Source organism: Spermophilus citellus, assembly GCF_964194105.1.
Source record: "Spermophilus citellus genome assembly, chromosome: 7".
In the NCBI taxonomy this organism is placed as follows: Eukaryota; Metazoa; Chordata; class Mammalia; order Rodentia; family Sciuridae; genus Spermophilus; species Spermophilus citellus.
Window position 1 is genome coordinate 54,201,103 of NC_138188.1, and position 71,845 is coordinate 54,272,947.

General features: G+C 48.7%; 1 protein-coding gene across 1 annotated transcript; it reads left to right on the top strand.

Annotated features, from left to right (window-relative positions):
* Positions 1 to 14,111: 14,111 nt before the first annotated feature.
* ERICH6 (glutamate rich 6) lies at positions 14,112 to 54,946 on the top strand (the record flags this gene model as incomplete). Its single annotated transcript, XM_081301902.1, has 15 exons — positions 14,112 to 14,666; positions 30,811 to 30,893; positions 31,099 to 31,190; positions 36,710 to 36,765; positions 36,856 to 36,972; positions 39,021 to 39,128; positions 39,249 to 39,347; positions 40,474 to 40,631; positions 41,007 to 41,080; positions 41,945 to 42,090; positions 47,428 to 47,513; positions 49,655 to 49,810; positions 51,623 to 51,851; positions 54,022 to 54,255; positions 54,749 to 54,946. Exons 1-15 carry the CDS (start codon positions 14,136 to 14,138, stop codon positions 54,944 to 54,946), a joined length of 2,367 nt encoding a protein of 788 aa, XP_081158028.1. The 5' UTR covers positions 14,112 to 14,135.
* Between the last annotated feature and the right edge of the window lie 16,899 nt (positions 54,947 to 71,845).

Sequence of the window (71,845 nt, forward strand, 5' to 3'; positions counted from 1 at the left end):
GCTACCACTTGAGCCACATCCCCAGCCCCTAAAAAAATTTATTAAAAATTTAGAAATAGGGGGCTGGGTTGTGGCTCAAGTGGTAGAGCGCTCACCTAGCACACATGAGACACCGAGTTCGATCCTCAGCACCACATAAAAATATTGTGTCCACCTAAAACTAAAAAAAAAAAAAAATTTTTTAAACTTAGAAATAGTCTAAATACAAAAGAGGGAGATTAGCTACATAAAGATAGTATCATCGTATACTGGAATACTGTGTCCCATGTTGCCATAAAGGTAAACACACATATTTGGTATTCCCCTAGTTAATACTGGATAGGTGAGATTATAAGTATTTTAAGTATTCTGGACTTTTATATATTTCTACTTTTATAGTGTAGAAAAAATAATAAGGACAATCCACTAGGAGGTCCTGATTGTGAAGCCCCGTCCCGGTTCTCAGGCTTCAGCTTAACCCAGCACAGGCCAGTCCACTTCACCAGGGCGCGCCCAGGGACCGCAGGGGCGCAGGGGATGTGGGGTGGTCTCTGCCCTTGCGCTCCGCCGGCGGACACTAGAGCTCCTCGGGCCACTCTAGGCTCCCAGGGCCGCTACCTGTGAAAACGCAGGTGCAAACACCTCCCATCAGGGCTGTCGCCGCAGAAACTCACGCAGCAGCTACGTGTCCCCCAGGGAACCGGGGTGCAGCGCGAGCAGCGCAGAGAGACTGCCGTGCGCTCTCCTTTCTGCGGCGCGTGCGGGGAGAAGCCCAGGACGCTGCAGCCGTGCTTGCAGAAGCAACGCCCTCGCAGCTCGCTTCCTACGCGAGAGTGCCCGAGACCCCGCGCTAAGGGAAGGCGACCCAGGGTCTCACGCTCACGCCTTCTGGCCTGGGTTTCCAATGTGCTGGGTTTTCTCTCTTGCAATTCCGTGCTGCCCCCTAGTGTTGACCTACATTGTCACACTCCGTTGTGCAGGGTGGAGTGGAGGGAGGTCCCAGTCCACAAAGGGAAAGGGAAGGGATTGGACATGTGGTGGAACTGCTCTTATTGTTTTCCTGAAACAAACAAATAAAAAAAAGATAGTTGATTTTTGGTCAGGGCAGTTGCTAACACTTCCTTACCATGCGCCAGGCACGATGCTAAGTGCATTACATGGGCTAAATCCCTTAATCCTCCCAGCAGTCCTAAGTGTGGGGGGGGGGGGAACTGTCAGAAGTTAAAAAAAAAAAAGGTCACATCAGAACAAAGCAAATTCAAGGGGCACCGTGCTCTACAGAGAAGATCACTGAAAGCAAGAACACCTGCTGAGGTCGTTCTGAGCGGCCTGTTAGTTGTCAGGATTGCCTGGTGGTCTGTCTTTGGTGTGCCCTCACAAGTAAGCCACTGCCTGTTTTAAAAACAGCTTTATTGATGTATAAATCATACCATGGAGTCCTCTGGGGCTGACCGCCTCCGTGTGGCTCGATGCTCTCAAGTTTCCGCATGGTGCAGCATGTGTGAGAGCTTACTTTTTATTGCCAAATGCCATCCCACTGAATGACATGCCCCATTCCGGGTAGCCGTCAGTCAGTGGAGGACAGCTGAGTCGTGGTACATTCTCACCATCACGATGGATGCTGGTGGATGCTCATGCACAGGTTTTGTGTGGACCTGCATCTTCATTTTTCTCGGGTGGGACTGCAGTGGTATTGCTGGGTCCCGTGGTGACTCGGTCTTTAATACAGAGGGACTGCCACTGTGATCCAAAGCCACCGCAGCGCTCTTTCCTGGCTCCTCGCCTGTCTTTTTTCCTGCAGCCATCTTAACATGAAGGAGCCTTTCCCAGTGTTTCTGTTCAGTGCCTCCTTGGCAGTTACTGACGCTGAGAACCTCATGGTGTAAGATCACTTCTTTCTGATGCTGGTGACACAGAGCCATGCAGGCTACATTAGCATCAACTACTCTAAACTACTCTCCTTTTATTAGCGTTCTGAATGCCTCAGATGCAATCAGAGGGAGGCAAATCAGAAGAGATGGCTTTGGAGGTTTTGAGGGACACCAGGACATTAGTTCTTTCACTCAAGCGTCTGTTAGAGCCAAGAGACTGCTGGTGCTGGGACAGGCAGAGCCACACAGGGGCAGTCTCCATCCTCAGGAGGCTAAGCTTCTGTCCATAGAATGACTTTAAGCAACTGTTGACATAGTTGAATAGTAGAATCATGTGAAGGAGCAGCATCCCAGGCTCTGAGACAAACAGTCCTGGCTTTGCCAGGGGCTCAGGAAGTCTTCTCAGGGGAAGCGAAGTCCAAGGGGAGAGGGACAGGCTGTGTCCGTGGTCAGGGGGTGGGGTGCCATAGGGGCTGGTGTGTGGGGATCAGGTGACATAGGAAGCTGGGCAGGTGCAAGGGACAGTCAGCTGGCCAGTGTGGCTGCAGCATGTAAGACCAGGGAAGGGAGGCTGGAGGAGCAGGAGCAGGCCAGAGGGTGCAGGGACCACAACCTGGACCACCCAGGGCAGGACAACGGCACTGTTCGGGTCTTGGGTCAGGAGGTGAAATGGCAGGGGTCAGATTGGCGCTGTCTTCTTTTGCTTATTTTGCAATGCTCCCAGAAACCTGGTCCAGGGAGGTGGTGCCCCTGAGTTCCAGCACCACCCCACTGAGTGGCCACAGACCGGAGGTGTGGCCTCAAGAGAAGACTGGCAAGCATCTTGCTGCCACAGTCAGCCAGGCCACTCCAGTCGTTCTGTAGAAGGTATAGATGGTAAATGGGTGGCAGTGAGCTTACTTAGGGAAAAGGTATGGAATCAGGAGAGAAGGAGAATCAGCCAGCAGACAGTGGAAAGGCAGGAGGAGAGAGGGAGCAGGCTCCAAGCCAGAGGGAGGAATTCCCAGCAGGTGTGAGCCCCACTACTGGAAGTGCCAAGAGGTCATCTGTGACATGATGGCTAAGAAATGTCCATGCGGTTAAGCAACAGAGGCGTCATGGGGACCTTAGTCGGAGAGGACATGCTGAGTGGGCTGCAGTCAGACTGCAGTGAGAGCGCGCGCGGGGGGGGGGGGGGGGGGGGGGGGGAACAGTGGAGCGATCATCCCTGCAACAGCGACAGGGGGCGTGACAGCGACAGGGGGCGTGGCTGGGGGCGGTCACGCGCAAGGTGAGGCCTTCCACTTGGGCGTGGGCAGGAAGGGGCCACTCTCAGGCAGGACCTTCGAGAGAAGGAGTTCGGCTTCCAGGTGGGAACACTTGGATTCAATCGGGCTCCTCCTGCTGGTGAGCGGTTTCGGGGCATTGGCCCCCCTAGGCCTCAGTTTCTTGGTCTGAAAAATGGAGAAAAATGGAACTCCTGCCAGAGGGTGAAGTGAAAGGGTGCAGGAGGGGCGGAGGCTGAGGCCAATTGGCTGGCAGCATTCCAGAGCCTCATGGGCGGTGGCTGCTGCCCACCTGAGCTTGCCCTTGACACACAGCTTTGTATTTACTGTTCAATTCCTTACAGCAGCAAACAGTTCCTAACTCAAAGGGGACTGCCATGGGCTGGATGTCTGTGTCCCCTCCCCAAATGCGTGTGTTAAAACTCTGACCCTCCAGGTGATACTAGGAGGCCAGGCCTTTGGGAGACAGGTCACAGGGTCAAGACCCGGTGAATGGAATTAGTGCCCTTATAAAAGGGAGCCCAGAGAGCTCTCTGGGCCTCTTCCCCGCATGTGAGATACAAAAAGACTATGGTCTGCAACCGGAGGAGGGTCCTTGCCAGAACCGGACCATGCTGGCACCTAATCTCAGACTTGAGCCTCCAGAACAGTGAGAAATTAAATTCCTGTGGTTTGTAAGCTGCCCTGCCTGTGGCACTTTGCTATAGCAGCCCAAATGGACTGAGGTGGGGCATTTAATTATTTCTATAACTAAAAATAAAATACAACAGAGTGCATGATGTGGTCACCAAAGGTCATGCCCTGGGAGGCTTCACAAGGGCATAACTCAGAAAAGCCCCAAATTGAAAGCCACCCTAATGCCCATGAGAGAAGAAGGGGTCCCTGGGGACAGAGCCAGGATGAGTGCCTCAGCAGCAAGAGAGCCCAATCCACAGCCAACACAGCAGTCAGGAAGTGCCTGTTTTCTGACTCAGTTCCTATGAAAGATAAAGCCAGACGAACTGATGAACTCAGTCTAAGTCCATCTTAAGATTGGGAGCCAAAGTCATGAAGTCATGAAAAGTTAATTTCTGTTTTGCTATAAATTACTGCGATTTCTAAACTTGTTTGGAATTCCTGCCCGAGCCTTGAACTCACCCATGCCTGGCTCTCCCTAACCAGATAACAACCCTCTCTGAAACCTCAGCAGTGCCTCATAAATTCTGATGTTGGGATCTGAATTTACTTCCTACTTTGAAATGTTAAGCCATGTAGGTCACTAACCTACTACCTGCCTTTGTATTGTGCTTGTCAAAATCTGTTGGCTGTAAGTTCTCAAGATACAACCCCCCCCCCCCGCCACTTTGCAACTTTTGTGCTATGAAACCTTGTTCCTGAGGACTGGGGGGTGGTCTCTAGCCCATGTTGGGAGAGACAGCCACTGATCAGCTCTCTTTGTGTACACAAATACAAGTTTGCTCTAATTTGATTTCATATTGAAGTTAGTGGTCTTTTCTTGGGGACACCTGGGTGTCCCCAAGACTTAACCCCCAGGGACAGTCACTCTGCTGGCCCATATAGGGCTCCCACTTGCTTGCAACAGCATCTTCCTGCTGGGAAGCTGCCCTCAGCCTGTCTAAACATGTTCACCCAGAAAAGGATAGGACCCTGGATGGCAGTGACTTCTCTTCTGAGAGCTAATTCCCTGTAGGTTTCAAGGACAACGCTGGTGCTGGCCATTGTCCTACCTGGCCTCCTGCCTGGGTACCGTGAATTATTTTTTCATCTGGTTTCTTTGCCTGAACCTTCGACAGAATGACCAGAGTGGCCTGGCTCTGATTGTGGCAGCAAGATGCTTGCCAGTCTTCTCTTGAAGCCACACCTCCGGGTTGTGACCACTCAGTGGCATTCCCTGTGATGGGGGAGAGGCTGAGACACGCTGGACTCAGGGGCACCACCTCCCTGGACTGGCTTCTGCTCTGGTGCCCACATGTCCTGCCCTAGCTTGGCTTGGGCTCCTTCCTGTTTCCCAGTTATTCCCCAGTCATGCCGCTGGGGCCCAAACTCCACATTAGGGTTAAGGTCTTCCCTGCGGCTGCTACGCCACTTGGTATTGGAAATAAAAGAGGGGACCGCTGTTAAATTGCAGATGCTGATAATTTAAAATGTGGCCTGTAAATAGACTCCACCCAGCAATATCCTCAGGAAACGTGATTATTCCCAAATTGATCTGCCTTGTTTTCCATTCCATTCTATAACTAATATATAAGAATTCAGTTACCTTACTTAGTACATTCAATATCTTTCCTAAAATTAGAAAAAAGGAAGAAACTAAATAAACCTTCCTCCATCTTGTTCTAAAGAACCAAGACTTGCATTCATAAAATTCTCATTATATTTATATGACTAAAAACCTATGAAAATAATATGACACTGGGGCTAGGGCTGGGACTGGGGCTCAGAGGCAGAGTGCTTGCCTAGCGTGTGTGAGGCACTGGGTTCGATTCTCAGCCCCACATGTAAATTAATAAAGGCCTACTGACAACTAAAGAATATTTTTTTAAAAGTGATGCTCCACACATCTTGGTGAAGCAAACACAGTGAGGTCTGCTTATGAGAAATGTAGTCAGTGAAGATTACTTACAGTAGGCCCTGAATGGGTCCCCACCCCAGCGCTCATGTAGACCCCAATCCCAGTCTCTCCAGAATTGGCGAAGGAGAGAGAAACTGGGCGCGAGAACCCAGCAGCAAGTGGTGTTGCTCGTCTGCGGAGGACACTGGCCTGCCCGGATGGTGAGAGCCCCTGCTCATCAGCCTGCAGGGCTGGCCATCTGTGGCTGCGAATGGGACGATGACCTCCCCATATCCCACACACCCCTTACCATCAGCTCTTAGAAGCAAAACCAACACAGGCTGATACTCCTTCAGCCAGAGAAAATCCCTGACTAGACCCGATTCAGTGAGTAAAGAGTGGATCTCCTGATGGAACAGGTGGCAAAGCTCCATTACAGAAAAGAAGTCTATGGCCACGTATCCAACCCACTAGACTCCTGAGAGCACGTGCCAGGCACCTGGGCATCCCCAGGGGTGTCTCTCTGATAAGCCCTATCACCTAGTCAGGGGACCACGCAGCTCTGACATCTAGGAGAAAAGCATACCCCTCCTTCAGGCCCTTTGTGCCCTGAGTGTCTAGGGGGACACCTACCTGCCTCAACTGCCAGCCCCCAAGGGCAGGGGACAGTGTTCTGGGGCTGTGAGGTGGTGGGTGCCTCTAGGACTGATCCAGCCAGCTGAGCAGCTTGCGGTGGAAACAGAAGAGGCCAGTGGCTGCAGTGAGGGCCACCTGCAAGCCCTCGGCAGGCTCAGCCTCTGACAGTCTCAGAGTAGCAGCCTGTGTGGGTGAGTCTGCACCAACCAGAGGCTGAGGACGGTGGTGACTGGGGAAAAGACAGCGATGGTGACCGTGTCGTCAGTCACACAAGCTCAGGGAAGTCTATGTGAACTACACATATTTTAGCAAGAAGATGGCAAGGGGGAGGCCAGCCTGGGCAACTTAGTGAGACTCTGTATCAAAATTAAAAATCAAAAGGGCTGGGGAAGTGGCTCAGCGGTGGGCTGTTCACCTAGCATGTGTGGGCTCTAGGTTCAACCCCCAGCACTGAAGAAAAATTATCCTAATGTGTTTATTTTATGAAATTTGTCAAGCTGCCCACTCATTATCGGTATGCTTCTCCGCAGTACAGTTTACTAAACAGCTTTCATCAAAAAACAAACAAACAAACAAAAAAAAACCTGCTCCAGCTGATCACGGCAGGGCCGGGCACATGGAGCCCTTGCAGTGTGGTGACGACCTCAGGAACCAGGTACTTGAGTCCTGTCTTTCTGCCGCCACTAACTAGTTTCTCGGGCTGAGACAGGCTGTCAAGCCCCTGGGCCATGTCACCTGTGGCACACAGGGTTATATTAAGTCATGCCTAAAGCCATTTGCTTTTGATGTGATCCATCTCATCCTGTGAAGTACCAACTGGGCCCTGGAGACATGAGGGGGACAAGACTCACATTTCCTGTCCTTGCAGGACTTACAACATAATCAGTATCCAGAGACAACAGAACTGTGATCTGTGCTCGCAGGAGTGGCAGGGGGACAATGGCAGTGTCCTGACAGATGGAGGGAGGATCCGTAGGTGCCCCCCACGGGCTGGAGCTCCGAGGAATGACAGAGCTGAGTCACAGCCGCTGCCTGGCCGGCCCATTCCCAGATGCGAACCAGGGAGGAGTGGAGGTGTCACACTCCTGAAACCCTCGGCTCGCTACACCTATGCCAGGATGGGCACAGCGTGGCAGGCTACTCCAGGGTGTCCCGAGCATTAGCAGCATTCGGATCAAAGGATGAAAATCAAGACGACTGGAGTAATTATACTCCAGAAAACAAGGTCAAAAGAACACCTGTGCCCTTAGCACTACTCACAAGTAGGGCTAAATTTTTCCTAAATTTCCCCTAAATTTTTCCTGCCCATAGCATTCATAAAGGGCCAGTTGCCATTTATGACTTTGCTCAGTGGCTAAAGACTGCAGGGACGGTAACGCACTAATAGGGGGTGGAGAAGGAGCTTCCTTCTCAGCTGCGAGCACACTTGAGATCCATGCCCTATAGCTCTTCCATCTTTTCTTGGCCCTCTTACTTATTTTTCTTACCAATGACAAGTGTCTAATGAGGCACCTGTATGGGTGGTCTGCAAGCAGTGTGCTGCAATCTAACGGCAAGACAATTAACTACACATCAAAAGTGCAATATTTAGTAGGTACCAGGTGCTGTTAAGTGGTCACACACACTAACTCATTAAACCCTCATAACCAGCCCAGAAAACCGGTGCAAAGACTAGTAGTGCTCATTTCATGGAAGGTTAAACATGTCTCCCAGGGTACAGACAGGGGAGCCTGGGGATTGTAGCAGTCATGCCTTAGGACAGTCCACGCTGAAGCCAGGCCCTAAGCCCAAGTGGTCTTCCCCTCCATCAGCGCCTCTCAGTAGCACTGGCTGCAGAGTGTTCCAACAGAGTGACAGAGTGTCTGTGAAGGCCAAGAAGACGATGCCCTCATCCTGGACTGAATCCCGTCATGGTCACCATGAGGCCACACTTCCCACAGGCAGCTCCAGCCAAGGACAGGCACAGCAGGGACACCAGGTGTTATGGTTTTGATGTGAGATGTCCCCAGAAGCTCATGTATGAGACAGTGCAAGGAGGCTCGGAGGAGAGAGGATCGGGTTGAGTGTCCTGACGATCAGAGCATCCACGGTCAGGGTGAGCTGGGTGGTGACTGAAGGCAGGCAGGTGTGGCTGGAGGAGGGGGTCCCAAGGGCGTGCTTCAGGGTTTATATTTAGAGCGCTCTCCGCCTGGTGGCTGCTGTGTCCTGAGCAGCTTTCCTCCTCCACATCCTCTGCCTCACCTCTCAGGTCCAGCACAGTGGAGTCAGCCATCTGTGGACTGAGACCTCTGGAACCGTGAGCCCCCACATAAACTTTTCCTCCTGTGAAATTGATCTTTCAGGTCTTCTGGACACAGTGATGAAACAGAAGGCTGGTACCCACAGAGCAGGACTCCTCCAAAACAGATTTGACTGGAAGCTTCCAGGGCTATTCAGCCAACCTCGGGCACCTGCCATGGTGGGGAGAGCAGCCTCCCACCTGTCTCCCTTGCTTCTGTCTCTCCCACAGGGCTCAGCTTGTGCTGCATCAGTGCTTCTCCCTACCTCCCCACCCCCCACTCTCACAGGTGTGGTTTCCTGGAGGACCCAAAACAACACAAACATCCCAAAGTCAGCTTCCACTGTTTCACTGAAACTGCTCCTGCATCTACAGCCTAGTCACCAAGACCCAGCAGCCCTCCCTCAGACCTCAGCTGTCCCCATTTAGCACAGGGTGCACTTGAAACCCTGACTCCTGTGTCTTGGGCTGAATGCTTTTTAGCCCCTCCAAAACTTTCATATTGAAGCTCCAGCTCCTGGTGTGGCTGTATTATTTCTAAGGAAGTAATTGAGATTCAATGGGATCCTTAGGGCCCTAATCTAAATCCAAATTTGCTGGCTCCTTGATTATGAACTTGTAGCCTCCAGAACTGAGAGGAAATCAATGTTCTTTAAGCCATACAGTCTGTGGCATTTTGTTATAGCAGCCTGAGGTGACTAATACACTCCCTCGACAGTTCCCCTTTCTATGGTCAGAAATCTGAGTCTTCTGAGGCTAAGGTCAGCTTGTCAGCAACACTGATTCCTCTTGGAGCTCTGAAGGAGCATTGGAGAAAAACTGAAAAACTGCGGGTGATGTGGTGGAGAGCTGAAGGCAGCTTCCTATGAAGAGGTGACGTTTGTGTTGAGCTCCGCCTGAGGAGGAACCCTCCCAGCGGAATCTGCACAGCTCTGAGGTATGGCCAGAGCCCCAGACCTGAGGTGGGGACAAGCTGGGCTCCTGCTACTGCTTTAACACACTGCTACAGTAAAACATGAGGCCAAACTCAGGGGCTCCAACAGCACCTCCATCGTCGTGAAGACTAACCCCTTCCTTGAGCTCCTTCCAAAATAGAGAAGATAAGCCTTGTTGGTCTCATTCCTGGAATCTCCCCAAGTCTAACACATGGAAGCAGTCATTTGTTGAAGAACTTTTTAACCAAATGAAAAATTAACATAACTTAAGTGAGTCTGTGTTACTGCTTAATGACAGGGACTCTGAGCTGGAAGTGATCTCACCAGGTAATACTGGTAACAGCTAAGTCCTTCCTGGTGTCCTCTGACTCTCCTTTTCTCATTCCCCACTGGCTGTCATATCACCAAGCTCCAGGACATCTCCTGGTGGTTACTGGTCCTCTCTCCCTTCCCCTCTGCTCCCCAGGGCAGGGGCCTACCTTCTCAGTCTCTGTACTCCCAAGAGCCCTGGGGGCTGCACTTCGGACCTGTGTGCCCAGAACCTCTACCAGGCCCCTCACTGTGAAGCCTTTGCTCCCACCCTCTCCTGAGGGGCTTGATGCAGGCAGGAGTCTCACAGACCAGCTGAAGCTGGCAGAGGCCAGCTGAGGGTCACACCAGCCTTTCCCAGGGCTGTCTCAGGAGGAGTCTCAGCCCACTGCACTCAGCACTGCCCCTGGGTCAGCGCAGGCTCCTCTGTCCAAGGACACTCTGCCAGCACTTCGAAGCCAGCTCCCCCTTCCTTCAGGGCTGGCTCTCACATTAGCCTCCTAGGGAGGTCTGCAGCAGCCCTCTACAGAACCCCTCTGCCCAGGGCTCTGCACCTTCTCTCACACTCACCTTTTTCCTCCTTAGCTCTTAGGACCTTCTGACCCCACAAGGCAGGGACTTGGTTTTCTGCTGTCTCCCCTGAGCCAGGAACAGTGCCTGCTGGACAGCACTCGCTCAGGGGTCATCTTTCAAGTGAACAAACTCCATGTGCTGAATCCAACGAATGCAAAGTCCTGGGGGGAGGGGGAGAGTCCTGCAGTGTGGATCTCCTCCAGAATAAAGGACATCACCTGTGTGACTGCAGAACCATCCAGAGGTGACACACAGGGCTGGGCTTAGAGATGGAAAGGGGTCGGCCAAAGGGGCGAGGGAGAGGCTGTGAAGTCAGGGAGAGGGAGCAGGAAGACCAGCGCCTTGGCCTTGAGGAAGGAGACTGTGCCCCACCACCTTTCCCCACCAACCCTCTGACAGTCTCACAAAAAGTTTTGAGGACGAAGATAAAGTGGATGTCACTGCTAACTAAGAGGCATAAATGGGTTTTGGAAAGCAACCTCTGCAAGGAGCTGTGAGGAGGGGGGGCCTGACTTTAGGAAGATGCCCCCCACAGCTGGCCCAGCCAGGCACAGCCTTAATTAGCGATCATCGAGGCCACGGAGCTCCACTGATGGTCTTCCGTGGTGCATCAGAGCAAGGCTTAACAAAAATATTCAGAGGACACACTGTGCTTCCTGCAGGGACATGCCTCAGGCAACTGCCAGAAAGCTTCCAGAACATTCTGCAAATGTAAGACATTTGCACTGAACAAAAATTCACCCTCTTACTTTGCCAAAGCAGTGGGATCGTGGGAACCTTAAGGGAGCATGGTAAACAGCACATGATGCAGTAGAGACCATTACATAATGCTTTATGCTTACGGTAGGAAAACTGTCTTTAAAAAAAAAAAATCCAGCTCCCTCCTTTCCTTCAGGAAATGTCTGAAGCACCCAAGACATTATTTTACAGATTATAGAAGCTGTGTAATGCCAGATTCGTGGGACCCCAATAGACCTCCAGGAGCCAAATCCTATGCAATCACACAGAGTCTTTATTGCAAGCTCGAGCCTGGACTCACAACCATTTCCGATGCAGCGGTCCCAGGGAGTGAGTCCCGGTCCTTTGTCCAGTGAGATTTTATAGGTTTTGGGGGGATACTCTATACGTCACAACATCACACAGCAAATCATTCCATACCCTGAGAAAGTCAAACAAAACTCTTAACATTGATTAGCACATTCACTGGTGGGAACAAGTTGGAGAGGGGTGATTGGTTAATACAAGAGGGGGATTCCTTTGAACTGATTGGTTTAGGCCACAAGGGGTGTACACGCTTAACTACATGGTTTTCCAACATGTTATCAACCACCATAAACTACTGGGGGGTCATTTGGCATCCCAGGTATTTTCCCTGTCTCATGCTGATTGGTGGTTGCTAGGGGGTTGCAATGGGTCTTCACCTAGCCTGAGTCAGGGACACTTGGCGCCACAGACCTCTCCTGTTATTTGCAGACAAACAACTCAGCAGGGTGGGTATCTGCCTAGAAAGGCTCTGTGGGGTTTTCCAAGGACAAGGGTCACGCCTCCTTCCTTGGACAGGCTTTACTCTGAGGTAGAGGCTGGTTTCTCAGCTGATGGTATTTTCTAAACAGAATTAAGTGTTCCTAAAAAAATACATGATCATTTCTCAAAAAAGAAACTTAAAATAATAATTAAATTTTATCTCAAAATATCCCTGTGGAGTAAATGGAAAGGTGATGACTGATACTTCATTTTACATATCAAGGAGCTGAGATTTAATAATCTCAGTGATATTGGGAGTCAAGGGTGGGTCTGGCTCTCAAATCCCCGGGGGAATACAAAGTGGCCCTGCTTCGCAGAGCACTGTCTCAGAATGGCCAAAACAGGAGAGCACCGCCTCCTATGGGGAAATAAGACAGTTCTTTGTGGATTACGTGGGCCCAAGGGGAAAAGATCCCCTAAGACTTTAAAGATCTGAACAACAGCTCTAAACAAGGAGTACTTGAAAAATTCAATGCACCATGCAATCAAGAAAATGCTGTGGCAGTTACAGGGCCCAGTCAGGGAGGGCAGCTGACACTACCTTCGCTCTCTCCAGCCCCCTCCCACGCCTGACCTCCAGCCTGCTCTCAGGGCACCCAGGGAACAGAAATACGTGCCTTCTCCTGAGCAAGTCACTTGCTCTGTGTGGAAGGGGTGGCTGTATTCCCTGACCTTGAAGATCTGCCAGCACCAGGTGCTGTGGGGGGAGGCGGGAGGGAGGGGTGAGGGTGGGGCGGGTGAGGCAGGCTCCACCCCAGCACTCCCAGTGCTGGTACAGAACAGAACAGGCAGGCCTTGCCTTTCTGTTTCTCAACTCCCACCTGCCCCCCTGCACCCTGGGCACCCTGCTCCCTGGGCGTCCCACTCTGCAGTCACCCAGGTCCCCCTCCTTCCCAAACGTCCCAACTGCCCCACTAGATGAAAGGCCTCGTCTTTCACAGATATTATGTGTTTTCCCTCTGCCCTTGGAGCGCAGAGCAGCTGGTGCCCCTCACCTGCCTGGTCCTGCCTGGCAGCTGATGGCTTTCTGGGCTCCTACCAGATGCTCAGGTGCCCGCCCTTAGTGGGGACAGGGGTGGCTCTCCAGGCCATGCATTCCAAGGACCTGGAGGCCTGGATCAGGGCAGGGTCTGGTAAGGCTTGATATTGCTCAGAGCACCAGACACCTGACGTCCCTATCCCTCAATAGCTTTCTTAGCGCCCCATCCCCTGAGTGGGAAGGCCCTGGCTGGAAGCCCCACGTGTTGTCACAGCTGGGGCTCGGCGTCGTGGCGTCATGGCAGACTGCTGACATCCCGCAAGCAGCCCATTTGTTCTGTGGCACAGGAGCCTGCTTAAGGAGTCACAGCGCAGACAAGGCTACCCTTATGCCATGATAAAAGGAAACAAAACACAGACCCTTTGTAGTTTTACCTAAATACAAACTGTGCCCACTAAATGGCACATCCTGGATGCGCCTGCTTTGGGGCAGAGTCCTGCAGCCTTAGAGGACTCCCAAACCCTCGCACAAAGCCTAAGTCCTCCGCGCAAAGTCTAAGTCCTCCGACAGGGTCTCCAGCACCCCCAGGGCTGCACCTGTGTTCCCAAGGCTCCGACGGAAAGGGGAAAGGCTTAAGGTCACAGACCACTCTGCATCCCTTAATAGCCACAGGCATCCTGGGCACATCAGTGTTCCCAGTTTACACCCGGGGACGCTGAGGCCAAGGTGGTGCTGGCTGTCCAGCCGCCTGGGGCCTTCTCCACCGCCAGGATGGATAGGCACAGGCCGTAAGCACGAGAAATTCTCTGCAAAATATAAGGGACGCCAAAAATCTCACCAATCAACCTAATATTTCAGGCACTATTTTAAAATATCCAATGCGCAAACTGCAGCCCGAGGGCCGGCCCCTGTCTTGTGAGCAGGGTTTCACTGGACCTTCCCCCCTGCATCTGGCTACCGGGCAACCCACGCAGCGGGCGACACTCGGGGCCTCATGCACGCCCCCGGCGGACACCACCTCCGCCACCCTCCGCAAAATAAAATGAAGTATGGAGGCCGCCGCGGCGGGCGCGAAGGGCCGCACGGGGTCATCGCCGTGTCACCGCCGCGCCACCGCGCTGCGGTCCTGCCGCTTCCAGCCGCGGGCTCGCGGACAGCGCGGCCGTTGCCCGGGCGACGCGCACAGCAGCGCCACCCGCCGGAGGCGGCCACCGCGGTCCGGTGCCCAACGAGACATGGCGGACTTGCGCTCGCGTCGCGGACAGCGAAAGACGAAGGAGGATCCGTGGTCCAAGAGGGCCTCGGCGGAGGAGAAACAGCCGCAGGAGGAGGAGCAGGGGGAGGAGGAATCGGGGGAGGAGGAGGAGGAGGAGGAGGTGGTGGAGGAGGTGGAGGAGGAGGAGGAGGAGGAGGAGCGGGAGGAGGGGGAAGAGGAGCGGCGGGACGACGAGGGCAAGTCCTCCGAGTTCTGTGACGAGGACCTCTGGAAGGTCGCGAACCTCCTTGACAGCGATGACGGCTTCCTGGCCTCGCACCCCCGTCTGGCCAGCGTGGAGAGCCCCAGCCTGGACTCCACGTCCACTCTCACCCAGCAGTTGAGCACCTCTGAGAGCCCGCGGTCCCCCCACAGCCTGACGCCGCCCAGCGAGGTCCGGACGCCAAGCCAGATCACGCTCTCCAGCACCTCCTCCCGGAAAAGTAACGCCCGAGCCGCCCTGCCCTGCCCTGCCCCTGTCCAGTCCTGCCCCGACCCTGGCACTGCCCTGGTCCTGCCCCGACCCTTGGCCCTAACCCTGCCCCAGCCCCGCCCCAGGCCCTGGACCGCCCCTGCCTCTGTTCCTGGGCCGCCCCTGGCCCTGGCCCTGGCCCTGACCCAACCCTAGCCCCCGCATTGGCCTGGCCCTGCCCCAGCCTCTGTCCCTAAGCCACCCCTGGCCTTGCCCTGCCCCTGCCCCTGCCCCTAGCCCTGGGCCACTCCTGGACCTGGCCCTAGTCCTGCCCCTGGGTGGTTCCTGCCCTTGGCCCTGGCCCTGTCCCAGCCCCTGCCTCTGTCCCTAGCCTCCCCCTGGTCGGGCCCTTGTCCCTAGCCCTGGGCCTCCCCTGCCCTTGTCCCTGGCTCTGCCACTGCCCCTGGCTCACCGGGGCCTCAGCCTCCTCCCCAACCGCTCTGCTTTCAAACCCAAGCAGCGGTCCACACAGCCAGCCGGCCCACCCTGGGCCACAGGCACCGCTGTGGTGGGGACTTTAGCTCAGGATAAATAGCCCTGGGGCCTCTCTTCCTGAACCGGAGCCCCTCCAGGCATTGCCTTTGACAGAGGCAGAGCAGTTAGAGCAGGGTTTGCAAACCCCAAACTTGGCCTTTGGCCTGGGGTGCTTTGCTGGACCAGTCCGGAGTTCCCGGATGTTCCTCGTCCACCCCTGCCCTTGCTTGGGACGGTCCAGATACTGCCACCTCCCCACCTCCGAGGGGGAGAGTAAAATTGCCCTTTCACTGATTTAGAGAGTGGCTAAATTTTAAAATGTTTCATTCAACAGGTTTTCCTAAAATATTTGAAACATTTAAGAAAGACACGAGTGAAAGAAATATAGATAGGTAAGAAAATTTTTTCAATTTTCATATTTTTTAAGTTGATAATGTTTATCTTTTGGATAAACAGGTTAAGTAGAATAAAATAATCCAAGACACTTACAACTTATTTATTCAAAACTTCTTTCTTTTAATCTACAATATTCGACACTTTTAAAGAGAGAGACAGTGCCTGCCTATCTGCAGCCTATTACCCATCCCTAGAGATGCCATGTTCATTTGCCATTGTCAACAAAGTAAATATGTCATGTGTTCAAGAGTAAGTACTTTGAAACTTAGAACATCGATAGATCTCTCTCTCTCTCTGTTAGAGGCAAGAGTGACCAGGGACACCTTTGGTGGAAGAAAGTGGAGTTTATGGCCTTGCTTGTTCTCTTTCTCTCTTAGACTCACAGTGATTTAACTATAATAGGAACACAGGGAAACATCTCTGGGACATCTAAATCCCAAATCCCTAAAATGTGGCACGGAGGCCAAAGTCTTCAACTACTGCTCACCTGAGCTTCGCTTTCATTAAGCAGCCTTGAAATTCTTAAGTGTAAGGAGAATTGTTCTGTCCCACTATGTGTTTTTACTTATCCTTTTAGTTCAGTTTTTAAATGAAAGATAATATGTGCCTGGTTAAGAAATTAAAGCATAAACTGGGTCCCGTGGTGTACTTCTGTAATCCCACTGACTCAGAAGGCTGAGGCAGGAGGATCACAAGTTTGAGGCCAGTCTCAGCAACTCTGGAAGGTGCTAAGCAACTTACTGAGATCCTGTCTCAAAATAAAACATTAAAAGGGCTGGGATATGGCTCAGTTGTTAAGCACCGGTGGGTTCAATCCCTAGTACCATACCAAAAAAAAAAAAAAAAAAAAAAGTACACAAAGAAACAAAATTGAGCCTCTTGACACCCTTTCCACCCCAGTTCCACTCCTCAGAGTTAACATACTGTTAACAGTTTCAGTTTTGTTTCAGTTACAATTTTGAATAACATTTTTTTTAGTTTAGATTTTTTTTTATTGGTTGTTCACAACATTACAAAGCTCTTGACAAATCATATTTCATACATTAGAATCAAGTGGGTTATGAACTCCCATTTTTACCCCAAATACAGATTGCAGAATCACATCGGTTGAATAACATTTTTATTCCTTAATTTATCAATTTCTTTTTTTGGTGGTGGTGGTGGGGCCGGGGGTAACCAGGGATTAAACTCAGGAGCACTTGACCACTGAGCCACATCCCCAGTCCTATTTTGTATTTTATTTAGAGATAAGGTCTTACTGAGTTGCTTAGCACCTCATTTTTACTGAAGCTGGCTTTGAACTTGCAATCCTCATGCCTCAGCCTCACAAGATGCTGGGATTATAGGTGTGCACCAATGTGCCCAGCTGATTTATCCATTTCTGATATAACTATTGGCTTCCTTCCTCTCCATGTTCAGCACTTATATTATTTTTAGTTTTTTAGCACTTAGGACTTTTAAGTATTTAAATTTCTATTACTTAATCAGTTTCATATCTATTGACTATTATAAAAATTAGATCATTAATGAATTTCTGTTTCCCTCCCATCTCTCACTTCTTTTCTTGTAATTAACAAGTTAAATATTATATAACAGATTATATTAAAATACAAATTTATATGAAATTATATTACTTTGAAATTGTATTACTTTATTATGTTTTGTTAATTACAATTAACCCTTAGAGTTTTGGGGAACACCTTTATTCAAAAATTGAAAACCAATGAATAACTAGGCTTGGTGGCACACACCTGTAATCCCAGTGACCAGTGATCCCAGGATCACAAGTTTGGGGCCCGCCTCAGCAATTTCATGAGACTCTGTCTCAAAAAAAAATAAAGGGCTTGGGGTGGAGCTCAATGGTAGAGTACCTCTGGGTTCAATCCCCAGTACCAATAAATAAATAAATAATAAGTGAAAAGAAAAATAGAAATGAACAATACTCAATTTTATATTTAGAAAGCAAGTGATTCGATCTGTGCACAGGAAATGTGATCCTATGTCTGTACAACTTGTCTCCTAAAAAGGGAAGATTTCTTTCTCTTTTCTTTGTTAGTGCATTGCAGTAGTACATAATGGTGGGATCTGCTGTGACGTGTTCATGCATGCACACAACATAACAAGATAATTTGGCCAATATCACTCCTTGCACTTGCCCCTCCCTCCTCTCCTCTTACCCCAAAGCGGGGATAGGGGTGTCCTTTCCTCCATTCTACTGATTTCCCTTTATAATAATAAATATTTCATAAGACTCTCCCCAGGACCATTTTTCTTTTCCTTTTTCTTCTCTAGCTTCCACATATGAGAGAAAATACACAATCAAGACCCTCTGAGTTTGGCTTTTTCAACATAATGTCTCAAGTTCCATCCATTTTCCTGCAAATGACATAGTTTCATTTTTCTTTATGGCTGAGTAAAACTCCATTTCGTATATACACATTTTCTTCATCCATTCATCCACTGATGGACACCTGGGCTGGTTTCATGTTTTGGCTGCTGTGCATGTGGGTGTGTGTGGGTGTGGGTGTGTCACTGTAGCACGATGACCTTGATCTTTTAGGATAAACTCCAAGGGATGCTATAGCTGGGTCATACGGGGGTTCCATGCCTAATCTTTGGAGGAACCTCCATGTTGATTTCCACAATGGTTGTACTGATTTACAATCCCACCAACCAGTGTAAAGGTCTTCCTTTTTCTCCGCATCTTCTGCAGCATTTATTATTATTTGTTTTTTTAAGTATTATATGATTTTTTATACCTTTATTTTATTTTTATGTGGTGCTGAGGATCGAACCCAGTGCTTCACGCATGCCCGGCAAGTGCTGTACCACTGAGCCCCAGCCCAGCCCTGTTATTTGTATTCTTGATGACTGCCATTCTGACTGTGGTGAGATGAAGTCTCAATGTAGCGTTGATAAGTATTTCCCTAATTGCTAATGATGTTGAATGCTTTTTCATATATTTTTTGGCCATCTGTATTTTTTCTTTTGAGAAGTGTCTAATTCCTATGTCCATGTATAAGTGGGGTACTTTTATGTTGGGTTTTTTAATTCCTTATATATTTCAGATAATAGCCCTCTGTCAGCAGAGTCCCTAGCAAGACGTTCCGCTATTTTGTAAGGCTCTCTCTTCACTTCTTTGTTTTCTTTGCTGTGTACCAACTTGAAAAGTGAAATTCTCAACTCAGTTGTTTCCGGTTTATCTTTGTTTTGTTGTTTTCTTTTGGATGCTGTTGATTGAGCCTGAGGGCACTTAACCACTGAGCCATATTCCCAGCCCTCTTTAATTTTTTTATTTAAGATAGGGTCTTGCTAAGTTGCTGAGGCTGGCCTTGAACTAGGGATCTTCTTGCTTCAGCCTCCTAAGGCATGCTCCTGCATGTAATTAAGTTATTTACCTTCAGTTTTTCTGTGTTGGGCTCAACTCCCAACTTTTCTTGATTCCCATCTTACTTTCTTTCTTTTACTCCATTTCCTTTGCTGGAGAGATTTTTCAGGTGACTTTTTTTTTGTGTAGGTCTCCTGGGTAATCAAATTTCTGTGTTCTTGCCTGCCTGGAAGTGTCTTCATTTTGCCCTTATACTTTATTTACTAATGATACATCTTAGCAGAAAAGAATCGCTTTAAACTGCTCTCCCTCAGAGCTCTGAGGATACTGCCTCCTTCCCTCTTGGTACAGAGTTGCTGATTCTCAAACCCTGCTGACCGTCCACGATCCGCTCCCCGTCTGTCTTCTTCCCCTCAGAGCTCCTGCGGGATGTCGACCATAGCTCCTCCATCTTCCCTGCTTTTCCTTCACATTTTCAAGATTTTTGATGTTTGCATGCTACTATATAGCCCTTGTGCAGAATTTTTTAATTTTGTGATTCGTATTTTTCATTTCCGAGAACCAGTCGTTCTCTGATTGTTGGCATTCATGATAGTTTTTTTAATCTCTCAAAGGGCGCTATTGCAGTGTAATAAAGTGCTCCTTTATTCTGTGCATTTCCCCTGTCTTCTCAGGGTCGGTTGTCCTTCACCTCATGGCTAGTCCTTGAATCACTGGCAATCCTGGTTATCTGTGTACTGGAATGACTGGGAGGTGGCTGAAAGGACTCCTCCTGCAGCTGGGCAGTTCTCTCCCCTCACAGGAGCCCCTGGGCAGCTGGGTGGAGCACGTCAGAGCCCCATTCAGGGTGGAGTGTCTGGGCAGAAAGCAGTCAGGCTGAGGAGCCCCACCACTGCTAGAGTTAGGACAAGAACACTCACTTTCTGGTGGAAGTCCTTCTTTCCCGAGCCCGTGGGGCATGTCCTGCATGACCTTCTCTTCCAGGGCTAACACCTCCCCAGGAGACTGCTCAGTATTTGAGAAAGCTGCTCTTGGGTTCCTCTGGAAATAAGGGCTGCCAGCTGCCCTGCTGAAGAGGGAGGAAGGGGCCTGCCTGGACAAGGGCTCCAGGGTCACTCCTTAGACTGCTCTGAGGGCTGCCAGACCCCTGTGCTCTGGTTTGGTCGAGTTGAGCTGGAGGCTTCCTGTGCCCTCTGGAAAGACCCTTCATCACTAGTCTTGAGCTGCATGATTCTCCATTGTGGTTTCCGTCACTCTGTAGCCACTTATTGCCTTTCTCTTAAGTACTTCTTCCATATTAGTTATCTACCAAAAATATCTTGTTTTCGGGGCGGGGGGGAGTATCTGTTATTTTGGTAAAATCTTGGGAGGGAACGAGAAGTGTGTCCTCAGCTGTCATCTTGACTTGGGAGTCCTGTGACATCATTTCAAGTCCAAGAGCATCTCTCCTTCCTAGGTCAGAATTTCAATTTCTCCTCATAAATATTCCTAAGAAGATGCTTTAAAATATTTTTTTTCTGGAAGAAATCAAACTATCTCTGTTTGCTGATGGCATGATTCTATATCTAGAAGACCAAAAAACTTCACCAGAAGATGCCTAGCACTTACAAATGAATTCAGCAAAGTATAAGAAGATAAGATCAAGGATTCCAACATGGCGGCGGGTGCAGAGAGATCAAGTCTCTGACCTCTTCAGCTGTGCAGGCATAGGGAATCGTAAACAACCTAAATCTGTTTGCTCAGGATCACTAGGCAATGCTGAGCTGACGTGGATCTGGGGCGATCAGTCTGGGCCTCTCAGAACACACACTGAGCCCGGATCGGCTGAATTCAAGCTCCCATTCGCCTGCTTCCCGCAGACAAACAGCTGTGACTCAGCACTAATCCATCCGGCTGAAACAACTGGTCAGCCCTTCTCATCCTACGGAGGTAAATGGCCACAGGTTTGAAACGGGGCTTGGGAGAGATAGTAAGGACCCACCCGTTGCATTGGTCGCCCAGCAAAGGGAAACAAACTGTCGCCATTTGCAAGAGATACCACCATGGCAGAGAACTGACATCATCAGACTGCGGCGGAGGAGATAACCTCATTGAAACCTGCGGCTACAGGTGTGTAATTCCCTAGCCTTCCCTCTCCACACGTCGGGGAAACCTTAAGGGCCCCTCCCAGCTCTCCCGTGAGCATGATACCAGCCCGAGGGAATCAGAGGTGGTGCGGGACCCGCGGCACGGAACTACGGCTCCCACCAGTGCTGACAGCTGAGGTCTCTTGCACCAGCTACCGGGGGCGTGGCTACCGGAGGGCAAGTAAAATTCGCTGAGGATTCTCAGCCCCAAGCTCTACAAACTTAGGGTCTGAGGGAATGGCAAACTGGAAGAGTGTGCCCAGTCGTTCATGAAAACAGGGCTCCCAGGAGCAGCAGACCTGGCGTGTAGCCAGTATTGTGGTGAGCGGCACCCGTGAGAGGGACCTGGCTAGAGGAAAAGTGGGAAGTGACTAGACTCAAGAGGAGGCCCTAGGCACTCAGGATTGGAGACTTGCCCAGTCTGGGAGGAGCTGCGGCACAGTGATTGGTTCCCGCGTACTGACAGGAGAAACTTGGCTGGTGGGCACAGCGCCACCTACTGGAAGAGAAGTTAATCAAACTCTAAGACTGCATTTATTAGTTTTTGTTTTTTTTGTTTTTTCTTTTTTTTCTTTTCTCTTTTTTTTGATTTGGGTTTTTCTTTCATTTTCATTTTTCTTGTTGTTTTTTTAAATTTTTTTTTACAATTTTTTTTAATTTTTTTTTCTTCTAATTTTAATTTTAATTTTTTTATTATTATTTTTTAAAAAAATTTTTTTTCTTTTATTTCCTATTTTTTTCTTCTTTTGTCTTTTCATTTCTTTTCAATTACCTTATCCCCCCTTCCTTGAATTCTACCTGCTTACTCTCATTCTCTTTAGTGACTTCTTCCCTTCCCTTCTAATACCTTTCCTCCCAAGCATCTAATAAATTTATAGGAGTAAACAGTAACTCATCAGTCAAACAGAACAAGAAGTAACATGAGCAGCTTCAAAAAGCAAGGAAGAAAAGGAGTACAAACAATGCAGGACAGCCTAAATATTCAGGAGGACCTAGAGTCATCAAAAAAATGGTCATATAAAGAACTCAAGGAACACCTTAGACAGATGGAATGGAACCTTAAAGAGGATACGAGACAGCAAATTCAAGCAGCGAAAGAACACATTGAGAATGAATTACATAAACAGATAAAAGAAGAAGTTAAGCATCTTTATCAGGAGATAGAGATTATAAAAATAATCAAACAATAATTCTAGAAATGAAGGAAACGATAAACCAAATTAAAAACTCAATTGAGGGGCTGGGGTTGTGGCTCAAGCGGTAGCGCGCTCGCCTGGCATGCGTGCGGCCCGGGTTCGATCCTCAGCACCACATACCAACAAAGATGTTGTGTCCGCCGAGAACTAAAAAATCAATATTAAAAAAATTCTCTCTCTCTCTCTCACTAACAACAACAAAAAAAAACTCAATTGAGAGTATCACTAACAGAGTGGAGCAAGTAGAAGCCAGAACGTCAGATAATGAAGACAAAATATATCATCTTGAAAAGACTCTAGCCAACTCAGAAAGGCTGGTAAAAAATCATGAGAAAAACATCCAAGAGTTATGGGATAACATAAAAAAACCAAACTTAAGAGTCATCGGGATAGAAGAAGGTACAGAGATTCAAACCAAGGGAATGAGTAACCTGCTGAATGAAATAATTACAGAAAACTTTCCAGAAATAAAAAAGGAAACAGATATACAAATTGAAGATGCATACAGGACACCGAGCACACAAAACCACAGTAGACCAACGCCAAGACACATTGTTATGAAGATATCCAATATACAGAACAAAGAGAAAATATTAAAAGCTACAAGAGAAAGGAGACAGATTACATTCAGGGGTAAACCAATACGGTTAACAACGGATTTTTCATCACAGACACTGAAAGCAAGAAGGTCATGGAACAATGTATTTCAAACACTGAAAGACAATGGATGCCAACCAAGAATTCTGTATCCAGCAAAATTAAGCTTCAGGTATGACAACGAAATAAAAATCTTTCATGATAAACAAAAGTTAAAAGAATTTGCAGCCAGAAAACCAGCATTGCAAAGCATTTTGAGCAAAACACTACACGAGGAAGAAATGAAAAACAATAACCAAAACCATCAGTAGGAAGTGCCTCGGTAAAGACAGAGGGCGAGGGGAAGGATAATCATGGAGAAACAAACTAAATTTTTTAAAAAAAGGATAAATAATCAAACATGGATGGAAGTGCAAACCATATATCAATAGTAACTCTGAATGTTAATGGCTTAAACTCTCCAATAAAGCGACATAGGCTGGTATCATGGATTAAAAAAAAAATCCAACAATATGCTGCCTCCAGGAGACACATCTGATTGGAAAAGACATACACAGGCTGAAGGTGAAAGGATGGGAAAAAATATACCATGCACACGGTCCTCGTAAGCAAGCAGGGGTGGCCATCCTCATATCGAATAAAATTGACTTCAAGACGAAGTTAATCAAAAGGGATAAAGAATGACATTATATACTGTTAAAAGGAACCATTCACCAACAAGACATAACAATTATCAATATTTATGCACCAAATAATGGTGCTGCGACATTCATAAAACAAACTCTCCTCAAGTTCGAGAATCAAATAGACCACAACACAATAATTATGGGTGACTTCAACACACCTCTCTCACCATTGGACAGATCCTCCAAACAAAAGTTGAATAAAGAAACTATAGAACTCAATATCACAATCAATAACCTAGACTTAACTGACATATATAGAATATATCAACCATCATCAAATGGATATACTTTTTTCTCAGCAGCACATGGATCCTTCTCAAAAATAGACCAAATATTATGCCATAGGGCAACCCTCAGTAAATATAAAGGGGTGGAAATAATACCTTGCATTTTATCTGATCATAATGGAATGAAACTGGAAATCAATGATAGAAGAAGGAAGGAAAAATCCTACATCACATGGAAAATGAACAATATGTTACTGAATGATCAATGGGTTACAGAAGACATAAAGGAGGAAATAAAAAAATTCTTAGAGATAAATGAAAATACAGACACAACATATCGGAATCTATGGGACACAATGAAAGCAGTTTTAAGAGGAAAATTCACCGCCTGGTGGTCATCCCTCAAAAAAAGAAAAAACCAACAAATAAATGAGCTCACACTTCATCTCAAAGCCCTAGAAAAGGAAGAGCAAAACAACAGCAAATATAGCAGAAGGCAAGAAATAATTAAAATCAGAGCGGAAATCAATGAAATTGAAACAAAAGAAACTATTGAAAAAATTAACAAAACTAAAAGTTGGTTCTTCGAAAAAATAAATAAGATCGACAGACCTTTAGCCATGCTAACGAAGAGAAGAAGAGAGAGAACTCAAATTACTAACATACGGGATGAAAAAGGCAATATCACAACAGATGCTACAGAAATACAGAAGACAATTAGAAATTATTTTGAAAACCTATATTCCAATAAAATAGAAGATAGTGAAGACATCGATAAATTTCTTAAGTCATATGATTTGCCCAGACTGAGTCAGGAGGATACACACAATTTGAACAGACCAATATCAATGGATGAAATTGAAGAAGCCATCAAAAGACTACCAACCAAGAAAAGCCCAGGACCAGATGGGTATACAGTGGAGTTTTACAAAACCTTTAAAGAAGAATTAACACCAATACTTTTCAAGTTATTTCAGGAAATAGAAAAAGAGGGAGCTCTTCCAAATTCATTCTATGAGGCCAACATCACCCTGATTCCGAAACCAGACAAAGACACCTCAAAGAAAGAAAACTACAGACCAATATCTCTAATGAACCTAGATGCAAAAATCCTCAATAAAATTCTGGCGAATCGAATACAAAAACACATCAAAAAAATTGTGCACCATGATCAAGTAGGATTCATCCCTGGGATGCAAGGATGGTTCAATATATGGAAATCAATAAATGTTATTCACCACATCAATAGACTTAAAGATAAGAACCATATGATCATCTCGATAGATGCAGAGAAAGCATTCAACGAAGTACAGCATCCCTTTATGTTCAAAACATTAGAAAAACTAGGGATAACAGGAACTTACCTTGACATTGTAAAAGCTATCTATGCTAAGCCTCAGGCTAGCATCATTCTGAATGGACAAAAGTTAAAGGCATTCCCTCTAAAATCTGGAACAAGACAGGGATGACCTCTATCACCACTTCTATTCAATATAGTTCTCGAAACACCGGCCAGAGCAATTAGACAGATGAAAGAAATTAAAGGCATAAAAATAGGAAAAGAATAACTTAAATTATCACTATTTGCAGATGACATGATTCTATACCTAGAAGACCCAAAAGGGTCTACAAAGAAACTACTAGAACTAATAAATGAATTCAGCAAAGTGGCAGGATATAAAATCAACACGCATAAATCAAAGGCATTTCTGTATATCAGCAACAAAACTTCTGAAACAGAAATGAGGAAAAACACTCCATTCACAATATCCTCCAAAAAAATAAAATACTTGGGAATCAACCTAACAAAAGAGGTGAAAGATTTATACAATGAAAACTACAGAACCCTAAAGAGAGAAGTAGAAGAAGATCTTAGAAGATGGAAAAATATACCCTGTTCATGGATAGGCAGAACTAACATCATCAAAATGGCGATATTACCAAAAGTTCTCCATAGGTTTAATGCAATGCCAATCAAAATCCCAACGGCATTTCTTGTAGAAATAGATAAAGCAATCATGAAATTCATATGGAAAAATAAAAGACCCAGAATAGCAAAAGCAATTCTAAACAGGAAGTGTGAATCAGGCAGTATAGCGATACCAGATTTTAAACTATATTACAGAGCAATAGTGACAAAAACAGCATGGTACTGGTACCAAAACAGGCGGGTGGACCAATGGTATAGAATAGAGGACACAGAGACTAATCCACAAAGTTACAACTATCTTATATTTGATAAAGGGGCTAAAAGCATGCAATGGAGGAAGGATAGCATCTTCAACAAATGGTGTTGGGAAAACTGGAAATCCATATGCAACAAAATGAAACTGAATCCCTTTCTCTCGCCATGCACAAAAGTTAACTCAAAATGGATCAAGGAGCTTGATATCAAATCAGAGACTCTGCGTCTGATAGAAGAAAAAGTTGGCTCCGATCTACATATTGTGGGGTCAGGCTCCAAATTCCTTAATAGGACACCCATAGCACAAGAGTTAATAACAAGAATCAACAAATGGGACTTACTTAAACTAAAAAGTTTTTTCTCAGCAAGAGAAACAATAAGAGAGGTAAATAGGGAGCCTACATCCTGGGAACAAATTTTTACTCCTCACACTTCAGATAGAGCCCTAATATCCAGAGTATACAAAGAACTCAAAAAATTAGACAATAAGTTAACAAATAACCCAATCAACAAATGGGCCAAGGACCTGAACAGACACTTCTCAGAGGAGGACATACAATCAATCAACAAGTACATGAAAAAATGCTCTCCATCTCTAGCAGTCAGAGAAATGCAAATCAAAACCACCCTAAGATACCATCTCACTCCAGTAAGATTGGCAGCCACTATGAAGTCAAACAGCAGCAAGTGCTGGCGAGGATGTGGAGAAAAGGGTACACTTGTACATTGCTGGTGGGACTGCAAATTGGTGCGGCCAATTTGGAAAGCAGTTTGGAGATTCCTGGGAAAGATGGGAATGGAACCACCATTTGACCCTGCTATTGCCCTTCTCGGACTATTCCCTGAAGACCTTAAAAGAGCATGCTACAGGGATACTGCCACATCGATGTTCATAGCAGCACAATTCACAATAGCTAGACTGTGGAACCAACCCAGATGCCCTTCAATAGATGAATGGATAAAAAAAAATGTGGCATCTATACACAATGGAGTACTATGCAGCAATAAAAAATGACAAAATCATAGAATTTGCAGGGAAATGGATGGCACTAGAGCAGATTATGCTTAGTGAAGCTAGCCAATCCCTAAAAAACAAATACCAAATGTCTTCTTTGATATAATGAGAGCAACTATGAACAGAGCAGGGAGGAAGAGCAGGAAGAAAAGATTAACATTAAACAGAGACATGAGATGGGAGGGAAAGGGAGAGAAAAGGGAAATTGCATGGAAATGAAGGGAGACCCTCATTGCTATACAAAATTACATATAAGAGGTTGTGAGGGGAATGGGAAAATAAACAAGGAGAGAAATGAATTACAGTAGATGGGGTAGAGAGAGAAGATGGGAGGGGAGGGGAGGGGGGATAGTAGGGGATAGGAAAGGTAGCAGAACACAACAACTACTAATAGGGCATTATGTAAAATTGTGGATGTGTAACCGACGTGATTCTGCAATCTGCATTTGGGGTAAAATTGGGGGTTCATAACCCACTTCAATCTAATGTATGAAATATGATATGTCAAGAGCTTTGTAATGTTGTGAACAACCAATAAAAAAGAATAAAATAAAAAAAGAAGCCCATCAGATCCTATCAAATTTAGAAGCATAGTCTCTTCTATACAAATACAAAAAAAAAAAAAAGATAAGATCAATACCTGTAAATCAATAGCTTTCGTATACCACAACAGTGATTCAGCTGAGGAAGAAATCAGAAAAATCATTCCATTCACAATAACCTAAACAAAACAAAACAAAACAAATTAATCTAACCAAGGTGGAAACGTGCTTTACAATGAAGACCTTAGAAGACAAAAATCCACCCCATGTTCTTGGATAGGCAGAATCAAATATTGTCAAAATGGCCATTCTACCAAAAGCAATATACAGATTCAAAGCAATCTCCATCAAAATACCAATGACATACCTTAACAGAACTGGGAAAAAAGCAATTCTTAAATTCATTTGGAAGAATAAGAAACCCAGAATAGACAAAGCAATGTTAAGCAAGAAAAGCAAATCCAGAGGCATCGCAATACCTGATCTGAAATGACACTGCAGACCTGTAGTAACTGAACAGCAGGGTGTTGTCACCAAAACAGACAAGAAGACAAATGGAATGGGATAAAAGATACAGAGACAAACCCACAAACCTGTAGCCACCTGACATTTGACAAAGGTGCCAAAAATATATCTTGGAGAAAAGATGGCCTTTTAACAAATGGTTCTGGGAAAACTAGATAGGTATTGGTAGAAAAATAAAACTAGACTCCTATCTCTCACTCTTCATAAAACTCAAATTAAAATAGATCAAAGACAGGAATTAGACCAGAAATTTTGCAACTGCCAGAAGAAAAGTTAGGGTCAACACTCCATCACATAGGTGCAGGCACAGACTTCCTTAACAAGACACCCAAAGTGCAAGAAATAAAACCAAGAATCAAGATATGGGATGCCATCAAACTAAAAACTCTTGCACAACAAAGGAAATAATTAAGAGCATGAAGAGAGAGCCTACAGAATGGGAGAAAATCTTAGCCAGTTACTATTAAGGTGATTGATATCCAGAATATATAAAGAACTCAAAAAACTTGAACACCCAAAAGAAACAACCCAATCAAGAAATGGGCTAAAGAACTAAATAGAAACTTCTGAAAAGAAGAAACAGGAATGGCCAAAAAATATATGAAAAAAATGTCTCACATCCCTAGCAATCAGGGAAATGCAGGTGGACACTACACTGAGATGTCATCTCACTCCAGTCAGAATGGCAGCCTTCAAGAACACAGATAACAGTGAATGCTGGTGAGGTTGGGGGTGCGGGGTGGATAGCTGCACTTGTACCTGGTTGGTGGGACTGCAGACTTGTGCAACCCGCCTGCGACGCAGTGTGGGGGTTCCCCCAAAACTGGGGATGGAACCACCATATGACCCAACTGTCCCTTCCCAAAAGACCTAAAATCAGCATACTGCAACGGCCCAGCCACCTCGATGCTTATAGCAGCTCAACTTACAATAGCTAAATCATGGAATCAACCCAGATGCCTGTCAGCAGATGAATGGATTAAGAAATTGTGATTATATATATCTTCTACTCAGCCATTAAAAAATTTTTAAAAATTGCTGGTAAATGGGTGAAAGCAGAGAGTATCATGCTACATGAAATAAGCCAAACTCATTTGAAGGTCGAATGTTTTGTCTCATATATGGAAGGCAGCTAGAGTAAAATAAAAGAGAGGAGGAGGAAGGAGGCAGCATCATAAAGGGAATGTCCGTGACATGCTAAGAAAGAAGCTGAGGGTGGATCGGGGAGGCACCAGGAGGCACATGAAGCCTTAAAACTCATGTCATGTCTATAAATACACAACAGGGAACCTCACCCTGTGTACAAGTGAAAAGAACCACTCGGATATAAATAAACAGATGAGAAAGGGAGTGTAGCAGGAGGGAGCAGGCAGCTTGTGAATGATGTCACGTGCGGGCTTGTTGGGAGGAACCCGCTACTAAGTGCACCATCAAGCTCTGATTTAAAAATCACATGTTTCCAAAGTATTCTCTGGCGAATTTGATGAGATTATGAGTGCTTTGTTGTTTTTTCTTTTGTTTTTTTAAAGAAACGTGTCTTAAAAGAGCAACCTCTGAGGCTCAACCCCTATTTCCGCAGCCCTCTTGCTATTGGGGTTGGAAATGGGGCCACACTCAGGAGGCAGATGCCTGTGGAGAAACAGGTTCTGGGTGAGGGAGGTTCTCTCGCTGCCACAAGCCTCAGTGTCTGTGTCTCACAAAGCAAGGACAAGCAGCTGCTTGGGTTCTGTGATCGTGAGAATCCTGAGTGGTGCCGCCATCGTCCTCTGTCCCCCATCTTCAGCAGAGCTCCAGGGACAATCTGGGGAGCTGGCTTACTGAAGGGGAAGAGCTCTGGGTGGATGATTGTTGCTGTTGCTGATTGTTGGGCTGGAAGGTGACTGAGACTCCACGCTCACTGCCGTCTGGGGACTCTGTCCACTGTGGCTGTCACGTCCCCAGAGCCTGTTGCTCAAGGAGGCTAGGTAAACAGGATGCCCCCAGAGACTGCGCACGCAGGTGGCCTCCGCAGAGGAGGGCTTTGCCTGGCTTTGTACAGTCAGCTCAGAAGTGAACAACAGAGCTCCTCCGGATGCCCGTGCCCTGGAGCAAGCCACCAAAAGGAAGCCAGAAACAGACACTCGGCTTGGAAAGGTACACAGGCCACAGGCCGAACCTGACTGAGTTGTCTGGGAAAATGTTGTCTGAGTACTTACAAAGACCCAGCCAGTTATCTTGTAAAACTGAAAGTCAGAGACCAAGGAACCCAAACGGAGTATTGACAGTAGTCCCCAGTAAGAGTCACTGTAGGGAGCGCAAGGCACACACACCTGCCTCCCTGCCTCCCTCCTGCGGGGCTCAACCGCAGACCCCACTACACACACACCTTTCCCCCCACCTTCCCTCCCATGGGGCTCAACCTTGGACCCCACTACACGCACACCTGCCTCCCTGCCTCCGTCCTGCGGGGCTCAACCGCAGACCCCACTACACACACACCTTTGCCCCCACCTTCCCTCCCATGGGGCTCAACCTTGGACCCCACTACACACACACCTGCCTCCCTGCCTCCGTCCTGCGGGGCTCAACCGCAGACCCCACTACACACACACCTTTGCCCCCACCTTCCCTCCCATGGGGCTCAACCTTAGACACCACTACACACACACCTTTCCCCCCACCTTCCCTCCCGCAGGCTCAACCTTGGACCACACTACACGCACACCTCCCTCCCTGCCTCCGTCCTGCGGGGCTCAACTTTGGACCCCACTACGTGGAAGCAGAGCCTGCTCCTTACAGCACATGGGCCAACATCAGCCCTGCAAGAGGAGCCTGGGCAGTTTTGAAGCTACTGAAAATGAACACTCTGTGCTCACTTAAATCTGAGTGAGTGTTCCATGCCCGCAGCGGCTGCACAGTGACACAGTGCCACGCTCCTACAGCGTAGCGCTGGTGTCCACGGGGACGAGGCAGCTCTTGAAGCCTGCAGGGTTAGGAAGGAAGACCCTCCAGAGAGTGGGCCCAACGACCCTGCACCTGGCTCTGTGGAAGAGACTGGGAATGGAGGGAAGTATTTCAAATAAAATGAGAGTCAGGCTCTGGGGACGTGAGGAGAGCCACAGTAGATAGAGTCCCCCAGCAGCTTCCCAGCGACCAGGTAGGTCTGCTTATACCTGACGTCTTATCTGATTTCAGAAGTATCTATAAAGGGTTGTACCCAGGAGTTCCAACGTCGGTACAAACAGAAGAGAGCTGGCTTCAGGACATGTTTGGTGACAAGGACGCAGGTGAGCAGCTGGGTCTCTTTGCGATTGCCGGGAGGTGGGACTCAGTTGGAGACGCTGCAGGTGAGGATGGCCCACAGCTGGCCTTGAATCCCCTCTTCAGCAAGGACTCACACTGCGACATTGGCAAGTGACTCCACCTCAGAGTCTGTTCTTCATCTCTTAGTGACCATAACACCGTCACCCGATTGTTTCCTTGACCAAAGTGAGGTTAGGTACTCAGACACCTTGGCACTTACATTTAGACCATATAAACCCTGAAGTCCTGACTCACCTCGGGAGGACCCTGGGGCTCTCCCTTCACCTTCATGTCCAAGTCTCTTGTTGGGTCACTTATTCATCCAAGGCCCCTGAGCAGCTGCCTATGGCCGAGCCCCTACCACAGGGAAACGACTACAAGCAGGATGACCCAATCCCCAATCCCCAGCTCCTGCTAAAGTGCGGGAGGCGGAGGATGCTGAGGTGAAGAATTCACAAAATAAACACACAGGGACACAGCCCACTAGGAAGACCAGGTGGAGAGGGATGGGAGAGGCAGGTGGGAGCCCGTGTGCTCAGGGAGCGTCCAATGGAAATAGGGGCTGAGACATCTGCACAAAAACCAGAAGGAGGTGAAAAGGCTCCGTGGCCCTCCCTGAAGGAAGATGTTCTAGGCGGAGAGAACAGCAGGCACCTCCTTTTGGGAGAGGGAGGCTGCATAGAGAGAGCCAGGAGGACCTCAGGGCGGGAGGCAGGGAGAGTGAGCACACTGTCCCCTTGTCTTACACAGTTAATTCTGATAGGCTTTGAAAGTGAGCTTGTAGGGAAAGCCTCATTCTTCTAAGTGGTCACGATAGGTGTCATTGGACAATGAAGGAAAAGCCACCCTTATTATAAAGTGGAATGAACTTGCCTGAGCTGGGCTTGTGTCCAAGTGTTCTTTGAAGGTCGAACTCGAGCTCAAGAAGTCTCCAAGCCTGGTGCTAAAGGAGCCTCTTGGGGGGCTTCCATTAAAGGGTGAGAAGGGCGGACGGACGTGGGCAGAACTGTTAACGGGGAAGCAGAATGTAAAATTCAGGAAAATCTCAGCTTATTCATGTTGAGAAAAAAAAAATGAGAAACCTTATTCAGGAGAGAATGAGGGTGGCCAAATTTGACCAGGGACAGCTTGGCTAGGGCCTCCCACCCAAGCGTGGAGCTTCTCAACAGCAGAGCCCAGGCCTGTCCTGAGGCCTTCTGGAGATGGCCCAGAGTGAGTGGGTGCTTGGCCCAGGCTTGCCCTCTACACCCTACTGCCTGCCCCTCAGCCACCCTGGAGTGTCTTTGGTGGCAGGGATGATGCAGGCCCCAGTGGCTCACCTCTGGAGGCATAGGTAGAACCTTCAGTGCTGTCCTCATGAGCACCAGCTTGCAGGGCGCAGAAGCAGTGGAGGTGGCTACTCTACCTGGACCTCAGAGGCCGCAGCTATGGGAACCTCAGCTTCCTGACCCTAGCCAAGAACTGCAGGAGGCAAGGCCACTCCCACAGAGGGTCTGGAAGGTGGGAGCTCTGCCTCAGTGGGCCTAGGAGGCACCTGCCCCCCACAGGGTGGTTTCTTGTGTACTCCATCCAAGGGGACAAGACTCCAAGACTCCTGAGACTACGGGCTGAGGCAGAAGGGAGACAGCTGGCCCTGGACGGGGAGAGAGCTCTGTAGGAAGGGGCTGCCTGCAGGCTTGGGCTGGATTCTAGGGCTTTCAGTTGGCTCCTGGTCCTCTCTAAAGCATTCTCTTTGGGTCCACTGTGGGTGCCTCAATCTCGAGGGAAGGGCCTGGGTCTAGGACCACCTGCCCCGTTCTGCCTGCTGAGAAGGTGAGCAGCTGCCTGTTGAGAGCCCACAGGTGGGCACACACCCTGCAACGGCAGGTCGTGGCCAGACCTGCTGTTTCCCTGTCATTTGTCGTGAAGAGTCCTGGTGGGGTGTCCCGGCTTTAATAGCACCCTAGTTTCTGAGGCTGAGAGTGTGAGTGGGTGAGGGGTAGGAAGGCCCCTGTGCTCTCAGTAGCTGACCAGCTTGCGTCAAGGCCCCTGGAATACATGAGGTGGAGAGGGGCTGCCTGTCTCACGTCCAGCCAGAGAAGATTGCTCCTAAGCCTGACCCTAGTGTTGGCCCTTGTGGGCATCCGTCTTACAGGGGACCTGTCACTCTTTATTCCTTCCCAATTCTCCCTTTTGGACTGGGGACATCCTTCCAATGCCAGCCCACTGTCATGTTTGGAAACATGCATATCCGACTTCCCAGGTGCCCAGCTGGGGAGCAGGCGGCCACTGCAGGGGTTGTATTCAGGTAGCACTTAGGTGAGACTCTGTGCCTAGACTGTGACATCCATGCAGGGGAGTCAAGGCCTGCCAGGCTGTGGGCTGGACTGACTTTATTCTGCATGTGAGGGCACGAGCATCAGGGTCAGGGGAAGAGGCTGGCTACTTATGTCCTCCCCAAATCCATACGTGCAAGCCAGTGTGGTAGTATTTGGAGATCAGGCCTTTGGGAAGCCACTTAGTTCTCCTGAATGGGATTAGTGCTCTTATAGAAGAGGCCCTGAGGGTCGGGGTGTGACTCAGTGAAGCACTTGCTTAACACACGTGGGACCCTGGATTTGATCCCCAGCATGGTTGGGAGGGAAGCCAAAGAGCTTCCTTCCCTCCTGTACCATGTGAGCAGGCAGCTGGGGGGCACCATCCAGCAACCAGGAAACAGGCCCCCAGCAAGCACTGACTCTGCTGGCCCTTGACCTTGGACTTCCTGACCTCCAAAACCAACAGTGACACATTTCTGTGTCATGTGCTTTGCTATGGCAGCCCAGATGGCCTAAGATGGCAGTGCACCCAGGACACCTCTCCACTTCAGGGCACAGCATTCCTCGAATACTGCTGTTTGTTACTTAGGCGATAAACCTTGTTGCTAGACTTTTCTTTCCTTCCAGTACTGAGGATGGAACCCAGGGGCACTCTACAACTGAGTTGCATCCCCCAGTCCTTTTATTTTATTTTGAGACAGACTCTTGTTAAATTGCCTCAAATTCATGATCCCCCTGCCTCAGCCTCCAGAGTCACTGGGATTTCAGGCATGTGCCACCACACCCAGCCAGTTGCTGGACATTTTAAGGCTGGGTTTTGTTGTTTTATTGTGTGTGTGTGCTTGTTGTTTAGTTCTTCCCTGCGGCAAGCTATGTTTTCTAGTGGGAATCTCTGTGCATGAATATCTTACACTATGTGGCGTTTCTGTGGGACAAACTGCCTCAGAACATAGGTAACCTTGGCTCAGATACTCCCCCCCACCCCAACCCAGATAGATCACCGCTGAGCCCTCTCCCTCTGTCAGCATCCCTCTGTGTGGACTGCTGGGACAGGGGTCTTCATGCCCCATGCCCCCCCAATGCCTCTACACCCCATCCTGGCTGCACCCCATCCTGGCCACACCCCCATGCCTCTGCACACCCATCCTGGCTGCACCTCTATGCCTCTGTACCCCCATCCTGGCTGCACCCCATCCTGGCTGCACCCCTGTGCCTCTGCACCCCATCCTGGCTACACCCCATCCTGGCCACACCCCCATGCCTCTGCACCCCATTCTGGCTGCACCCTGTCCTGGCTGTATCCCTGTGCCTCTGCACCCCTGTTCTGGCTGCACTCCCATCCTGGATGCACCCCATCCTGGCAAAACCCCTGTCCTGGCCACAACCCCATGCCTCTGCATACCCATCCTGGCTGCACCCCATCCTGGCTGCACCCCTGTGCCTCTGCACCCCTGTGCCTCTGCCCCCCTGCCCTGGCCGCACCCCTGTCCTGGCTGCACTCTGTGCCTCTGCACCCCATCCTGGCTGCACCCCTGTGCCTCTGCACCCCATCCTGGCTGCACTCTGTGCCTCTGCACCCCATCCTGGCTGCACCCCATCCTGGCTGCACTCTGTGCCTCTGCACCACGTCCTGGCTGCACCTCCATGCCTCTGCACCCCATCATGGCTGCACCCCTGTGCCTCTGCACCCCTGTCCTGGCTACACCCTGTCCTGGCCACACCCCTGTCCTAGCTGCACCTCGTGCCTCTGCATCCCATCCTGGCTGCACCCTCGTCCTGGCTGCACCCCCTTGCCTCTGCACCCCTGTCCTGGCTGCAACCTGTCCTGGATGCACCCTGTCTTGGCCACATCCCTGTCCTGGCTGCACTCCCGTGCCTCTGCACCCTGTCCTGGCTGCACCCCATCCTGGCTGCACCCCTGTGCCTCTGCACCCCATCCTGGCTGCTGCACCCCCATCCTGGCTGCACCCCTAACCCTCTGCACCCCCGTCCTGGCTGCACCCCCATCCTGGCTGCACCCCCGTGCTGGCCGCCCTAGACCTTCCAGACACTTGCTCACATTGCAGGCAGGTTGGCACCTTCCCTCCCTCCCTGGGTGCTGCTCTTGGGTCCGCAGAGGGCCCTGGTGGTTGAACTCACTGTATGGACTGCATGTCCCCCTGCTCCCTCCAACCTGGAAAGGCCTCATAGGGACAGGCTAATGAGACAGGTGGCATTCAGGGAAGCAGGAAGCAATAGGACGTGCCACACCTGCTAAAAAATAGGAACACATTACTCCTGCAGTGTCCCAGGACTAGAGAGCAAGGAGTGTCTGAGTGTGCCACACAGGGGTGAGCCCTCTCTGTCGTCCCTACTAGACACGGGTTACCTGGGAAGACCAGAGAAAGGACAAAACAAAAACAGCGCAGGTCACTGGCTTGTGGTCCCCCAAGGAGCCTGTCCTCTGTCACGTTCCCGCTGTTCCTACCCCGGGGGGCTGATGGTAACCATGCTCTCTTTTGAAGGGACAATGACAGGCCTTACAGAACAGGAAGTGGCCTTAGGGCTTCTGGCTTCCAGGATTAGAGGTAATGGACACTACCCCTGCTGACAAGGTAGGTCACCAGGAGGGTGGGCCTTACCTGCACAGCGCCCGCCCCTTAGAAAGCACCCCCAGAGAGATGCAGGAAGGCAGGAGAAGGAAGGGTTGTGAGAGTGTGTGTGTGTGACTATGGGTGTGTGTGTGACTGTGTGTGAGGGTGTATGGGTGGGAGGGTGTGTGTGTGACTATGGGTGTGTATGTGACTGTGTGAGGGTGTGTGTGTGCAGGATGTGTGACTATGGGTGTGAGGGTGTGTGTGTGACTGGGTGTGTGTGTGACTCTGAGGGTGTATGGGTGTGAGGGTGTGTGTGTGAGGTTGTGTGTGTGACTATGTGACTATGGGTTTGAGGGTGTGTGACTATGGGTATGTGTATGTGTCACTGTATATGAGGGTGTGTGACTATGGGTGTGAGGGTGTGTGTGACTGTGAGTGTGAGGGGGTGTGTATGTGACTATAGGTGTGAGGGTGTGGGTATGACTAAGGGTGTGAAGGTGTGTGTGAGAGGGTGTGTGTGTGAGGGCGTGTGTGCAAACGTGGAAGCAGTGGCCTGGGAGGATGGGTGCGGGGTCCCCTGGAGTCCCCTGCGCAGGCCCGGCCCTCCCTGCTGACTCTCCGCTCCTGCAGACAGATGGGTGATCAATCCCGAGGAGCCCAAACTCAGCGTGCTGTGTGAGCTGGAGGTAAGAAGTGGCCTCACACCAACCGCGCACTGTTCTCCCCAGAAAAACAGCTTACTGAGTCTCCCTTTGTTCTCTCTTCCTAAAATTCAGTTTAAAGAAGACTTCATACAGCTCTTTGAGCCTTCCCTGACAACACTGCCCAGCGTCGGGCCGCCGTCTATTCTGGCATACAAAAAAGATCATTCCGACTCAGACATTTACTTCAAGGTAATTCCAACTTGTATTTTAAGACTATTACTATTAAAAGTGACATAAACAGCCACACTATCATCTGCACAATTGGCATGAGCACACTAAAAATGAAGAAAGGCAGGAGCTCGTCCCTGGAATGGTGCCCAGGGAGGCTCCTTCATCCCCAGGGCTGCTGCCACAGCGCACCAGGAATTGAGCAGCTGGACTTTGTTCTTTTTGGTGCCAGGGGTTGAACCCACTTAACCCCTGAACCACATCCCCAGTCTTTTTATTTTTTGAGACAGGGTCTCACAGAGTTGCTTAAGGCCTCACTAAGTTGCTGAAGCTGGCTTTGAACCCAAGATCCTCCTGTCTCAGACTCCTGAGCCGCCGGGATTACAGGTGTGTGCCATCCCACCTGGCAAAAGGGAGTGACTTCCAACAAAAGAAGCACGGCCTCACAGTTCTGGAGGCCAGGGTCTAAGACCGGGGTCTGGCCGGGGCCAGCACTGCAGGGAGATCCTTCCTTGATCCTCCTGCTTGGGACGGTGGCGTTGGAGGAGCAGCACCCTGCCTCTCCCTGCCTCCTCGCTGGGTTCTCTGTGGGCCTGCACCCTACTCCAGCAACCCCACCTTCACCTCTGGGAAGACAGATGAGCCCTGTGCACAGGCACCAGGGGTGGGGACTTCAACACACTTTTCGGAGGACACGATCTCACCCACAGCAGTGGCCTCAGAGCCTGGAAATAGAAGTGAATGCCGCCGTGTTTTGTCTGTGAAGTGCCTGATTGTGGGGCAGACAGAGGCCACCCCAACGATCCACCAGGCCAGCGCACCACCCTCCACCAGAGCAGTGAAGGAAGGGCCGGGAGGCAGGACTCTTCTGGGGCCACAGAGCTGCAGGCTGTCTCACTGACGAGAAGAGAGACCACTCCTGCACAGTGACCCACAGAGGGATGGACGGACCCTCTGTGGGTGCCTAGGGGGTTCTCACAGCCATCCGGACAACGCACTGAATTTCACACCAACAAGGGGATGCCACACTGTCACCCAGCAGTGACATCCGTGAGCACTGGCTGCGTGGTCTACCCAGGCTCCTAAACCCCTATCACCCCACACTGTGGGCTGAGATTCTCCACCTAACAGAACACCTTTTTATTTGAAACCAGTCTTATACCCAGAGTCACTTGAGCTGGGGTCACGCTGACATCCCTGAATGTGGCCTCTCCTCCTGGGTTCCTCCTCCACTCCTCAGGCAGCCCTGCAAGGTCTGGCCTCGACCCTGGGCAGTTCAGGGGCCTCGTCCCCTGCCAAAGCCACCTTGGGTGTGATTCTGCCCCACTTCTGGTCTTTGTAAGCACCACACCCTGCTTCACGCACAGGCGAAGGGATGAGGGATGGTGGACTGAGGAGGTCCCCAGCCATCCCCTGCTGTGGAACAGGTCATGGGGCCACCTGCGTGGCTGTCCTGCTCCTGGCTGGCAGTGCCACTGTCCCTGTTGCAAGCCCTGGCTCTGAGGGCTTCCTGCAGCAGCCGTGGTGCTCACTATGGGCAGTGCTGTGGCCGGGGGTATGGACGTTCCTCTGGGCAGGTGGAGAGTCTCCTGTGGCCCTGGTGACCTCCCTCACTGCCCGGCCTGCCTGGGCATTCTTGCCAGTCTCAGAGGATGGCCCCCATGGCCCTCGCGGTGACTGCCCTGGAGCCTCTGGGAGCCAACTGGCCGCAGCGCACACACCCCTGGCGGAGCCACCCGAGCCCCTAATCCATCTCTCAAGGGCGTCCTCATCTCCCTAACCCCTCACGGCTGGGCAGGGCCAGACCATCCCAGGCTCCTTGGAGAGAGCATGACCAGGCATGGAGCCCATGTAGCCATGGTGGGCTTTTCTTGCTCAGCATTGAGTGGAAAAGTTCATGTTGTTCAAGTGCCTGAAACCATCGCCCGGCATGGTGTGTGTTGGCCCCGCCTCCTGCGTGTACTCAGGTCATACGCTGTGAATCCCCTGCCTGCGAGGGACTCAATTCCCAAGGCACTGCGCACGCGGCCCAAGTCCTCATCAGCCCTTCTGTAGATGTCACTCTTTAGAACACACAGACCTTGCTGGCCCCGTCCCGCTGGTGTGGGATCTCAGCCCCTGGCTTGTCCCCCATCAAGTCTTCCTGGGAGCCCCAGGTGTCTGGCTGGAGTTCCCAGGTGAGTGTGCACACCCGTGTTCTCTGCTGGCCCCTGGACACCCGCTGGGCTGCCCAGGGCCCCCGCTGCTCTGAGCCTCAGGTTTCCTGCACACACTTCCTCTTCTCCCTCTCTCTGCAGGAGGAAGAGGAAGATCTTGCCCCCAAGTGTGAATTCTGCAACAGTGACCTCCACTCATTCCTCTCCAACGTGGACATTTCCTCTAACATGGAAGGATCTGTAAGTCCTGAGGCAGGAATGCTGAGGAAGTGGTGTCAGCTTGAGCCTGTCTTTAGAATATGTGGCCCTTTCTTCTGCCTCTTTCCTCCACGTTGTCCCTGGTGCACGGATGTTAGCTGCTGGGGAAGTTCGGGTCTCAGCACCATGGCCCACCCCATCCCCTTCACAGGACAGCTGAGTAGAAAGGCCCAGGGTAGCAAGCGTTGGCCAAGACACAGAGAAGCCAGAACCCACATACGCTGCTGGGGGGGCCAGGCAGCAGGAAACTGTGCAGCCCCTTCAGAACGTGGTCTGGCCAGTCCTCGAGAGGTTGAACCCACAGTCACCACAGGACAGTGATTCTGATCTGGTTATACCTAAGAAAATGGGCGACTAGGTTCACACTAAAACCTGTACATAGACATTCACAGCAATCCCTTGTGTGTGTGTGTGTGTGTGTGTGTGTGGTGCTGGAGAGTGAACCCAAGGTTTCACACATGCTAGACACGTGCTCTACCACTGAGCCACATCCAAGCCCTTCTCATTTTTTATTTTGAGACAAGGTCTGCTAAGTTGTGGAGGCTGGCCTCAAACTTGAGATTCTCCTGACTCAGCCTCCTAAGTAGCTGGGGTCACACTGAACCTAGTTGGCATGCTTCTTAATAGTCAAAAAGTAGAAACAACTGTCCATCAACTGGTGAATGACTACATGACGTGTGGTATATCTATCCAATGAAATGTTATTTAGCCAGAAACAGAAATAGGAAATCCTGAAACATGCTTCAACACAGACAGGCCCTGACAACATGGTGGCAAGTGGAAGAAGTACCAGTAAGGCCTCAGGGGCCGGACGGTTCCTCATATCAACAGTGAAAAACAGGGGAGTAGAGACAGCAAGAAGAGTGGCTGCTGGCTTTGGGAGGAGGGGGTGACTGTGGTGATGGGTGCTCCACTCTGAGGACATTGAAAGCCAGCTGGGCTGTGCCTTTTGGGGGACGGGGGTGGGACATGCATTATATCCTGAGAAGTTGTTAACAGGAAGGAAAACCTGGGAGGCTGCCATGTCCGCCGGGTGGCTCTGCTTTCCTCCTCCCTGATCACCGTCATCGAGGGCTCAGGAGAAGAGAATGATCTCTTTGCTTTCCAGGCCCCCTGTTGCCATCATTTCCAAAATCTCATCGACTTCATCTATGAGGAAAACCAGAAATCCCAACGCACTGCGACGGAGCTGATCAAGATTGACCCTCACGCGGCCCACGGCAGCGAGGCGGAGCGGCTCAAGGCCAAGGAGAGGGCCCAGAGGAGGTAACGGGAGCCCAGGGGCCAGAGCTGCTTTGATTTTTAAAATGTGTAAGTTTGAAGATGTGCTTCCTGAGAAGAACTAAAAATTGGCCAAAGAAAACCTATTATAATTATTCCTGGTGGACATCAGGGGTTCAGAAGCTCCCAGAGGCGTGGTGAGCTCACTAGTTGAAGTTGGACTTACCAGCCCTACGTGACTGGGCGACTCAGAGCTGCTCTGCGGGAGGAATCTGTGTGTGTGTGGGGGGGGGGGAACAGGGCGGAGGCCAGGTCAGCGTGAGGAGGGACCTGGGCAGCTGACGGTTCCAGTGCGCAGCTGGAGCCCCAGCACCCCCCCACACACACACACATTCACACAGCACGGTTTTGATTTTGTAGGAAACAGGAGCGGCTGGCTGCCAGGCATCTTGCAATACTGGCCAACACCGAGCAGACTAGTTCCATACCAGAAGGTGAGTTGACACCTCCAAGTTTTAAACCTGCTCACAACATCAGAGAGCTCTGTAAAGCCTTCACCCATCATAATCACTCAGGAAATCTGAGGTTTGGGCCATCTGGCTTTTAGAGTTCTTGGTCTCCATCTCGTTGTTATTGATTAAAATAAATTAGCGACATCTGCGGAGCCTTTGTACAGGCTGCAGAGAGCTCCGGGACCTCCTGGTGTCTTAGGCAGCACACAGTCCTGTCTTGATTTCAAGCTCAGGCAGGAACAGACTGTCACCTACCTGGGCTCTGTCGGAGACTGATGGATGGCGAAGGGAGCTGATGGCAGAACCTGAGCCCCGGGTTTACACCCTGCCTTCTCCCTACAAGCCATCTGGTTTGGGGTGCATTTCTTTCCTTCTTTCTTTTGAAAGTTTTTGTTTTATGTATTTGCATGTGGTGCTAAGAATGGAACCCAGTGCCTCCCACATGCTCGGCAAGCCACTACCGCTATCGCTGAGCCATAGTCTAGCAGCATCAAGCAACTTCTCTATCACTCAGAGCTATTTAAAAGGCACCCTGAGAAGACATATCTTATTTATGTTTTAGTAATTAAATTCTTAATACTGTATAAAGTTTCTTGATATTCAACTGTTTCTTACTAAAATAAGGACCACAAAATTTCACTTCATGTTTTTCTTTTTTTTAACACAGAAATATTCCTTTTTTTTTTTTAAACAAAAGTGCCCCCTCACTGAGCCTCATTTTTCTTCTTGAAAAAAATGTTCAATAAATCAGTGCATCTGTAATGGGACTGGGAATTTTATTTTAGAAGAATGGTCTTACAAAATTTAAAATATATAATTACTCTCATGTGATTCTTTTCCCATTAGACCCAAGGCACTTAAAAACAATTTCATATCAACTTTCGGTGGATGTTCCAAAACCAAAGCCAGTTTTAGAAAGGCTATCTGACTTTTATCTGAAGTATACTAATATATCCATCCTTTGTTGTGATTCCAGGAGAGCATGTGGAAAGGTAATCGCCTTGGTTTTTTTTTCTATTTAAATATATTTCTATAATTTTAGTTTTACCTAAAATTATAAAAGCTCTCCTAAAGCTTGGCCACATTGACACATTTAACTGTTTGTCAAGAAGAATTGGTTCAAATTTGGCATTTCAGCTTCTACTAGACTTTAAAAAACACTGTCTTCAAAAGGTTTTAGATAAAGCCTTTTATCTTAAAACATGATGGTTCCACATTAATAAAATTGGAGCCCTTAGAAAATTAAAAAGAGAGGGAGAAAATCCCCAAACTTCCAGACCACGTCTCCAAAACATTACTACTATCTCAATGTTTTCTAGACTTATGCTGCACAGTATGAACCAACTAGATAAAATCAGGCACAATTAAAATAAAACTCGAAGTCACTGGAGCCAGATCTCCTGTCCCAGGCGCCCAGAGACAGCGCTGCCTCTCCGCAGGACACACGCAGAAAGTCCTCGCTCTGCTCAAAAGTTCTCTTGGCAACGTTCCAGACTTTTCTTTCCTTGCATAGGTTTTTGTTAATGTGATTGTAATTGTATCATATATTCAATTTTTATCTCGTTAAACTTAATTAAGAACATTTTTCCATTATATAGAGAACACGAACATGATCTGAAAAGCTAATGATTTTTCTTTTTTTTTTTTTCCTTTGGGACCAGGGTTGAACTTGGTGGCTATTAACCACTGAGCCATATCCCCAGCCTTTTTTATGTTTTATTTTTTATATGTTATTGTTATGTTTCATTTATTTTGGATAAATTGCCTAGGACCAAGCTGAGTTACTGAGGCTGGCTTTGAACTTGCAATCCTCCTGCCTCAGCCTCCTGAGCCACTGGCACTAGTGATTTTTCACACAACAATTTAACCATTCCCTGTTATTAGACATAGATGTTATTAACATTTTTTTGCTATTATAAATAGCGTTGCTTTGAATAGTTTTGTATGTATTTGTATATCAGTATAGTTCCTCAGAACAAATTCTCAGAGATTAAATTACTGAGAGCAAGTTTGTTTCTCTTGAATGATATGGAATTTAAGAGGTGCCAGTGAGCTGACAAAAAGCACATCCAAATCCTGTCTGGAGGAAGGTCACTCCTTCAACCCTCAGATAGTTTTCAAGTTCAGTTACTAGCAGACAGTGAAAAATAACAAAGAACAAAAGAAACCTGATACCATAGCCCAAAATGCCTTCAATAAGAGAACTGCAAAGATCTCCAAAATGGAAGTAACTTCATATGTTTATGACAATGAAAGGTCAGGTCAAAGACCTGGAGGGAATAGAGAACTACACGGCAGGTTTGAAATGCAAAAAAAAAAAAAAAAAAAAAAAAGAAAAATAGAAAATATGACTGAAATAGAGGGTTAAGGGATAAGAGTTAAATAAAAAACAGGTTATACACAACTGAAGAAAGAATTATTAAAAGAAAGGTAAAAAAGAAAAAAATCAAAATTCACCATAAAAAAAGGTAAGAGATACAAAAGAGAGTATAGGATGCAATATCTAAAATGGAAGGCCCAAATTATGCTTATCAAAATGCCTTAGGGTGTAGGAAAAATATAATTATGCAGAGGTAATAGTTAAAGAAATGATTAATGATAATTTTTCAGAACTGATTAAAATAAAGAGACCAATCCATTGATTAAGAAGCTCAGTGAATCCCAAGCAGTGTGTATGTGTGTGGTGTGTGTGTGTGTGTGTGTGTGTGTGTGTGTGTATATATATATATATATATATATATATATATATATATATATATATCCCAGACACATTATAGTAAAACTGCAGAAAACCAAAGACAAAAAGAAAATCTTAAAATAAGCAGAGGAATAAAATAAGTTCAGTTTACAGTTAAGGGAGAACAGACTAGCAGATGACCTCCCGAAGCAATCATGGAAGTTAGAAGATGGTGGAATGATTTCATTATGTGAAAGAAAACAACAGCCAATCTAGAATTTTATATCCAGCTAAAATATTTCTCAATACAGCGTATCAGAAGCACATTTTCTGATATGCTGTATTGAGAAACCAGAATTGTATTGAAAACCAGAATTGAGTAGCTCCTCATTAAAGGAATTCTAAAGAATGTTCTGTGGTAGTTAGACAGCCTGAGATTCAATGAAGAGCAAAGAAAGTGGGACATGGTATATATGGATAAATATAAAAGTTAGTTGATACAGCAATAATGAAGGCAGTGCAGAATTAACACGCAAGACAATAGAATGTGAACTGGGAGGAAGGTCAAATGCAGTTACAGATGTTTCTCGATATCTAGGGGAAGACATTCCAGGATGCCCTGAAGATCGCAAAATCTGGGGATACTGGAGTCCCCTACCACACACTTCAGGTTAAATGTCCCTTATCTGAAATGTTTGAGACCAGAAGTGTTTCAGATTTGAGATTTTTAAAATATTTTTGGAATATTTTCATATATATATAATGAGATACCTTGGGGATTGGACCACATAGAAACATGAAATTCATTTGTTTTTATATATACTTTACCACAATAGCCTAAAGGTAATTTTCTATCATATTTCTAGTGAACCTGAATTTTGACTGTAACCCACCACCTGAGGTCACTATGGAAGTTTCCTCTTGTGGCATAATATTGGTGCTCAAAAAGCTTCAAACTGTGGAGCGTTTCAGATTTCAAATCAGAGGTGCTCAGCTGGGTCTGCCTAGAACCCACACCCCCTCCTGTGAACCTTATATACAGCTGGGTTGCTTGTCATACCTAACACAATGTAAAGCTGTTTCCATGGTTTTATGCTGTATTGGTCAGCAAATCATGACAAGGAAAAAAGTCTACATGTGTTAAGTATGGTCACAATTTCCCTCCAAATAATTTGATTCTGTACTTGGGTGACTGCAGGGATGTGGGCCAACTGTGCAGTGTCCTAAAGCCTTGTTCAGAAGTCAAGCTACAGAATACTCAACCGGTACGTCTAACAGGTCGGACCTCAAATTCATGGGTTGGAACAGGAAATAGTTTAAAGATGGCAGTCTTCCCTCAGTGATGCAACTCAACTCCATCAAATTCTAATGGGATTGCATATTTGTGGATGGGGGAAAGGGCAGTCTTGGTAACTTGACAGTAAAATTTGTGTGGAAATATGGAAAGGCTAGAGTTGCCAGGAAACTCTTCAGGAAGATGGAGGGGAGGAAAACACTCTCTACCTGATATTAAGATCCATTACAAAATAGGCAGTTAGCACAGTGTGGTGTTGGGGCAGAAGGTAGGGTCTAAAACCAGACTCACATATGCACAGACACCTGACTTAGGAGAGCCATGGCACTGCCCCACGATGGGGAAAGGGTCATCTTTCATTCTGTGGTTCTGGAACAATTTAGTATCCATGTGTTTTACTAAGGAAATTAGAACTACTTACCTCACCCCACATGTAAAAACCAGTTTCAGGAGGATTCAAGACCTACATTGAAGTGCAAAGCTATAAGGATTTTTAAAATATTGAAGAATAGCCCTCTGACCTAAAAGCAGGATATAAAAGGATTCAACACATTAAAACTGAAAGGCAAGCCCAGAACGGAGAAATATTTGAAGTACATATGACAAGCAAAAGGTCTTCTATCCTAAATGTATAAAGAATTTTTGTAAATCAACATGAAAAAGGTCAATCTTACAGAAAAATGGGCTAAAAAAACCCCCCAACCTTGAACACTTTTTAGAGGAGAAAATCCAGCTGACCAATTAGTATATGAAAAGGTGCTCAACCTCATTTGTGACCGGAGAAATGGAAATTGAAATCACAATGAGAGATCAGCACATGCAAATAATATTAGCAAAAGTGTAAAATCTGACAGTACCAATTTTTGGAAAAGATATAGAACAACGGTGGCTGTTATTTGCCTCTAATGGAATCGGGAAATCATTTTGACGTTATCTAGTGAAGTGGAAGATTGGTATACCTTGGGATCCGTCAGTTTTACCTCTGGGTATCAAAATACATGCATAATAAAGCTGGGCACAGTGACACATGCCTGTAAGCCCATCTGACTTGGGAGGCTGAGGCATGAGGATTGAGAGTTCAAAGCCAACTTCAGCAACTTAGTGAGGTCCTAAGTATCAGTGAGACCCTGTCTTAAAATAATAATAATAATAATAATAATAATAATAATAATAATGGGTGGGGAATGTAGCTTGGTGGAAAGTGCCCCTGGGTTCAATCCCTGATACCAAAAAAAAAAAAAAAACCCAAACAAACAAACAAAATAAATGTGTAAGAATATCCCTAGGACCCTTGTTTGTAATAACCAATAACTGAAAATAACCTATATTTCTTTTAACAATAGAACAAATGAACAGTGATAAATTCATACAGTGGAATACTATACCTAGATTATAGTCATTGCACTACACCTGAACACTGGGATGAGTATGAATCTTAGAAACAATTTTGACAGAAGCAAGACAATACAAATACATAACATATGATCCCATTTATGTAAAATTCAAAAATGGAGAAAAATAAACTTCTGTATAGATAAAATGATAGCAATCACAACCTGGAAGGAAGTGTTGCTCTGGAGGACACTGAGGTGGGCTGTCTGGGGCAGCAGCTCTGTGCTCTCTGTCCCCTGACCTGGGTGGCCACTGGGGGTGATTGCTTTGTAACGACTCGTTAGTGCATGGCTTGCCTGGGTGCATTCCATATCTCATTATGTTAAAAAGTGAAAACATGGACTTTATTTCCAGATGGGATAACGCTTTCTTAAAATAAATGGCAACGTTGATGCAAAAACAGGTTGTTTCGTGGCTTAGCTCTAGGAATTCCTCTATCCATTTTGGTATGATTCAAGGTTAGGAATAGATGGAGTTAAACCGAACCTTCGCTGTATGGTGAAATGTGGGTTCAACCCCTCCACGTGGAGTGTGACCTACAATAGCTGATGGAGCTTGGGACTGTTGCTGGGCTCCGTCAGAAGGCCACTCTCCACCAGAGGTGCCCGTAGCTTGGGACACTTGCTGCAGTCGCTTTCTCAGAACTGCTCTCCCCTGATGAAGTCAAATGTCATAGTGACACTCACCCTTTTTAAGTGTGCAGTCAACACATGATCAGGGTGTGGAAGGATGTCTTGGGGGACTGGTTTTGCCTTCTTTGGTTTTGTTTCATAGGAATATGTGTAGGACGTAACAAGGAAGAACGTCAGAGTCCCCCAGAGAGCTCTCCTCGAGTTGCACTGTGGGTTAGGGACATACTCTGAATGGCCGTTGGGCGGCCCCTGCGGGTGGAGCAGGCCAACGTGGCCGTGAGGAAGTGGCCTGTCACCAGGGCTGCGCTGCCTGGCACCCTCTCTCCCAGTGCAGGTGGTGACCAGCGAGCTCCTGGAGAGGCACTACAAGAACGGCCGCAAGTTCCTGACCTCGTTCCCAGACGGGACCACACAGATCTTGTATCCTTTCCGTCAACGAGAGATTGCCAGTTCATTCTCAAAGAAAGAAAGATGATGAAAATACTGGGAAGTATGAAGAAAAACTATCACCCCCCAAATTTTACTTCCCAGAGAAAAACTGGTGACATAAAATACATCTTTTTATACTTTTTTCTATCTACAAGCACCTATACAGTTCTTTAAAATAAGTTCCTCAACTGCTTATTGTAGTTTATAACTGAGTATGAATCTGATGAAACTGTAGATCAATAACATCCTGAATAGTGACATGCGAGGACGTGGAGAGGCGAGGCCATTGCTGTGACCATGCGACCTCATGGCATGGACCTACTGTGCTTCCTCCAGCCTATTTCCTGCTGCCCTGGGGAGGTGGACGCCACTTTGTTGTCATGCTCCACAGCTGCGGGGACAACTCTGGTGCACACTTGCCACTTACTTCCTTGAATTTAGTTCCTAGGGGTAAATGAAATTCCTCACCACATCTCTTGCCCTCTTACTCTATAGCGTTGATAGGTCTTGCTCCCCAGAACATGTGTGCTGCTTACACACCCATGAGCAGCAGGTTACTTTTTAATGTCCCAATCCAGTATCCATTCCCTGGAACACTAAGTCACTGACCACTTGGGCTGGTGCCTGACCGCCAGGCCACTGGATATTCTGACATAAAAGCCACTCACTACCTTTTGCTAACTCTAGGAAGGTTTTCTTTTTCTTTTTTTTTGTGGGGAGGAGGGGGGACCAGGGATTGAACTCAGGGCCACTCCACCACTGAGCGACATCCCTGCCCTATTTTGTAGTTTTTTTAGAGACAGGGTCTCACTGAGTTGCTGAATGCCTCGCCGTTGCTGAGGCTGGCTTTGAACTCGCGATCCTCTTGTCTCAGCCTCCCGAGCTGCTGAGAGAAAGTTTTCTTTTTCATGAGGACTTTTTCATGAACTAAGGAGTCTCCCTTTATAAAAGACAATCATTTTTATTCATAATTTCCCAAATGTTTAGCCAAACCCTAATGATAAACCAGAACTTTCACAGACTTTCACAGCAGAGGAGTCCTAATGCAGTCTTAGTTCCCTAGGTTCTATGAGAAAAAGAGCAGGTTTCATTTCAATTACATCAGTACATATAACTTATCCAACTTTTATTATTGTCATTTAATGTCCTGATTTTAATTCTTCTAGCCCTCTTGAAGGCTGTGTCTGATTTTCAAAACGATTCAGCCTCCATCCAGTGTCTTCTTGGTCTTATGACTGGCCTCCATGTGGACCCAGCATTGACATTAAGTGAATTTTCCTCAGCATACCTTATCCTTTTTGATGCTATCTAAATGGAATGGTTTTCTTTATTTCACTTTCAGAATGTTCACTGCTAACATACAGAAGTGCAGTTATTTTTGTATATTGAGCTGGCAGCCTGCGACCTGGCTGACCTTGTTCATCAGTGCTGACCCTTCCACTGTGTGGATTCCTTGGGATTCTCTGTGCACAACATCATGTCATCTGCAAACACAGCTTTACTTCCCTTTCTAATCTAGGGGCCTTCATTTCTTTTCCTTTCCAAACTCTCCGTGGCCAGACTCTCTGGTACCACCGAGTGGAGCAGAGCAACAAGGTCCATGTTAGTTCTGACCGTAGGGAAAGCAAGCAGCATCTCGTGGTGAAGCACGACTTCAGCTGCAGTGTTTCTATAGGTGCCTTTATCAGGTGGAAGGTGTTCCCTTCTATTTGAAGACTGTTGTTGAGTCTTGCTATCATGAAAAGGTGTTGAAGTTAATTGAAGGTATTTTCCTGTCCTCTGTGAGATAGATGCTCATGTGTTTCTTGTTTTTTTCTGTTAATGTAGTATATATTACATTGATTGATTTTTTTCAGATGTTAAACCAACCTTGCCTTCCTGGGATAAGCTCCATTTTATCATGGTGCATAAATTTTACATATATAAATTCTGTTTGCTAGGGTTTTGTTGAGGAATTTTACATCTCATAAATATATTTTGATCCACATAAAAGACATAAAATCATTTGGTATTAACAGCAACTCCCATGCCAGAATGCTTTATAATTTTAAACAGCTCTCTCATAAATTGAACTTATTCCCAGTATAGTCACAGACCATTAGAACAACTCATATGACCTTATCTGATCTCAGCTATCCATCTGGAAACCTAGCCATCATCCAAGTGCCCAACAAGATAAATGGCTTCACGTGTATAATCCAAGAAGACGTGCCCATGAACCCTGCCATCCTGGCGCTGCTGGACTCCTCAGGCAGAAGCTCCTGCTACCACCCCAATGGAAATGTCTGGTAGGCCTCTGTGTTCCTTCTGCTGTTGTTTGTCCATTTGATTTTGTGACTTTTTTAAAAGGACAGGAATGGCTTTAGGCTGATCTCAGTTAGTGGTCCTTAGGTGACGATGCCCAGCACAGAGCTGTTTTTGGTGTATGCTATTCCATAAGCTTTTTAGCAGGAAAATGCCACCAACTATACAAAACCAAGCTTGTCACATTCTTTCTACCCGCAGTAAAAACATGTGAACCACTCAGTGTGGTCCCTCTAGGGACTGAGGAATGGAGCCTGGACAGTCTTAGGAGCCTGTGCTTCATGGTGGGGTGATGGCCATCTGTGGAAGCAGCTGTTCAGGGACAGTCACTGAGGGCACTGCCACAGCTCACCAGGAGCGTCTGATGGCACAACCAGAAGAGGAGTGTGCCAGCAGTCCCCTGAAGGACCAGGACCCTGACCCCGCGCTGACCAACTGAGCACGCAGTTCATGACATCCTTGTGCTTCATTTAGCCTCACAAAGTGAAATCTGGCTTCTAACTTCAGATACAAATTTAACATCCCGAGCTTTTCAGAAAGAAATATTTCTCTTTAAGTTATTTCTAGGCATAACGATCTCACCTGGGAAACTTGGAGACTGCCCCTTCTTGAGGAAGCTCAGGATGAATTATTTGTGTTTTCAGTCCAAAGCAGCCAATCCATTACCACCATGCACACTGGATATGATTGGCAGTCATTCTGTGTCACCTCTGGTGGGGTGCTTTAGTAACGCACACCACAGTGGCTGCTCCCTGCTGGCTGTGTGCAGCCCCTAGCCTGAGAGTGGGCTCCCATGGGTGCAGTGGTCCTGGGTGCTCCCAGAGCCCCTTCTGAGCAAGTGGCTTGCTGGAAGTTCCTCGAGGCACACTCTGAATCTTTGCCATTATATAGCAACATATCTGTTCAGGGTAAAGACTCAAAGAATGTTTGCTAAAAAGTAAAAAAGGGCTAATTTATTCAGGGATTTTCAGCCAGATATTATTTTCACTCACATTTCAAGGTAAAACTAAATCTCCCCCTTTCCAGATCAAGCAAGAGAATCACCTTAGTTTTTAATTAGTGCTTGGTTAGATGACTACCAGCCATAAATCCTGGGAATATGAGACATTAGCTACCTTGCCTTGGGAGACCTCATGGGCAGTTCATAATAGTTTTGAAAAAAAAAATTCATTATCAAATTAAGCCAACTTTCTCAGTGCCCAGATGCTCTCTCGTTCAGGATGGTGATCCTGGTTGGAAGAAGGTGACTGAGTAGGATGGATGGTAACTAGTGCCACCAGATCTGAGTCAGCGCAGGGAAGCTGACATGTAACATGGTAAAACGTGAGGCACTCCGAGACTGGAGAGGTGAAGCCCACCTCTGCCTTCTCCACTGCAGAGATCTCTGGGTGTTCTCTGAGCCTCTCCTGTCCACTCAGGCAAGAATCAGTTCCCCAGAGGGGCACCTGGCTCTTAGTTGTTGGACACTGTGAGACCAGTTGGGGCTTCCCCAGAATCTCCCCACTGGTCTTCATTTTGACCTGGTGGAGATCAGGTGCTGGTCTGTGCTCCTTCAGGATCGGCCTTCTCTCCTGTAGCCACTCTCTCTAGACCAAACCTCCCTGCTCCATCTCCACCCCTCCAGCCCCTCTTTGGACCCACCATCAGACCACAACTGGTGATTAGTGGGCAAGTCAGTCAGAGTGGGACAGCTCCCGGGATGACCTGAGGTCCCATCACCTGTGCTCTGGCCAGGACAAGCGAATTCCAGTCCTGCACAGTGGTGTCACTATCTGTGGTTTCTGATTTCCTTCCAGGGTGTTCATCAATCTCCTGGGAGGTCAATATTCAGATCAAGCTGGCAATAGAATAAGAGTCTGGAATTGGTCCCGTTCTGTGACGTCCTCGCCTTTGGTTTCGTTCAAGCCTGTCTTCCTGGCTCTGAACCACCACGTTGGAATTCGCATCTTAGGGCAGGACAAGGTTTCCATCACTTTCCTAGCAATGGGACAACAGGCAAGAATCAGCGTTGGGACCAAAGTGAAGGTAGGCACATCTCTAAAATGGGCTAAGCATTTCAGCTTCCAAGAGTAAAGCAACGTGCTAGGTGCCATTACTGTGGGCTGCACTGTGCCTGATCCCCCAGGGGCCGGGGAGCTCAGTGACAGCCACAGCAATTGTCTCAGGTGGACTGAGGCAGCCTCACTGTGTCTCCTGAACCCTTCCATCAGACCTGGTCCAGGGAGCACGGCTGGAGCCTTGTGACTGCGGGAGCCTGGGCTTTAGGGTTCCTGTCTGCTTCTCGCCCTGCTATGGCATAAGCCCTGAGCTTGGCCAGGGGACTTGGTCTGGCTGCACTCAAGACCAAGCACCTCCTTGGAGACACACGCCAGACCTCCTGGGCCTTCACCTGCACTGAGGACGTCCTTCTTGGGGCTTTCTGGGGCCTTGCCTCTGCCCACCGTACTGATCGGGCTGCCCTTCCCCCTGGATGGTGGGCTCCCTGAGGTGGACCTCCACACTATTCTCCTCTTGCCCTGCTGCCTTGCTCAGGGCACAGCCCAGAGTGCACCCCTGGATGGCAGTGGTGCCTGTGGTTAAGGACACAGACTGCAAGTTCCACAGTCTTGAGTTCCAAACCCCAGTGCTGCTGTTTGGCTGAGTGAAAATGAACTTCACGCTCTCTTCCATAAGCTAGGTGACCCTACCCACAGCCACTGCGAGGATTAGGATGCAGAGTGCCAGGGGTGGTGCTTGGCACCCACCAGCCCTCAGTCCTATTTTGTATTTATTTAGAGACGGGGTCTCACTGAGTTGCTTAGGGCTTTGCCATTACTGAGCCTGGCTTTGAACTCACGATCCTCCTGCCTCAGCCTCCTGAGCTGCTGGGATTACAGGCCTGTGCCACTGTGCCTGGTTTCATAGAATTTGTGTCTTTCTTTGACGATAATATTCTCTCAAATCCCTGGGGAATTACATATTTTATATATATGCTTATATACATTAGATGAGAGCTCCGCGTGTCTGTATAAAGGAGAGTGTGCTGTCCTGGGCTCCTGTGCAGCGTGCCCACTGCTGTCTTTCCTTGGCACAGTGGGTCCATGCACACATGCACACTGTGCCCATCGTGGACAGACACAAGCTGTGTGCACATCTCCGTGCCACTGCCTGCGAGCCCTTCTCTGTGGGCTCTGGTGTCTCCACAGGAGGGCCTGGTGCCCTTCATACTGGCCGACTGTCAGTTGTGGGCTCCTTTTTGCCTTTGAGACCTGTTTTCCTGCATGCTCTGCCACCGGCTGCAATCTGAGCAGGGGGCTGCTGTTGGGGGCACAGAGCCCAGTGCAGCGCCAGCCGTGGCCACCAGCGGCCCGCACGAGGGGCACGGAGAGGGCTGCCTCCCATGACCATCCCAGGGTCCCCATCCTTGAGGATCCCCATCCTCGAGGGTCCCCCTGTCTCTTACTCGGCGGAGCTCAGGGCGTGTGTGTGCTGGGTTAGGGTCTCCAGCCATGAATCCCTACAGAGAGTTGCCTCTGTGTTTTGATTTTCAATAATTCCTTAAAATCATCTCTGGGGACGAGATCTCATCAGAACCATCCCTGACGTGACCTCCGAATGGCCTTCCTGGTTTGGGGGTTGGACAGTGGACAGCAGGTTGGGACCTCTCCATTCCCCTTTGTCCGGTCATCCTCTCCTCCCTGCTTTCCTTTCTGTGGAGGGAGGGCCAATGCAGAAAGATGCCACAGACCTGCCTTCTGCAGGTAAGCAGTCCCTTTGCTCACGGTGACAAGCTTCTGCCCACATTTAGAGTCCCCGCTGAGGCCCCAGAATGGGAGAGCAGAGGCCACACAGGCTAAAGAGAGGTTCACTTGTCACCGCCTGCAGAGGTGGGGACACACTACGAGAAGGCAGGGAGGCTGGGCAGCCCCAGGTCGGCCTTCTCTGGGGCAGGACTCCCCTCTGCCTCCAGGCCAGCCTGGCACGGCCCCGGGGCACTCCCCAGGCAGGTCTGCCCCAGCACCTCTGCGCTCCCTTCCCTGTGACCTGGTTAAGATGCTCGAGTAACTGGTAAGCACTGGTTGCCCTCTAGCCCCAAGCGGGTCCCTCAAGCCTGCCTGGCATTCCGCCCTTTCCTAGGGACACCACTGTCCCGCTCAGGGGTGACCACAGTGCCACTCCACACTCTGACCCTCCTTCTCTCCCTGCTGCTCGGAAGGTGGCCCTGCCTGAGGAGATCCCAGTGCTGTGGTACGTGAGTGAAGAGGACCTCTTCCTGCTGGCCAGCTTAATCAAGATCCGCAGGCTGTTCCACAGGCTGCAAGGTGGTGCAGCCTTCCCCTCGAGCCAGGTTTGGGGAAGACTGAAGCAGCCTTCCTACCTTTCTTCACTCTGTCTAAAACTACTTGCCCTCTGTCACAACTCAGGGGCAAAGAAAGATATCCTGACGACAGTCAGAGACAGAATAAAGGAAAACATTTAAACAAGGGGGAGATGCTCTCCTTGTTTGCTATTTTCATATTTTTACTTTGCATTTACTTATGTATTTTCTTTTTTCCATATCATTGTTTTGTTAAGGTTTTTTTGTGTGTGTGGGGGGGTCTGATTGGGAAGTCTCAAAGTCAGGGTACTACATGACTAGGAAATCCCAAGGTCCACACTCTTCTCTGCACTCTGAGTCCAGACACCTCCTGGTGGGGACCACTCACTGCCCAGCACCAGACAGCAGCAGAGGACCCTGGCGTCAGAGCAGCCAGGAAGGCGGGGACGGGGAGGGGCACTGGGGAGGGGACTGCTCGCTACCTTGGGAAAATCCAGAGGTGACTCCCGCCACCCACCATGCGAGAGAGGCTGCAGGACGTCTCCAGGAGGCTGTCACAGCATCACACCAGGCGTAGGAGCCGCGGGAGCCACAAGAGCAGCCTGACATGCTCCTGCACCCTCAGGCAGAGGCGCTGGGTGTCACAACACATAGGCAAAGCGGCAGGAATCCCGAGGGGCCTGCTGAACCTGCAGTGGCCATCTGGCACTGCCCTCAGCCATCAGCGAGCCGAGAGCTGGATGTGGGGGAGCCTGATGGCCTGCTAGCGGCACTTGGACCCCACTGCGCCTGGACTCCCCCAACTTGGTGCTCTGGTCTTTGAGGGAGGAAGGAATGCAGCTCGGGGGCCCACCCCTCAATTCTGAATTTGGCATTAATGTGTGACGTGAGGGGTTAGACTACCCACCATTCAGGGCTCAACAAAACACCAAACTCTTCCCCCAATAGCCAACAGAAGGGGAAGGATAAACGGGAGCAGGGACTGCTGCAGCCCTGAGAGGGGGCTGGGTTCACTCGTCCCCATTTACCGCCTCGGGTTTCCCTTGCTGTCCAGGAACTTGGCTAACACTGAGGATTGTTATATTATTTCTTAATTTCTACTCTTGGAATCCCCATTGCTGCCTTTATGAAAAATAAGTTTCTAGACTCATCTCTTAATCGATGCTAAGTGTCCTTTTTATTTTTGCTTCAGCCTCTTCCTTTTGATTGCTGAGTGAACTTTTAATTTACATGAAGTGAAACAGAAATATTAATTAAGCTTGAATGTATTGTGTAGCTCTAAAAAATAGCATATCATATCAAAGCCTTCACTGAAATTGGATTTCGCACATCATTAAAAACTACTTTAGGTGCAAGGACCATAGAAGGTGTTATGAGTCTTGATTGATTGAGATTAGCAGAATAATGGACAACATCTTTCACCGAGTTACTTCACGTCAATGCCAGAATGTTATTTTGAATTACTTTTAATACGTTATAACATTGCAAATAATAAGTGTTGCTTCTTTAAAATTCATTAAAAATGAAAAGGTTCCCTAGGTGAAAAGCACTCTCAGGTAGTCCCGACGTTCAGTCTCTTGTCCTAGGAAGACAGGAAAGCCCTTCACCTTTGGGGTTGCTATTTCCCTGGGCTGCAGCAAGCAGCAGGATACCCTCCCGGGGTGCCAGTCAGCTGACCTCAAGGGAGACAGCAGATGGTCTGCCACTGCCTTTTAGCAGGTCCCGTCAGGCCTGTGAAATGCCCACCCGGGTGCACATGCGACTGTAAAATAGGCCTTGCCCAGACGATTTTGCCCAAGTAGTCTGACGTGTGTCCAGAGCACACGTTAGAGGCATTTTGACTTACAGTGGTGTTTCCGGCTCAGGGTATCTTTAATTTACCATGGGCTCACTGAGATATAATATCATCATAAATCAAAAAGTCTCATATATCTACATATGCCAATTAGTGTCATATTTCAAGACAGTTCTATTTATTTGAGGGCTTAATTATTAAAAATAACGATAAATCTTATACTGAACATCTATCTAAACCAAAATGTATTGGGTATGCCTTAAAGTTGCCATATGGTAATATCGTATTAATTGAGGGAAAAGAAAACACTTTAGCTGGGTGGATTTTTCAGATGTCATGTTAAACGTGGGAGCTGCTCTGAAGAAACGCGCCTTCCAGTCCTGACGCAGGGGTCTCTGACCCACTACTGCACTTCATAGTGACTTGGGGGTCGTCCCAGCTCTGATACCAAGACGTGGCTTCAGGTACCTGTCCCTTGTAATCCTTCCCCTTCTGCCTTATTTGGGTAGAACTTTCTAAGAAACAGCAAGGTGAGTGGAACTTGGTTGTTTGAATTGGGCCTTTGGGCGGTCACTAGGACCAGGGAAGATCATCTGTGTGGTGCCTCTGACTGGATACTTGTGAGCAGATGAGCCCCCTCACAACACGTGTGTGCACCCCATCTCCAGCCCCGGGACACCCTGAGCTGCCCCAGACCCTGCCAGGGAGAAGGCCATGTGGCTCCTGGACCTCAGACTGGAGGATAGCCACAACAGACCTCCTTCTTGGTAACAGGCCAGTCTGTGGCGCTGTGTCATTAGCACACAGCCGGCCTGCAGTCTGAAGCAGGCCAGGGAAAGGGTGTGTGTCTAGGCCACGTGGAGAACCCCCGAGGGTCCCTACTGCTCCTGGAGCTGCGGTCCAGCAGCAGGCCGCTTGCAGAGGCGAGGGAGAAGAAGTCTCTGTTCACTCTGCTCCTCATATCCCAGCTCTTAGGTGTGGCACTGGAAAAGGAATGACGAGCTGACATCCACCAGACTCTTCAGCAGTGGCACCCTGAGGTGCCATTTCCAACAGGTCTCTGTTAAGAAGAGGGACAACACACCAGAAAAATCTCGGCCTCTCGATCTCCTGTTCACAGGGAAACAGTGCAGCACCTGCCGGGCTCTGAATGGAGCAAGGTGTCCACCAGAGGCAACCATGCCCCGGAGCAACGCTGGGCGTGTGTGCGACAGACAGCGTGGGCTGCAGGTAGACCACCTGGATCTGCCTGGAGCACCTGGCTCTCTGGAGTGGAGCAGGCACTCCATAGGAACAGGAGGTCCCCACATGCCAGGTTTTCACTCCAGGTCTGGATTCCATCCCATGTGTCCAGTGTCTATCTGTTTAATGGTCATTTACTCAGTGGCAACATTGTACCAAGGACTAGTGAAACAAGCTAGAAACCACAGGTCCTTGACCTCGGCCAAAAAGAGACTCAAAAAAAGCCATAACAAAATAGTCAAATAAGTCACAGAAAGAAGTATAGAGACAGCACTTGCCCAACTGGGACAGAGGTCATGTGGAGGCCAAGGGGGGAGGGTCAGAGAAGGCCACAAGTCCTGATTTTAGAAGAACCTTAGACCCTGCCCGGGAACAGGGGCTGACCCTGGGGCATGCTGGCATTGTGCAGGACACCAGCGCCTGCGGCAACCCATCAGCACCCAGGGGCTGTCCTTGACTGGGCCTCAGGAGGAGGAGAGAAGGCCTGGAGGCCCAGGCCTCCCAGGCTGGGGGAGGGGGCACCTGGCCTAACCCAGAGAGCAGGGGTCAGCCACAGGCGAGCCAAAGTGGGCACTCCTGGGCCCCTCAGGACACGGCCCTGCAGAGGCTCTGCTCAGGATGCTCTGGGGTCCTCTGCTCTCCTTGTTTTCACACAAGCTGGCAGCCCAGCGCTGGGCTCTGACTCTTCAACACTCAGAGAAGCCTCCTAGGGCAGCAGCCTTGCATGCCTGCAAGGGCAGGCAAGGAGCGATTCGGAGGAGCAGGCTGCACTAGTCATGGAGGCGGGAAGCAAGTGGGAGGCCGCGCTGGGCAGAGAAGCCAGGTGGAGGTGGGCATGAGTTCACCACGCGGGGACAGAGGAGGGCCTCTAGGTGGGAGGAAGCAGACAAGCAGCACGTGCTCACAGTAGGGAGGTGGACACGATTACCTGAATAATCCTCCACCCACGTCCATCACCCTGCAAAGGCTCCACGCCCATTTCAGACACCGCAGAGTGGCTCTGTCCTAACCATCACACTGCAGCCTGGAGCAGGGACAGCAGTCACGGGAACACCCACATACCTTTGCAGCAGGTGTACGTGGGCGTTGCTTCACTATCTAGGAAGGGGTGTGCACAGCCAGCACAAGAAGCTCTACACTATCTAGGAAGGGGTGTGCACAGCCAGCACAAGAAGCTCTACAGCAGCCCTGACCGCCCTGCAGATGTATCTACAGCAGCCCTGACCGTCCACCAGAGGAAGAGGAGCCTGGTGTGCTCACACGTGGGATTCTGTACAGGGAAGGTGACTGGACCAGAGCTGCTGGGGCCACCCCAGCCGCTGGGCACTCTCCATTCAGTGCAAAGAAGCCAAGGCTGCAATTGGTTGACTTAAGTAGTTTTAAAATATGCAAAATGACCCCACAGCTCTTTCAATAGACACATTTGCATAAGAAAAGTGTAAAGAAATTCACACTGAGCCAGGCAAGGTGTTGCTGTGTTGCAGGCCTGTAATCCCAGCGGCTCAGGATGCTGAGGCCGAAGGATTGCAAGTTCAAAACCAGCCTCAGCAACAGCGAGGTGCTAGTCAACTCAGTGAGACCCTGTCTTTAAATAAATACAAAACAGGGCTGGGGATGTGGCTCAGTAGTCGAGTGTCTCTGGGTTCAATCCCCCATATCCAAAAGAAAAAAAAAAATACATGAGTGGTCACACACATCTGTAATCCAAGCAACTCAGGAGGCTGAGGCAAGCGGATCACGAAGTCAAGGCCAGCCGCAACAACTTAGTGAGACCCCATCTCAAAACAAAATTTTAAAAAGGGGGGGATTGGAAGATAGCTCAGTGGTAGAGCACAACTAAATTTAATCCCCAGACACACACACACACACACACACAGAGGAAAAAAAAAGGAAAAGACACACACGGGAGGGACAGTGTCAAGTTGCACTGGAGTTCCACGTGATGAGGAGAGGCACAAAGGGCCTTATTTCTTAAGGAAGGTGGTAAGTTAAGGGACCTTCATTATATATTCTTTGTATATATACATATACTTAAATATGTGTGTGTCCATATATGTGAACATATGTATTTGTGTGTGTCTATATGTGTGTCTCTATATGTGTGTCTGTGCATATATGTATATTTGCATACATAAAATCTGTTCCCCACCACCACCACTGGTACAAGAGATCAAACCCAGCAGTGCTCTGTCACTGAACTATATTTCCAGCCCAAGACATGATCATGCTAAGTTGTCAAGACTGGCCTCAAATTTGTGATCCTTCTGTCTCAGCCTCCTGCATAGCTGGGATTACAGGTGGGCACCACCGTATACGTTTTTAATATCTGAAAGTGTTGTTCTTTCCTTTTTAAAAAGAATATCTAGAAGGAAGCAATCAGACATACAGAAGACACTGGAAGCAATTGTTGGGGAGAAGTAAGTAAGTCCATGAAATAGCAGAGGCTTTAGCTCAATTCTTGAAAGAAGACTAGGGAATCAGGCCACCAAGGTTGCAATTTAATATTTCTTTTCTCTTTAAAGAAAAAGTAAATGTCCTTTAATACAAAATGCATTCATATTTTTAAGAAATTTACTTTGTCAGAATTTCCCAGATAGAGCCAGATTCAGAACTTATTACCTGAAAATCCTCCACCCACATCCATCAAGTGCACAGGTTGCCTGGAACGTGCACACGGGCAGCGACCCAACATTGCTGTGCTTCCAGGTTGTGCAGCCTGGCTGCTTTACCCGGGGCTAACTCAGGCCAGACCCACACACCTCCATTCTGCATGGCATTCGGCGGGGAGGGAGCATAACCCAACCCCACCTGCACAAAATCAGATGACGCTTTGGGAACTACTCCATGACCACAAAGTAGTGTCAGAAATTTCTGCAGATCTGTAACAAAATAAGAGCCAGGGGGTAGGATAAGATAACCCTCCTTCATCTGCACCATGCTTCCAGCTGAGTCTCACCAAAACCCTGCTCACTTCCAACAAATACATCAAGCCTGGAAGATGGCAGCTGCAGGTAGCTCTGTGCTAGGGTGTGTGCCCAGCACTGGCGAGGCCCCGGACTCCATCCCAGCAAGGCACACAATTATGGAAAGTGCCTGAGGTCTCCCCTTTAACCAGGAAAGGGAGTCAGTGAGCCCAGGTCTCAAAGGTCCTTCCCTCGGTTCTTTGCCCAGGGCCTAGGCCCAGAGGGCAGTGTGCCCCGAGGCCCTCCACCACCCGCTGTGTGCCCCGTGGCAAGCCAACCTCCAGGAGCCCTAGTGCCTTCACTTCTCCTGGTTGCAGCACCTGACTTAGTTGGAGCTGCTCTAGTGAACCACCATGAGTGGTTGTGATCATTTCTAGTCCTGGAGACTGCAAGTCAGGTCAGAGGGCAGCAGGCGCAGGCTCCGGGCTCTTCTGAGCCACAGACTGCCACCTTCCCACTGCATCCTCACAAACTGGCTTTGTAAGACGCACCGCACCGCACTACGAATGGAAGACACTACACGACACAAATCACCGGAGAGGTTCTGCTTTATTACAAAAGGCTGTGGGTTTATATAGACCTAAGGAGAAGTGGCAGGGCTGAGGTAGATAACAGGTAACCCGTTTATTGGCAAGCTCTTCCATATGTCAGTTCCAGAGCCCAAGAAGTTAATTCTTATTGGGGCTAAGGTTTCCCACCCACAGGATTTGAACATTGGCGCCGGCGGGAACGTTTCGCACCAGTGAAAGAAAAAAGAGGAGAAAGAGGGTCGTTAGGCGCCATGTTGGGGTTTTTCTCTGGGATGCTGCTGCCGTTATATGTTTTTCCAACATTCCTCCCTTTTTGTTTTCTTAGGAATTGGGGCGTCGTTGGTCAGATCTGGCTACTTCCGGCTGTGTGGGGGCGGCATAGGGCCTAGAAGGGGAAGTGGAAGAATGTTCAGGGGGCAGGTCTGGGGATATCATGGCAGCCAGAAATAAAACCCACTGGTTATAGACAGCTACTTCTGTAGGGATGAAGTCTATGAAAGTTCCCTGAAACCACAAGTCGTCGATGGCATCGAACCAGTCCTGGATGGAGGAGATAGTTGGTATCAGCCACTGGTCCTGTAGCAGAGACTCTAGGAAATACTGGAAGCGTTGCCTTGACATGGCGTCACCAGCACCTGAAGAAGATCAGAGCAAACAAAAACAGGATGAAGATAAAAATTAAAGCAGAAGTTGGCATGAAGTTCCATGTTGGGGGACTGACAGAGAAGAGACCAAGGGCCATGAGGAAGCTTAAAAGGACATAAAGACTCAAGAATTCAGGATGGCAGATTAAGAGGTTCTCTGGGCTCGTTGTCTCCCACTGTCTGATGTCCGTTGCATTCCATCGTGCCTGGTAGTGAGCTTCAGCAATGAGTGAGCTGTTCTCTTGAAGATGTTGGGGGTTCATCGGTCATCAGAGGCTGGTAGTACCTAAGCAGAAGCTGGTTGAAAGTTTGGTTAGAGATCTTCCGTAATTGGCCCTGTAGGAAGCGAAGCAGACAGGGCAGGAACAGACACATCAGGAAAAGGAGACATATGGGCCCTAAAAGAGGCAATAGCCACGATTGGAAGTGGGTAAAAAGAAGGTGGCAAATGGGTTTTAGTTTGGTGGATTTTTCAAAGAGGTAGCCAAGTCGGCGAGCTTGACTACATTAGTTTCCACAAGGCCTGATTCACTGATGTAGTAACAGCATTCTTCCCTCAAGAAGAGACAGGTTCCACCTTTTTTGGCTATAAGTCTATAGCTCATCGATTTTGAAGAGTAACTTGAGCCAAGGATGTGACCTGCCTTTGTAAAGATGCTAGAGATTCTGCTGTAGAAGTGAGTGCTTGTTCAAGTTTAGAACTTAAGTCCTGTACAGCCCATAAGGAGTGTCCTAGAGCTCCACCAGAAATTCCTGCTCCCGCCGCAGATGCAGCCAGTGAGAGACCCACCAGTATTGGAAGGAAAGCAGCCCGCTTATTCCGCACTGGGGGAGACAAGAGGGCCTGCACTTCAGCTGGGGTATAGAAAGTCAATTGCGGGACAAGCGTCACCAGTATACATGGGGTAGAGGTGTTGGTGAATAAGATAGTGATGAGAGAACCATTACACCAGAAGAATGAGCCAAGTGGTGCATAGAGGGTGAAGTTAAAGGTGATGTTAGAGTGGCAAAACTTAGACTGGGAGACACCCAAGCACAGGAGGCAGCGCCGGGGAATCACAGTATGGTTAGACTCCTCGGGCTCCCATAATGGAGTGTCAGGTGAAAGGGTTCGGAGAGAACGGCGAGCAGGTGGAGTGGAGAAATTTGAGAGGTCAGAAGCTGAGAAGTTCAAGGGAACCGCTGCAAGCAAAGGTCGAGTCAGAGAGGCACATAAATAGCAATCAGTTGGTGTAATGGCGGGGAGGGTTAGATTTAAGAAGGTTACAGTTTCAGTAAGTAGTTGTAGCCATGAATACTGTGGTGAACTCCTGACATTAGGCTCATATGGATTCTGTATGGAGTCTAACAACTGCTGTTGGGAATGCTTTATGTCAGTAGAGATTATAGCTACTGAGGGCTGGGAGGGTTGAAGCTCTCGGGAGATGGAGATGGAGCCACAGGGGGTGGGAGAGGATATGTCACAGTAGAAGGAAGCATTTACCCTAGAAGTCCAGCGTGGATGGTTAGGGTCAGGGATAGCCAATTGATAGCCCCCCTGAGATCAATCTGAAATTTACAACGCAGGAATCCCCGATGCATGCACATGGGTTATGAATGTTGCATGACCAGTAGGGGCACCATTTGCAGTAATCCTCTGTCTGGTCATATAAGAAGCAAAGGTAAGGCCTAGTGGCTGTTTTTAAAAGTTCAGAATTCTGGGAGGAGAGGGGAAGGAAGATAGATGCATTACATCCCGTAGGGGCACAATCAACTGAAGAAACTAGGCGAGTGTAACGAGTGCTGCCTTGGACATATGTCTCTCTGACTTTGAATCTCCAAGTATAAGAGGAGGACGATGATGCCCCTGGGAGAAGGGTGATGACTGTGAAAATACCAATTAGAAGAGTGGGAGTCATGGTGGAGTATGGGCGGTTACGCGAGACAGGCGAAGCTTTAGAGGATAGTTAGGATGTGGAGAGCAGGAGTAAAGGGGAGGTCTAGGAGGTGACTCTTGAGGCTCCTCTGGGGTAGTCTTGTCGTCAGCAGATGGGGCCTCCTGGTAATATGGCTTCAACCTAGAAATGTGAATCCAGGGGGTGAGACGGTTGTCTGGTAAGGAAAGTTTGGCGGTGGTGGGGGTACAGAGAATGATAGGATAGGGGCTTTCCCATTTTGGGGCAAGAGGCCCTTTCTCCTCTGGGGTGTTATAATAGGCTAAACTCCCAGGTGTTAAGGGAGGGGTGTTTGGAGAGGAGTCTGGGTCTGGAAGAAGCCAGTCTTGATATTTCCAGAGTTCCGAGCGGAGATGAAACAAGAGAGGTAAAGACAAATCTCGAGTGAGAGGTCCTTGTGAAATGACCAACCCAGGGGGTATAAGAGGTCTTCCATACATTATCTCAAAGGGAGACAGTAAAGATGGTTTCTTAGGGAGAGCTCTGATCCAAAGCAAAGCCAAGGGAAGAAGTTTGACCCAGTCTAAGTTTAATTCCATTGTTAATTTGGTAAGGACTTCCTTCAGAGTCCGATTTACCCTTTCCACTTTCCCTGAAGCCTGGGGGCGATATGGACAGTGGAAATGCCACTTGAAGGAGAGGGCTTGAGAGATCTTTTGTGTGATCCTAGAAATAAACTCAGGGCCATTGTCAGATTGTAAGGAAGTGGGCATACCAAACCTGGGGATGATGTCTGTCAGTAAGATTGAAGCTACAGTGGAAGCCTTTTTATTGGAAGTGGGAAATGCCTCAACCCAACCAGAGAAAGTGTCCACTAAGACAAGGAGGTATTTAGTGGGCCGTACTGTGGGCATGTTGGTGAAGTCTACCTGCCAGTCAGCAGCAGGAATATGTCCCTGGGCCTGGTGGGAGGGAAACGGTTTAGGCCTTAAAGGAGTATGAGGGTTGGTCCGCTGACAGATCTGACAATTAGAGGCTACATTCTGTAGCATGGCTTTGTCAGAGGGGGTGAGGGAGAAGAAGCTCTGTAAAAAGAGGGTCAAAGACTGAGAATTGGAATGGAATAGAGTATGGAGGAGCTTGAAAAGATCCTTGTTCTTACTGGAAGAAGTAGGGGCTTCAGATGGACAGTTTAAAGCGGCCATTATAGGTCCCCCAGGGGGGTCATAATTGGAAGTGGTAGCAGCCATTCGTGCCGCCTGGTCAGATTTGGCGTTGCCCTCAGTGATAAGAGAGCCGTCCTTCTGATGGAACCTACAATGGACAACTCCCAACTGGGTGGGTAAGTGGGAGGCCTCTATCAAATTGGTTATAAGACCCGAATTAGTGATCACATTACCTTTAGTAAGTAGGCCTCGCTCCTTCCATACTGCAGCATGGGATAATAGAATATGGAAGACATATTTTGAGTCAGTATATGGGTGATTTGCCCCGTGCTAGGAGGCAGGCACGAGTGGCCACTACAAGTTTGGCCTGCTGGTTGGTAGTTCCTGAAGGCAGAGCTTTGGCCTCTATAATCTCAGTGGCCGAAACTACGGCGTATCCAGAGTAATGAGTGCCGTTCTGCCTAAAGGAACTGCCATCAGTGAACCAGATAAGGTCAGGCTTGGTGAGTGGTCCCTCAGAAATGGAAGAATGACAGGGGAGGAAATCATCCAAGGTTTCCAAGCAATTATGAGCTGGTGGGTCAGATGTGGGGGTCGTTGGGAGCAATGAGGCAGGGTTCAGTGCAGACCAGGGGAGGAACGTAATATTAGGGTTTTCCAGAAAGGAAGTGAGAAGCGACAGGACTCTGGATGGAGGAAGGGTTTGAAGGCCCCTATAAGCTAAAAGATCCTTCAAGTGATGTGGGGAGTGGATAATTAAAGGGGCCCCGAAAGTCAGCTTAGAGGCTTGTTTGTGTAAAATTTGTCCAGCAGCTAGAGCTCTTAAGCAAGGGGCCCACCCACGGATGGTAGGGTCTAATTGTTTGGTCAAATATGCCACAGGTGCAAATGTAGGCCCATAATTTTGACCCAAGACCCCAAGTGCTTGCCCCCCCCCCCTTTTCATGGACATATAGATGAAACAGTCTTGAAAGATTGGGAAGGTGAAGGGCGGGTGCCTTTAAGAGGAATTACTGAAGTCTGTGAAAGTGGTAGCAGGGGGAGGAGGCAAGAGATTCACCAGGGGGTCCCTTTGCTAGGTCATACAGGGGTTTGGCTAGAAGAGAGTAATTTGGGATCCAGGCCCTAAAATAACCTGCTAGTCCTAGGAATGATAGTATTTCGGCTTTCGTATGAGGCACCAGAAGATTAGAGAGGAGTTGCCTCCTATCCAGTGTTATTTCTTTTTTCCCGGTGTAAGGCAAAAACCAAGGTAGGTGACAGAAGACTGGGAAACCTGGACCTTGTGGGGAGACACCCTATATCCCTTATCTGCTAGGAAATTGAGAAGCTGGGTGGTGTGGGATTGAGAGTGTTCCCAAGAGGGACTACATAGAAGAAGGTCAACATATTGAAGGAGAGTAGAGTCAGGGCAGGTGGGATGAAAGGATGTGAGGTCCTGGGCAAAAACCTGGCCAAAGAGATGGGGACTGTCCCTGAATCCCTGCAGGAGGACGGTCCAGATAAGCTGACGAGAATGGTGGGTGTGAGGGTCAGTCCATGTAAAAGCAAAGATATCCTGAGATTCTGAGGACAAGGGAATAGAAAAGAAGGCATCTTTTAAATCTAGGACCGAGAAGTAGGTGGTAGTAGCAGGGATCTGAGAGAGGAGGGTGTAGGGGTTGGGCACTAGTGGGTGGATGGGGACCACAGAGGAGTTGATGAGGCGAAGGTCTTGAACCAGCCTGTAGGACACGTTAGGTTTCTTAACTGCCAGAAGGGGGGTATTGAAAGGAGAGTGTGGAGGCCTAAGATACCCCTTCCGTAATAAATCCTGGATGATGGGTTCTAATCCGAGGAGGGCTGTGGTTGTGAGTGGATATTGTGGTTGACTAATATATCTTGAAGGGTCCCGTAAGATAATATGAATAGGACTGCATTTAGCCATAGAGGGTGTAGTTGTGTCCCAAACCTCAGGATTAACTGGTTTAGATAGTCGTGGGAGAGTGTATGATGGAGGTGTATCTGTCCCTAGGATCATCATGAGGAAATGAGAGGTGGGGGAGATGGAGGGTGACATGTGGATGGTGACCTTCAATAATTGAGAGTATGTCCCTTCCCAGAAGGGGAATGGGGCAATGGCTCATAACGAGAAAGGACTGTGTGAAGGACAAAGGGATCCCTGCATATAACATGATAAGGGGGGTGTTTTTCGAGGGAAAATCTGTTTACCTCCTACCTGACAATAGTTTTTGAGGGTGTGATAGGACCCCAATATTCCCTCAAGACCAAAAATGTGGCACCAGTGTCTAAGAGGAAGGTAATGAAGCGTCCATCCACTAGAAATGTGACCCTAGGCTCTTGCTTCTTGATGGTAATAGTCGGGAGGGAAGGCCCAGGGCTGTCCTCCTTTGCCAAGCCCAGGAGACGCTGGGGTTGTGGGGTGGCTGACCAACCTCCCCTCCGGGTTGTTGGGCAGTCTACTCCCCAGTGTCCCCTTTGGTGTCATTTTGGGCAGGGGGTGGAGGGTATCCTTGGCGAAGGACAATCCTGGCCCAATGTCCCTCCTTACCACACTTGAAGCCAGCTCCAAGGTGTGTCTTATTGGGACGGCATGGTGATGACCTTCTCTGAATGATCTGGGCCAACATTTGGAATTTGGCGTTTTCAGCCCTCTGCCTACAACGTTTGCTTTCATCCTCTCTACTATGGAACACCTTGAAAGTGACCCCAAGGATTTCGATCTGAGGAGTAGCAGGGCCCTGTTCAAACTTCTTAAGCTTGGCTTTAATGTCAGGGTAGCTTTGGGCCAGGAAATATGTCATTAAGACATGATGGCCATCAGGGCTTTCTGGGTCGAGGTTTGTGTACTGTTGGAGGGCCTTGGTTAGTCTATCCAGGAATTCTGAAGGTGTTTCTTCCTTCTTTTGAATGACCTCCTGCACCTTTTGAAAATTAATGGCCTTGTGGGTGGCCTTTTTTAGGCCCGCCAAGAGGCAGGATGCAAAAAGGTCACGAGACTGTAAGCCTCCAGGGGTATTGTAATCCCATAGAGGATCCTGCTCTGGGACAGCATGAGGGCCCGTGGGGTGGTTGGGATTGGTCCTATGATTTTCATCAGCATGGGCTTGGGCTAGTTCCCAGACCCGTCGCCTTTCCTCAGGGAGAAGTGTATTGGCTGTATGCCTGCAGGACCCACTGGAACTCCCAAATGTAAGTGGTGGGATCAGTGGTGAATGAGCCTAACTTCCTCTCTGAGTAATGTTCGACATGGAGAAGGGCACATGTACTCTAATAACACCCTCAGGACCAGCTACCTCATGAAGGGGTGCAATCGTCATGGGAGTAGGAGGGGGTCCCTTAGACCTGGTGACAGGAGGACTGAAAGAGGCAGTCGGCGGTGGACAGGAAGGAAAGGGAGGGGAAGGGGATGTCTTAGTGGAGGAGGAGGTGGGACCGGCGGAAGAGAGCAGGGGGGATGGGGATGAGACAGAAGGCTGAGGATCAGTGGAATCAGGCAGAAGAAGCGGAAGGTGTAGCGGGAGAGCGGATGGGGCTGGGGGATAAGGTGGAGGTTCATCTGCTGGGTCAAATGAGGAAGAATCTGCAGAGTCAGGGGAAGAAGTAGGGGAAGGGAGGGGTTTACAAGCAAGGAGGACCTGAGAGGGAGAGCAGGAAGTGCAGAGGGCGGGGTGTTGGGCGAGAAGGCTAAAACCTTCAATGTATGGGACCTCTCTCCATTTTTTTAGGCGCAGGCAGTAGTTAAGAAGATCCTGAAGAAGGTTTGGATCTAACAAGCCTTCTGGAGGCCAATGATTGTCATTATCTAGCAGATATGTGGGCCAATCTTAGGTATAGAACCTGATAAGAATTTTGCGCTTGAGATCCGGGGAGAGAGAGTAGCCAAATTCTTAAGGAGACACTTGAGTGGTGAGGTTTCGGGTATAGACAAGGAGGCGCCCATAGTTAAAGAGTGGAGGAAGGGACAGCAAAGGGAGAAAAAGAATTAACCCGGGCCGTAGGGGCTTCCTGGAAGTGTAGAGCAGATGGAGGGTCACGTGGGCATCCCTGAAGTGACCAGTCCACTGCGAGTAGGCACAGAGGGCACAGCTCGGTCGTCACCGACGAAGTGCAGTCTGTGTGACCCTGTAGGGTCGAGGCCTCGGGCAACCTGACGTCAGGAAAGTTTTTTGACCGGAACGAGAGACAGTCAAGGAAGGAAGGGACAGAGCTCCAGCAGAACGCAGCTCCAGGACGGAAGTTCAGCTCCGGGCTGAACACAGCTCCGGGCTGAACACAGCTCCGGCGGGGCGAGTTCCAGAGGGAAGCGGCTTCTGCGGAGGAGGAAGAGACCAGGGAGCCTCTCGTGTAAACCCAGAAGCCTCACGCCCCAAAGGGAAGTGGGTCGCCAGAGGGTCCACTGTGACCAGTGAAGGTCTTAGTGGGGTGTATTCCCTCCTCCCTACTGGGCGTCAGGAGCGTTGCGGACAATCACGGTCGCATTTCCTGCTGCTAGCCCAAAGAGAGTTGGCGAGCCGGGGAGGGGGAACTTACCTAAACCCGATCAGTGGTGAGTGCAGGGAGCCAGCGCCCAAAAAGACAGACAAGGGTGAAATGTGTCGTTGGTGACGGCGGTGGCGGAGACAGGACTCGGTTTGTCGAGCACACCATCTCCTGGGTTTCGGCACCACTGTAAGATGCTGCACCACACTACGAATGGAAGACACCACACGACACAAATCACCGGAGAGGTTCCGCTTTATTACAAAAGGCTGTGGGTTTATATAGACCTAAGGAGAGGTGGCAGGGCTGAGGTAGATAACGGGTCACCCGTTTATTGGCAACCTCCTCCATATGTCAGTTCCGGAGCCCAAGAAGTTAATTCTTATTGGGGCTAAGGTTTCCCACCCACAGGATTTGAACATTGGCGCCAGCGGGAACGTTTCGCGCCAGTGAAAGAAAAAAGAAAAGAGGGTCGTTAGGCGCCATGTTGGGGTTTTTCTCTGGGGTGCTGCTTCCATTATATGTTTTCCCAACAGGCTTCCTTCCACAAACCCACCAATCTCCAGGGACCACTGGGCCCCTAGGCCCCACCTCCAAATACCACCACATCAGGGACTAGGATTTCAACTTATGAATTTGGGGGATGCAAATGCTCCAGCCATAGCATGGAGTGCCCACTAGAGAGGACATGGTGTGGTGCCTGGCCTGATGTCACTGAGCTCAGGGATGGGACAACTCACCAGCAGGCACAGTCCTCAACAAAGCAGGGGATGACCCTGCCCCTCCTGAGGGTTATTAGAAGCAGAGGTAGATGACCGAGGTTAGATAATTAGATGAAAGTGTTAATTGAAACTAAAAAGTGACATCAGAATGGGATGATTTAATTACTTGTATTAAAAGTATTAAGAATAGTAGAGGTAACTATTCCTGACTAGGACATTGGCTTCCCTTTACCAACAGAGAGCGGATAGCAAACACAGTGGCACAACTGCTGTAAGCACAGGTAAATGTCTGCAGTGTACATCAATCTCAAAACATGAAATTGGAAAGTATGGGTCAATTTCTGCTTTTCTTATTACAGTTGTCCAGGAAAACAGAGACTTAGGTTAAAACAAGTTACATGCCAGGGGATGGTCCTTGGCCCCCCCACCGCCCCCTAAGGAACCAAAACTGCCCATCCGGACCAGTGACCTGCAAACTATGTCCTTCTCCTGTCCTTCCCTCTGTTAAAAAAAAAAAAAAAACTGATGAGCGCTGCCCTCCCTCACCCATTTTTCAGGTTTATCTGCAACTCATCATAAGGGGGGGTGGGCGGGGGAGGGGTGGCGCTTGTGTGCCTGGCTCTGCTCAGTGAGTCCCCATGGAAGAGGGTTCACCTTCTCTCTGCAATGTGGAGATGAGCCCCTGGGCAGAGAAGGCACGCTCAGTCTCAGCTGGCTTTTAGAGAACCCACAGCAATCTATCATGAGGAACCAATGCCCAGGGCTTCACGCCCAAGGCTCCTGGGACCCACAGGACCCAGAAAGATCACTAAATGAGAACCTCCTCAGGGGCAGCTTTGGCTGAACCTCCAGGGTGAAGTTCATGCCCAAATACGATGGCAGGCCTGACACCCCGCACAGTGAGGGGCTCCAAGGGAGTTCTTTTTGATCAGGGAGCAGGTACCAGGACTCATTCACTCTCTCTCTCTCTCTCTCTCTCTCTCTCTCTCTCTCTCTCTCACACACACACACACACACACACACACACACACAGATAGCCCAGCTTCACCACTGGGATGGAAACAGACTTCCTTGCTATTTTGGGCCCCAGGCTTTCTGAGCTGACACTAAAAAAACCGTGTGCATGTAAGAGTACAAAGCATCGCGTAGACACACACAGTGAAAGAGCTATGATCTACAACAAACACATCTGTCCTCTGAGAGTTACAGTAGTGTGTGAGAAAACGGCGACTCTCCCCAGGCTGCAGCATTCGCAGTCTTGCTCACTAGCCACCTCATACCTGAGCGTCGGCAGGCTCGGGGCACATCTCCCATTCCACCAGCCCCAGAACACTGGCAATCACCAGTCCACTCCGTTTCCATCAGTTGGACTCTTTTGGGCTCAGCAAGTAATACAAAACATACACTATTTGTCTTTTCTGAGTTATTTCACTTTGCAGAAGATCCTTAAGTTTCGTCCATGTTGTTGGAAATGGCAGAACCCCTTTCTTGTTCGTGGCTGAATAATATCTGATTTTCTCTATCCTCTTGCCTTTGAAGATGGACTGTTTCCGTGTCTTGGTTATTGCAAAGAATGCTGCAATGAACATTCCTCTTCGGGATTTTTTAAATTTTTAAATATTTTTGGGGTATGGGGAATTGAACTCAGGGGCACTTGGGCCACTCAACTACTGAACCACATCCCCAGGTATATTTTGTATTTTACTTAGAGACAGAGTCTCACTGAGTTGCTTAGCACCTAACCATTGCTGAGGCTGGCTTTGAACTTGCGATCCTCCTGCCTCAGACTCCCAAGCTACTGGGATTACAGGCATGCACCATCGCGCCCAGCCCTCTTTGGGATACTGATTTCATTTTGAAGCCATATTTACAGATAGGTAGTTAGTGTAGTTAGGTAAATTGGGTCTAATAAAAATCAAGAATGAAGTCCAGGAAAAGGGGAATTGAAAAAGTCCCCAAGGCCCAGAGCCCATCCCAAGGAAATTTTAATGAAGCAGCTCCCAATAAAAAAGAGATGCTAATCTAAAAGCCCTTCCTGCCCTGATTACTCCTCCAGGCCATCAGTCCCCCACCTTTTGGGCCTTCCCACCTACATTCCATCACTGCAAGATAACAGAACAAAGGACAGGAATGCAAGCAAAGGGAATGTGGGAAATCTGAAAGTAAACCTTAGCTATAAAAAAGGGAAGACCTCCCCCCTTCCATGGATTCCACACTTGGGTCCCCTTCTTCCTCTGGGGAGAAGTCTTTTCTACTGTCCTTCAATAAAGCTTCAACTTTCCACTCTAAACTTGCCTTGGCGTG